Source organism: Lytechinus pictus, chromosome 5 (assembly GCF_037042905.1).
Source record: "Lytechinus pictus isolate F3 Inbred chromosome 5, Lp3.0, whole genome shotgun sequence".
Classification (NCBI taxonomy): domain Eukaryota; kingdom Metazoa; phylum Echinodermata; class Echinoidea; order Temnopleuroida; family Toxopneustidae; genus Lytechinus; species Lytechinus pictus.
This window is the reverse complement of record NC_087249.1, coordinates 27,224,001-27,296,089: the sequence shown is the minus strand read 5'-3', so window position 1 is coordinate 27,296,089 and position 72,089 is coordinate 27,224,001. Positions and strand designations below refer to the sequence as shown.

General features: G+C 35.9%; 4 protein-coding genes across 5 annotated transcripts in view; 3 read left to right on the top strand and 1 right to left on the bottom strand.

The window, feature by feature from the left end:
- The first annotated feature begins 22,767 nt into the window (after positions 1-22,767).
- LOC129262192 (probable ribosome biogenesis protein RLP24) lies at positions 22,768-32,711 on the top strand. The gene is made up of 5 exons (XM_054900270.2): positions 22,768-22,968; positions 27,590-27,703; positions 28,746-28,882; positions 29,736-29,821; positions 30,531-32,711. Exons 1-5 carry the CDS (start codon positions 22,888-22,890, stop codon positions 30,608-30,610), a joined length of 498 nt encoding a protein of 165 aa, XP_054756245.2. The 5' UTR covers positions 22,768-22,887; the 3' UTR covers positions 30,611-32,711.
- Positions 32,712-35,753: 3,042 nt separating this feature from the next.
- Positions 35,754-43,749, bottom strand: LOC129262193 (coiled-coil domain-containing protein 124-like). Its single transcript, XM_054900271.2, has 5 exons — positions 43,379-43,749; positions 41,271-41,768; positions 39,659-39,833; positions 38,653-38,794; positions 35,754-37,882 (listed from the first exon to the last, which is right to left on the bottom strand). The coding sequence occupies exons 2-5, from the start codon at positions 41,427-41,429 to the stop codon at positions 37,675-37,677; spliced, it is 684 nt and encodes a 227-aa protein (XP_054756246.1). The 5' UTR covers positions 41,430-41,768; positions 43,379-43,749; the 3' UTR covers positions 35,754-37,674.
- Positions 43,497-66,481, top strand: LOC129262194 (NAD-dependent protein deacylase sirtuin-6-like). Of its 2 annotated transcripts, XM_054900272.2 has the most exons (8): positions 43,497-43,671; positions 51,499-51,626; positions 52,361-52,543; positions 59,931-59,990; positions 61,654-61,743; positions 62,338-62,418; positions 63,829-63,952; positions 64,319-66,481. In XM_054900272.2, the coding sequence occupies exons 1-8, from the start codon at positions 43,606-43,608 to the stop codon at positions 65,069-65,071; spliced, it is 1,485 nt and encodes a 494-aa protein (XP_054756247.2). In that variant the 5' UTR covers positions 43,497-43,605; the 3' UTR covers positions 65,072-66,481. The 2 variants fall into 2 exon arrangements, with proteins under 2 accessions (XP_054756247.2, XP_063956205.1); XM_064100135.1 differs by lacking the exon at positions 51,499-51,626 and having other exon boundaries at positions 43,582-43,671; positions 64,319-65,163.
- A 5,547-nt stretch (positions 66,482-72,028) lies between these two features.
- The window catches only part of LOC129262195 (tetraspanin-36-like), an 8,149-nt gene continuing 8,088 nt past the window's right edge, over positions 72,029-72,089 (top strand). The window contains exon 1 of the mRNA XM_054900273.2: positions 72,029-72,089. This exon is cut by the window's right edge and continues 1,292 nt beyond it. The gene's annotated coding sequence lies outside the window, so the exon portion shown is untranslated.

Sequence of the window (72,089 nt, the reverse complement as noted above, 5' to 3'; positions counted from 1 at the left end):
AATCGACATACAAAGACGTATAATGCCAACCAAGTTCGATTATGAAACCCCCCTTGAGCTGCAGTACTAGAGTATTTAATTTTGGCATAGGAAATCCAAATCATTTAATTCGTTTCTAATTTTTTATGTACGCCCGCCCACAGGATGGGATGTATATGGTATCATGCATATTTTGATTTCACAAGAAAGGACAATTATCCCAGACTAAATTGTGGTAAAAGAGCAATAGGCCTACTATCTTGGTATTGTGAAACAAATGGCGCTCCACAGCGTTTATGGTATGATTTGGCTTAATTATGTCTTTGCTTTGAATCATCAAAATATATACAATAGCTTAAACATTTTTATGTAAATCATATGTCGTAATTTGGATTATGATGTTTTTCATACATTTATTAAACCATAACCTTACAAGTTTGCTGAATAAACATAACTCATGTAAACAGCAGAGAATGTGTATTGTGTGTGTTTCATTCTTGTAGTAGACTGGAAGAAAATTGATGTGTATCAATATGATAATGGGTATGCAAGATCGTGGGTCCATAAAAACAATAATTTTTCCAACATAAAAGTCTTATGATAATGTTGATGATGGTCATGATAATTCTGCTGCTGACATTGAGGATAATGATGATTGTAATGCTTTAGGTGATGATGGTGCTCACCCAAATGCCTTATATAATATTTTTTTATTTTTTTCTTCTCTTTCTTCTTGTGCTACTTGCCATTGTCAACATCAAATCTTAACCGAAGGTTAAGTTTTTGAAATGACAGCATTACTTAGAAAGTATATAGACTTAGTTCATGAAATTTGGACATAATAGGCAGGGGTATAAGTGGTCACTAATAAAAAGATCTGAAAAAAGCTGAGTGGTGAAAAAGTTTGAAAAAGAACGAGCTCCAATTCTTTTTGTACAGAGGAAAGCCAAAAAAAAAACTGAAAATAAGCTGGAAAAAAAAAAAAAAAAAAATCTGAACTCTCACACCCCTGTAAGCTTAATCAAGTATCACTGAACATCCTGTCTGGGTTTAAGTCACATGACCAAGGTCAAAGGTCATTTAGGGTCAATTAACTTTGACCAAGTTGGGGTATTTGTTGAATTACCATGATAACTTTAAAAGTTTATGGATCTGATTAATAAAAGTTGGACATAAGTGTATATCACTGAACATCATGTGTGAGTTTTAGGTAACATGACCAAGGTCAAAGGTCAATGAACTTTGATGAAGTTGGGGGTATTTGTTTAATTACCATGATAACTTTAAAAGTTTATGGATCTGATTAATAAAAGTTGGACATAAGAGTAATCAAGTATCACTGAACATCCTGTGTGAGTTTCGACCACGGTCAAAGGTCAATAAGGTCAATGAACTTTGGTCATGTTGGAGATAATTATTAGATTGTTGTCATAACTTTCAATGTTTATGGACGAAGGACAAAGTCATTTAAGGTCAATGGGCTTTGACCATGTGGGAGGTATTTGTTGAATTACCATAACTGTGTTGTATTTATGAAATAGGTGGTGTGTTGTATTTATGAAATAAGTGGTATATATCTTAGCTAGACGGATGCGACCACCGGTCTTTCTTTTTCACACACCTAACAACAGGTTTGGAAAACTGTCCACTTCATTGTACTGGACCAGTTAGGAATTAAACTGGTCTTAAATTACTGGTCTTGAGTTAACCTTTAACTGGACATTTGAAACTGGTCTCGATTACTGGAGTTTGTTTCTGTTCTCGGTGGTCTATACCGGTGTAAACTGGTAGGCCTATCCCGCCTCAACTGGTGTTACTGGTATTTACAAATGTATTTACACAACCATAACTATCAGACAATCGTCGCTGAGCTGAATAATATAGACCTTAATGATGACATAGTGGTGTGTTAGCTAGACGAATGCGATCCCCGGTCTTCGTTTTCCAGACACCCAACAACAGGTTTGGAAAACGAAGATCGAAGACCGGGGACATGCGTTATGTGAATGGTAGTAAAATTGCAAATTAATGTCAGCCAAGTAGGAAAAACCAGTTCACAGAATGTAACTCTGGTAAATGGAACAACGGCATACTGGTCTAACTGGTCGAGTTCATTTTACTGGACCAGTTAAGAATTAAACTGGTCTGAAATTACTGGTACGTCTAGAGTATAACCTTTAACTGGAAATTTGAAACTGGTCTTGATTGATTACTGCATGAGTGTGTTACTTGTATCCGAGTGGAATAGTGTAAACTGGGAGACCTATCCCGCCTCAACTGGTCTAACTATACTATTTATTGACACAAGCAATTAACATGACTTCATTATCAGCCAATTAATGATATTAATGTATTCGAGATCACAATATTCTTAAACTTGAGCAAAAAAAAATAGGCCTTAATGATGGCATAAGTTGAATCTAAGCTAGACGAATGCGATCCCCGGTCTTCGGTCTTCGTTTTCCAGACACCCAACAACAGGTTTGGAAAACGAAGACCGAAGACCGGGGACATGCGTAATGTCAATGGTAGTAAAATTTTTGCAAACGCCAGTTGAGTTGAGTTTGTTTGTACGTGTACGTGATTGCGCAGTATGTATTGTATGTAAGTTTTTTTATGACAGTTTTCAGAACTGCAATGGCTGAATTCCGTGGGTAAAATATGTACGTTATAATTATTAATATCATGCCCTAGCAGATAACGATTTTCACACAAATAACCATAACTTATCCGCAGCCAATCATAGCTGATGACGTATCCAAGATCAGAATATTCTTAAACTGGAGCTGAATATTATAAAGGCCTATCTTAGCTAGACGAATACGCAATCCCCGGTCTTCTGTCTTCGTTTTCCAGACACCCAACAACAGGTTTGGAAAACGAAGACCGAAGACCGGGGACATGCATAATGTCAATGGTAGTAAAATAGTCTGCTTGTACGTGATTGCGCAGTATGAGGTGTATTGTATGGAAGTTTTCAGTTTTATGACAGTTTTCAGAATTGCAATGGCTGAATTCCGTGGGTGAAATATGTAAGTTATCTTTAATATAATGCCCTAGCTGATAACGATATTCACACAAATAACCATAACTTATCCACAGCCAATCATAGCTGATGACGTATCCAAGATCAGAATATTCTTGAACTGGTGCTGAATATTATAGGCCTATCTTAGCTAGACGAATTGACGCGATCCCCGGTCTTCTGTCTTCGTTTTCCAGACACCCAACAACAGGTTTGGAAAACGAAGACCGGGGACATGCGTTATGTCAATGGTAGTAAAATAGTTGCAAACGCCAGTTGAGTTGAGTCTGCTTGTACGTGATTGCGCAGTATGGGGTGTATTGTATGCAAGTTTTCAGTTTTATGACAGTTTTCAGAATTGCAATGGCTGAATTCCGTGGGTGAAATATGTACGTTATAATTGTTATCTATCCTTATTAATCATGCCCTAGCTGATAACGAAATTCACACAAATAACCATAACTTATCCGCAGCCAATCATAGCTGATGACGTATCCAAGATCAGAATATTCTTGAACTGGTGCTGAATATTAATAGGCCTATCTTAGCTAGACGAATTGACGCGATCCCCGGTCTTCTGTCTTCGTTTTCCAGACACCCAACAACAGGTTTGGAAAACGAAGACCGAAGACCGGGGACATGCGTTATGTCAATGGTAGTAAAATTGCAAATTAATGTCAGCCAATTAAGAAGGAAAAACCAGTTCACATAATGTAATTCTGGAAAATGGAAAAACGGCATACTGGTCTAACTGGTCGAGTTCACTTTACTGGACCAGTTAAGAATTAAACTGGTCTGAAATTACTGGTCTAGAGTTAACCTTTAACTGGAAATTTGAAACTGGTCTGATTGATTACTGGAGTTTGTTACTTGTCTCAGTGGAATAGTGGTGTAAACTGGGAGACCTATCCCGCTTCAACTGGTCTAACTATACTAATTATTGACACAATTAGCAATTAACATGACTTCATTATCAGCCAATTAATGACATTAATGTATTCTAGATCAGAATATTCTTGAATTTGAGCTGAATAATAGAGGCCTTCATAATGACATTTATAAGTGGTATCTTAGCTAAACGAATGCGATCCCCGGTCTTCTGTCTTCGTTTTCCAGACACCCAACAACAGGTTTGGAAAACGAAGACCGAAGACCGGGGACATGCATAATGTCAATGGTAGTATAAAATAGTTGCAAACGCCAGTTGAGTTGAGTCTGCTTGTACGTGATTGCGCAGTATGAGGTGTATTGTATGGAAGTTTTCAGTTTTATGACAGTTTTCAGAATTGCAATGGCTGAATTCCGTGGGTGAAATATGTACGCTATCCTTAATATCATGCCCTAGCTGATAACGATATTCACACAAATAACCATAACTTATCCGCAGCCAATCATAGCTGATGACGTATCCAAGATCAGAATATTCTTGAACTGGTGCTGAATATTATAGGCCTATCTTAGCTAGACGAATTGACGCGATCCCCGGTCTTCTGTCTTCGTTTTCCAGACACCCAACAACAGGTTTGGAAAACGAAGACCGAAGACCGGGGACATGCGTTATGTCAATGGTAGTAAAATAGTTGCAAACGCCAGTTGAGTTGAGTCTGCTTGTACGTGATTGCGCAGTATGGGGTGTATTGTATGCAAGTTTTCAGTTTTATGACAGTTTTCAGAATTGCAATGGCTGAATTCCGTGGGTGAAATATGTACGTTATAATTGTTATCTATCCTTATTAATCATGCCCTAGCTGATAACGAAATTCACACAAATAACCATAACTTATCCGCAGCCAATCATAGCTGATGACGTATCCAAGATCAGAATATTCTTGAACTGGTGCTGAATATTAATAGGCCTATCTTAGCTAGACGAATTGACGCGATCCCCGGTCTTCTGTCTTCGTTTTCCAGACACCCAACAACAGGTTTGGAAAACGAAGACCGAAGACCGGGGACATGCGTTATGTCAATGGTAGTAAAATTGCAAATTAATGTCAGCCAATTAAGAAGGAAAAACCAGTTCACAGAATGTAATTCTGGAAAATGGAAAAACGGCATACTGGTCTAACTGGTCGAGTTCACTTTACTGGACCAGTTAAGAATTAAACTGGTCTGAAATTACTGGTCTAGAGTTAACCTTTAACTGGAAATTTGAAACTGGTCTGATTGATTATACTGGAGTTTGTTACTTGTCTCAGTGGAATAGTGGTGTAAACTGGGAGACCTATCCCGCTTCAACTGGTCTAACTATACTAATTATTGACACAATTAGCAATTAACATGACTTCATTATCAGCCAATTAATGACATAATGTATTCTAGATCAGAATATTCTTGAACTGGTGCTGAATATTATAGGTGCCTATCTTAGCTAGACGAATTGACGCGATCCCCGGTCTTCTGTCTTCGTTTTCCAGACACCCAACAACAGGTTTGGAAAACGAAGATCGAAGACCGGGGACCCGTGCATTGTCAATGGGAGAACACGTGTAGGGGGCAAGGTCCAAAGTCCATTCTAACCCGCGCACGTGTTTTGTACACACTTTGCACTGCTTTGTACACACTTCGGGCGTGAACTACAAACGCTTTCACACGAGTGTGATAGGAGTCCCCGGTCTTCGGTCTTCGGTCTTCGTTTTCCAGACACCCGGCAAGTACTGTACATCATATTGCCAGGAGATAGAAATTTGTATTCATTTCTATCTTTATCCCTTTTACTTTTACTAGTTCTTTCTTTCTTTCTTTGATTCTTCAGTATGTCTTTCTTTTACTCATTACTTCATTCTTCAGTCTGTCTGTTTATTATTCATTATTTCATATCGTCTTCATCCTTTGTTCTTTTTGCGCGTTTATAACGTTCCAGTTAAGTGGTATAATCATGATTGAAGAAGAATTTTTAATGTGCAGTGCGAGGGCGCCATCAATGTTTGATTTAAAGAATGCTTGTCTGGATCACTTAGCATAAAACTGAAAAATGTTGGTTATTTTTTACTATTAATGTAACACATCTGTCAATTTTTACTTAACTTACAAAAGATAATATTAATTCAAAAATTATTATAACTGGTGTGTGTTTCATAAAGCTCTTCATAAGTTAAAAGCGACTTTTAAGAACGACTGGTGATCCTTTCTTGTGGTAAATGGTATATTCAGTGGCGATGGTTAAGCGCGTAAGAAAGGTTAACCAGTCGTTCTTAAAGTCGCTGTTCGAAAATTAAAAACGACTGGTGAACCTTTCTTACGCGCTGAACCATCTCCAATGAACATTTTGGCGTATACCATTTAACAGAAGAAAGGATCACCAGTCGTTCTCAAAGTCGCTCTAAAATTTACGAACAGCTTTATGAAACAGCCACCTGGAATGTTTAATCAATATCAATGTAACTATATTATCAATATACCTTTTCTATCAATAACAACTTTATTATGAATTTAAATCTAATATCAATGTGACTCTAATTATCAATATAACGTAACTATCAGGTAGCTATCAATTTAACTTCATCATCAATGTATTACTACCAAAATTTGCTTTGCTCTAATGAAGATTCATTTTCGATGTATTTCTATTATATCAATATAACTTATTCATAGTAACTTTATCATCAATGGACAATTTTAAGATGTCACTTAGTTTTCTGTTAATGATACACTTAATACCAAATGTTACTTTTATATCAATATATTAATATTTCAATTTATCTTTATTAATGTACTATTACCCATCATCGTCAAATTACTTACTTTACTAACTGATCAACTTTATTTTATTAAAGTAACTTTGACCCGTGACACGATGCAAATTTAAACGGTTGCCAAACATTATGTTGGTATAATATTTCTGTCATAATTTTTAATATTTAAAGTAAGTGAAATAAAACTGTATTAAATGGAAACTTCAGGTCTTTTTACTGGTTGGCGGGAAAACTTTTAGGGTAGTAACCATCTTGCTATTGATGAAAATATTACGATTATAATTTTGATGGAGATGATAACTGTGTATAATTATAGTGATTTGAATTTTTCCTCGCATTCCTTTCATTGTCGATTTTAAAAGGTAGATATTTACACAGCACGGATAAACAGTTCTTAACTACATCATGTGATGATATAAATACATGTATTTCATTTACTTCTTTGGATCATATATTTGTTGTTAAATCCTTGTGAAAACTTGTTCCATCAAACATATCAGTATGATGTCAAGGTTTTAAGGTTTTAGTCCTTGCGTAAATGAAAGAGCAATAAATGGTTTAATGTCATATAAAGAAAAGTTAAGTATTTAGCAGTCAGATAGTTCGTTTTACAAGTGAATTCATTCGAGCAGGCAGAAAGTCATCACAATGCTTTTTTTTTCTTCAGGTCAAGGGTTCAAGTTTAATGTTGTTGTTCGTTGCTTCTCACAGTGTAAAGAGTCAATATCTTATGGACATATCCATTCCACTGCCACATACCCTGCCTGATGTTCACAATTAACTCTTTGAGAAATATTACATACGCCTGGCCCTACTGATGATGTCTTTACTGCTGGTTTTATTGGTGTGGCGGCTGCTACCAGTTTTCTCCATCATCCCATCAAACGTGAACGTGGCTTCCGAATACTCGTAAAGCACGCCAGGAATGCGGGCTATAACATTGGTCGGTAGTAGGAAAAGGGTTGTTCCAGGGTTTTGCGAAAAGAGGGGGAGTTCCCTTTTTTCTCTAAAACTTCCAAGAGAGAGGAAACAAATACATCAAATGTGGAACTAACGAAAAGGGTAGTTATTGAAATGAAAGGAAAGGATGTGACGCCGTTAGACTGGAATGATGTATTGAAAGTCTGTTACCAGTGTGTCAAGGGGGGTATATAGGACAGTCGCAGCGCCATCCCATCCTCCACTGGGCATGCGCAGTAGGATGATAGCGGGTTAGCAAGAGGAAAGACACCGAGAAGGTAAGATGGAGGAATAAGAGGACTCGTTCTCTGGGTGTTGGATTTGGGAGTGGATTGCACGTATATAGGCTTCGAGTAAACTAACTAGGTATACAGTCAAAATTTGAACGTGTATTAGTCAATGAAAAATGTTTTTTTGTGGAAATAGAATGAAACAGTCCAACAAACATGGTTTTGGCAGATGCAGTTTGCAATCTAAGTGTCTGCCATAAGTCTGGATCCTGTAGGACGGGCGGTGGGGGAGGGGTACGTAGACATTACATTATGGGGTGAAACAGTTATGTGTGTGTAAATCAATTTCTAATTTCCAGGAAGTATTTGTGATGACAAATGGTAAAATATGATAATAAACATCGTATACCCTTTTAATGATGAAAACAATTGAATCCGGTGACTGTCCTTTAACTCGACTACATATTCTTGGTCAAATCTAATTCATGCATGGAATAGACTTTGCTTAATGATGCTTAAAGATACAGAAGGTTATTTCATTGACACTGTAAACTTGTATTCTTCAAGACAATATCAAATTATAGGAAGCTTCATGTCACATGAGTAAAATACTTTCACCATAATAGGTTTTGTATGTAAAATCAAATGGTCTTGACTTTATGTTGCCAAGATTTACACAGCTTTGGGCAAGCTTCTGACCAGAAAATGTAAATTAATGTACATATAATACACAATTTTAAAAATAGAAAAATGTCTAATACTTGAAGCTAATAAGGAAATGTGCCAGAAACTGAAAATGGTGTATACAGAGTCAACAATCTTGAATTATAGGCATGCGTTTTGAGAAGGGTAATTACGGAAACATTAAAAAGGGGACTCTTTTATATTATTTTTCATTTTTAAATTTCATTTTCTTTTCAATAAATTTTTCAAAATATATTTTCATATTGTAAACCAGAAGATGCGTGCACAATGTAAAAACAAATGATGTTATTTTTACAACGATCCTTTCCTATGAATCCTTCGTAACTATGTATTGAAACTCCTAGAAATATATGCTCTGCATGTCCTGAACCTGGAAAACATATCGAAAAGATATTGCAGTTGCCCAAATATTTTCTATGGAAGAAAAGTTATCATTATTTTTAAAAGTTTTTTAAATAGAATTTTTGTTATCCCCAAGATTCAAGTTTCCATGCACACCCGTGCCCTTTAAGTATACTGTTGTCATGTAAAGGCCATACACGTTTCTCTCAATAGAACACAGGAAACATAATGTGGCAGAACTCATTAAACATTCGATCCTCTCTCTGACAAATAAATATGACGATAGATGGGCTTATCAGTAGGAGGCACATGAAACATGTTTGAACACAGATGTTCAATTACTGTCAGATAAAACCCCCAAGCTCCGAGGCTGTAGCTCTCCTTGCGAATCATAGAACTTCGTCTGGATATTACCTGACGATGCAGAGCACGAACTGTACATTTCTCTTTTTTTCATATTGAAATGCTGGAATCATCAAACAGCTTTTTTTTTCTTAATTTCCTTCGTTTAATTAGCATAAAACAATTATTTTTTAATGACATGACATCGGGAGAGGTACCACGGTTGTACATGAAGGTGACCGTCCGCTCCAGTATTTTCTTTACAATGAGTGAATAAGAAAAAAAACTAAAATGATTGAAGAAGAATAAAAAGGAGACATTAAAAAAAAGAGTTAATCGAAGGAAAAATGATGTCACAATAAGGCCATCTTGATCATCGGAGAAAGTTACTACCGTAAGTAATCCGATGATTCTTATGTGACCAAACTACGTCAATCCCTCGAAGAAAATCTATCACATCTATTTCTTTTAATTTAAAATTAATTTAACAGTTCCTCAATGGTTTATATGTGACAGCCTAGTTTGAATATATACTTCCACAGCCCTTCATGGTAAATTGTTGTATTTTTAAAGTTCATGCGACCTTTGTGTTTAATGATAAGACCCCCAAAACACAATTGCTGAGTAGCGGTCGAAGGGAAATTTTTATTTGCTTTAAACTTTTGTAAAGTAGCTTTTTACAGTGTGGGATGACAGACGGTAGGGACGCCATTTTCTGATCTGTTGGCAATGACACGCATGGACAATATTTTTACACATAATTGTTCGAAGCTATGGACGATCATTTTGCAAGGACACAAATTCTCAATACATCGGAAATAAATGCTCAGAAGAGATTTCTATAATTCAATGAAGAACACGAATCAATGACCGGCCCTGATGGAAACGATTGCAGTCCGTGACCGGAATTCCTCCATGCCTATGTGAGAGAGTACATTCGTGAACATGCCCATTGTTTGTTGGGAAATTGCTTAATCCAAAGTGAACGCATGTGTCTTCCGTGACATGAAAGTCCTAAGAAGGATCCAGCTATTTTTCTTGAGACTTTGTATACAGTTGAGCTTGTATTTCATAGATTGAAAGTAAATATAGACACGAGCTTCGGGTATCTTTAGAAGATGTAGATATGGTACAGCAAATTTCGAGGGCGCTCACTTCCTTTTGAAGGGCAGTTACACAAAAGCTGAGTAGAAACCCTATTCACCTTTTCCAAAATGTTATGGGACAATCAAAGTGATATGGCAAATTTGCCGGGCGAATTTGTCATATCAAAATTCAATAAAGGTGCATTTTATATTGCCAGGGAGCTGATCAAAATCTATAGTTAACTTTCAATTTTTGTTTACTCCATCTTCTCTCGTTTTCCTGTTTCATCATTATCAATGTCATCATTATTATCATCGTCGTCGTCGTCATTATCATAATCCCCATCACCATCGTCGTCATCATCATCACGAAGTTTAAACATTTCTAATTATTTTTTCTGTTCTCCGAGACGTCGTTGTAATGTTTTCTTCTGTTTTATCATACTTCTCTGACATCGGCATATATATACTCCCCCATTTTGTTTGTATTATGTTATCGTCATGTAACGTATCTGATCCCCACTATGATTAACTCCATCTAAAACCATCTCGCATCTCCCGCACAAGAGATATATTGGTTGTCATTGGTTACAGACGAAACGATAACAAACGAACATCTTATCGGACTACTCTCGAAGAGTGACATTTTGGTCTAATTATACGCTAACTGGTGGGGCGAGAGATCCTGAGATTGATTCTGAAATCTACCTTTACCAAGCGAGGTTTTTGTCAATCTCATTTAGGGGAATTCAACAAACAGGATGGAATGGGGTAGTAGGAGGGGATATTGATAGCAGTTCCTTTATTTTTCCATAGCCACCGGATGTGACTTTTCACACAGTCACCGATGTATTATTGGACTGTAAGATTTTATTCTTTTGATCCTTTTATTGAATACGTAGAACAAAACAAATGTTTTATTTTGGAAAAAAAATGATATGAAATATCACATATAGAATGATCACAAGTGACCGAACACAGAAATTTGGGGGTTAAAGAATTATTGTTACATGGCTTTGTGTTTATGAGAATGAAGGCGGATTGACATTGCGTTGTAGCATGAATATGCGAAAGTCATTTATTGAATGATACCCGACCTTCCTTTCCGTCATGGTCACACGAGAAATCAGGCATGCAACTTTGTTTTCTCTTCGGGGTAATCTTTCGACATCCCTGATAAAAGCTTAGGACGGACAAGTGAATGGCTTTGGCCTCGGCAATGATTTACAGCATGTCCTCCCCGAGATCCCTCAGATACAGTTCATTCACATTCATCGGCATGATCATGAAACGAAGAATGTAGAATAAGATGTGAAAGACAAACCTGGAAAAGGCAGTATCAGTAGTGATAACGATCTCAAAATGAGTTTGAACAGAATCTTATTAAATTACCACCAAAATGTTTGTATGTTTAAATAAAAAATATGTGCCAAATATCTCTGGAAGAAAATGCGTAATTGCTGAGAAATTAACAAAATAAGCACGGAATTGGGGGAATTACATCAAATGTCGGGTATTATTCGAAGCATTATTAAGACACTGTCCCATATATGCTTTTCTGTGTACGTTATTATCAGAATTATCGATTTTGAGCTAAGACTTCATGAATTTACAAAGATAAGTTTACCTCAATGTACCAGAAAAAGATGTATGATAATATTTTGACAATTAACCTTGATTTAAAAGACTTTCTCATGAAAAAATTGTTTGCTGCAGCTACTGGTGCGTGCTTAATCGGAAAAGGGATCGAAACCCCTTTTTCGATTTAAAAATTGTAAAATCATCGAATTATATGGAAGAGCAAAGATAAGTCGTGTTGTTTATGCCCTCTCTCTAGATTTCCTATAAATATGTAGACAAAGGGAAGCGATGAAATGGTGTCAACTCAAGAAACTTGGCCAAAATGAGGTTACGACGACGATGACGATGACAACGTGGTGATCGTGCAGTCACTGAGCAATACTGGGCTTTTAGGGAAGGATACTAAAACATGTAAAATGATGGTTTGACTAAATTCTGCTGAGTCCTCTTTATAGCATATTTGTGTGTGGCGTGTACGTGTGTGAGGGTATGTGTGCGATAATATCGATCCCTCTTTTACATGTATTAAGTCCGTCATGACTGTGTATGCTGCCGGAAGTAGTAAATTCTGGCTCAAGCAAAAAATAAGTATAAAGGAATATCAATCATTATTCGTTTAACAGATTTCCTGATACGTAAACATCCCATCTTGTGAATGCTTTGCCCATCTATATTACTCCAAGGGAATGAGAATCGACATCCTCCGTCATTTCGATAATAATACAACGGCACATTTCCTTTCCTACATATAAATTCTCATCATTAGCGCTTTTCCCTTATATTTTCATATTTTGTGCTTCCTTGTCCTTTTTCTGAAACATTATAACTCTACAACATATTCTGGGTATGAAAGAATTTATTTATGCTGTCTTATGTTGTAGACCTATCAGAATATAAAAAATTCACATATTGATGCAAATTGATGACATGTACAATCGACCATGAAGAATGAGCTACCCCTGGTGAGGAAATGAAAGCAATCAACATTCGTGTTCTTCCTCATGAATGCGCCGATAATTATGAAAAAATTATGACAGTGTTCTGGAATGATCATCTTCCTCCAACCCTCGTTCATCAGTCATACCTCGCTAGAACCAAAGAGAAAGAAACTGAAACCGCTTCTCTATTTTCATTTTCACCTGGATAAGAAAACAAAAGGGAGCACATGACGTTAATGAGGCTTGGAGTGGGGACCAGACGATCATCATACGCGGCACGCCACTTCCAGCTCAATTAAAGATCAACGTCAGTGTCGCTAGAAATATTATTAACAAAATTTGAATGAACTTGGTAAATAAAGTCACGCATTTTTTTCCTATATTTTATACATATTATAAAATATACAGTACAGTTATATAGATGCTGAATTCGTTGTTTAATTATTTCATTTGTAAATGTCTGCAAACGAATGCTAGATCACATGATGAAGAACATAAGCTTCTTAAGTGTTTTGCATAATTAAGAAGAAGGAAAAATCACCGAATGTATATTTTCTATTTTAAATGCTATACGTTAGTCATTTTCGATATTGTGAATTTACCATTCAGTTGTTTAAAATTATTATGGAAAAAACGCTTCGCAGTAATTAAACACAAAATGTAAAAATCTTTCAGCCTATGGTATTGACAAAAACACGAGATATTTCGTGTTTGTTTTCGTTTGGCGTCTTTATTGAGGGTCGATCAGCTATTGATTCATCTGATTTAATGCAGTAATTATCCAATTCAGAATTAAATACAACATAAAACTTAGATTTTGACAAATAAATGTTTTAAAAGTTTTGTTTAGAAAAAATAATAGATGCTTATTTCATTTTATGTTGGGGGCTGGACTTGCTTACAATACGCATGTGATTTGGAAATAGCTGAATAGAATTGAACAGGAGAAGGAACAAACGGCCTTTAAATTAACATTCATATCCCATCTCTTTCTTTGAGATGACGAATTAAGAACTGTTTTGGTCGCAGTTGGTTTCCCATATCCATGTGGCGTGATGCGAGTCACACCTGTCCCTTACCAATTTGTTCCTGATTACCTTTCAATATTTTACCTTCCAAGGACGCCATTTTCATGCGGGGGCGTCTCTGGGACATACAAAAGGGGGATACCTGGCTAAATTTCGATGACTTCCTCAGCGTTTTTAATGAGGTCGAAGGCAATTCTTAATGGACTGATTTTCTAGGAATGTCACATAGAGTAAGTGCATGATTATAAAAGGTAATATTGAAGAAAAATGTTTCAAGATACAGAAAGGGTGATGAAATTAGTTTTTTAAGGGGGGTTGAGCTATAAATGACCACCACCGACGCCCTTATCGGCACTGGCTCGGCCTTATCAATCTCTAATTTCTGGAGACACCAATGTAAACTCATACACATGTCCCACCAGCGACTCCTCAGTAAGCAAATAAAACATTAAACAGGGGAAGAATGGCCACCATGCCCCTTAAGAAAAAACATTTTACATCGGTGAATACCACTTGTTACATGGGAAATAATATCCTTCGATATCCCGGCGACAACTTCATAAGAAGTGCAACAAAAAAAAAAAAATGCGCTGGGGACCATTCCTGGATACACCCCAATAATTCCTGCAAGCGGCGCCTTACTAGCACACAGCATGTCTACATCAACCCCGTACCGCGAGATAAACATTCATGTACATGGATGGCCTCTCTGTACTGGCAACTACTTATTGCTTCCTGGTCTGTATCGTATGCTGGAAAACCTGTTTGCTTTTTAAATACAGCACCTTTTTTTTGTAAGAAATGTAAATTTCCAGTAAAAGTTTATCCACGATCACAAATTTTGTTTTTTTTTCTTCTTGGAGATTATAAATACTATTTTGAATGATACTTTGGTTTCACTTTCTACTCCTATATACCTATAGACAGAAATGAACAGAAACTGCCATGGTAGTGCAACCGTCATGTGATACGAACTAACATAATTCTGTTTAATTCATCAATTTGATTTTGACTAGTGCAAAATAGCATAATTTTATGAATAGATTACTAATATGATAACTTGCAATATTGCTGCATGGAACATTGCAAATTAATTTGTTCACCTACATTTACCAAATTTCTAAGAATATGAATAATGACTAGAAAGATTAAGAATTATAATAAGATTGTGAACCAGCCCATTAACAATTACGAGTACTTTCTAATAGTTTCGAGTTATATCTGTTATTAAATCATATTTCAAGTTAACATTGCTGCTTTGCATAAAAATTTGGTGGACTGCTACATTTTCTACCCCCCCCCCAAAAAAAAAAAATTGTCATTGTACTTAAACTGATGTATGTTTTGATTCATCCAGGAAGAAAGTCCAATTACGATAAAAAAATAAATATATTCATCTGCACTTATATACTTAAATGAAACGGAGGACAGATGTGTTTCGGGTCGGACGTAAAACTATTCTCCATTTCATATAAATCCAGATGAATAGATTTATTTTTTCTATCATAATTTTACATTGTACGTAACTTGATTACAATAATTAACGAAAACTAGAACATACAGCCATTAAGATTATTAACGGCATGCATTCTGCAAGCTATAGACCTACGTCATCGATGTCGTTCTCCATTGTTGTTACGTGGTCGTTGTCGAGTACGACAACCCTTTCATGTATGCTACATACATCGATATTTCATATGTGAAAAACATAAGTGAGACTTCGATCGATCATCCGCTAGACAGACACCACTCCAGGGCTTACGACATTCCTATAGTCTGAATTCAAGAAGAATATCGTGTTCTTTCATTTCAAATTTCCGAAATAAGAACATTATCATAAATAAGAAAAATCTGTAGAGTAATCAACGTTTTGTATGCCTAAAAATAATGGATAAATGAAATATGTGAATTAATAAATGAGTGAATAAATAAATGAAAAATTTGATCAATAATTTGATAAATTTTTAAAAAGATAATAGATAAATAATTTATAACTGATGAATAAACTAATTAGTAAAACAAATGAAAATACTTGAAAAAAAAAATAATTAATGAATTTAGACAAGTCAGTAGTTGAATAACTTTTGGTCAGATTGAAACATAATTATGTTATTATGCGTCTATGTGAGTATTGTCCTGTACTTTTATAAAACATACCTCAAAATACAAGACAAGAAAAAGAGTAAACAGTGAAACTGAGAACTATTGAGTGAACTACGTAAATGTAAATGGGAAGTAAGTCTTACTTTTTAGTATAGTAAATCATAATTCATATGAATAATAATACATGTTGGCCTACATCGCTTTGTAAGAGTATTGCAATCAGTACCTATAGTTTTAGCAACTAAACAATTAATGTGCTAATCAAATGCAAAAATAATGATAAGAGGTTAACATCTTACTACGATAACACTGCATTTGCCTTGGTGCTTTTAGGTTTATCAAAAATCTATGCTTGTACATAAATGCTGACAATAATTTAGTTAACAGACGGACTGGAAGAGTCTTAATATTTGCTGTCCAGTTAATGAAATACGGCGTAATTTCCTTCAGCAAGAAATTGATCCACATTGAGCTACACTCAACATCTCACTACGGCAGTGATATTCTTGTGTACTCTCTGAACCAAAATTTTAATAAGTTTTTCGATTAATGTGGTATAGATATAAAGCTAATTATTATTCAAAACGGAGCGTAATGCAAAATCTGAATATGTGCTGTTCAGTTACTCAATATTAATACTTTCACATCTTACTTAGACAGTAATATGTTTGTGTATTTTCTTTACAAAAAGTTTAATAAACGATTTTCAGTGAAATAATTATACGAATTAATGCTTATTGTACTTTATAAAGAATCTTATCGATAATGCTAGACATTTGTTGTTCACTTAAGTACATGTTAATACTTCAACAACTTACTATGACAGTAACATGCAAGTATGCAAAAATAATAATAATAGGCCTACAGGACTGAGGAATCTCGATGAAAGCAGAATATAAGGGTGTCTTGTAAAAAAAAAATATTGATAAACTATGGCTGTCTGAAGTCGAGGCTATATTAAGTTATCTTTTAACTTTGAGTATTTTAATAAGCAATCCATCACCAATGACATAGGCGGTCTTAATTACACAGACTTATGTCGTATATCTCCATGTAGAGATACGTTACTTAAGCGCTCTTCTCGCTTCATTGGCTTGGTATCATTTCTCGCCACGTGGATATGGCTTCCTTGGATGTAGGTGACAAAAAATACTTGATACCCTTCTTTTCGTTTTCGATCTCCAAATGTGGCGTTCTAATTGCGGCATCAGCTGGTTGACAGTCATATGGGTATACAGTATCATCAGTATCATTGACCCCCCCCTCTCTTTCTCTCCCTCCCTTTCTCTTTCTCTCTGTCAAATACAGAATCAGATAAATCCTAAATTATCTACGTCTATGTAGAGTTTATGAGGAAAGGGGGATGACGACGATCGAGGGGCCAAGATAGCAAAAGCAACATCTTGAGGACTTGTAGCTCCTTGACATTCGGTCTCAGTGGCATACCAAGACCTCTGTCATAGGAGGACCGAGCTGGAACAAGCTTAGCTGAATGTGATGGTTTTGCACCTTCTTTGAGTTTGGGAATTGCTTCTGGTAGGCCCGTATGTTTTTTTTTGCATGTACAGTAATTCCTCTTGAAATAATCATTTCCTGCATTACCAGAAAACTTTTTCGTTAAAAGTGGCGGCATTTTATATTAATCCCTCACGAGGGGCGAACCACATCACCCTTATCCCCATCCCTTTCTGTAGTTTTACAGTTCCTCTCCAGTATTCATTAATGACGTACATCTTGAAGCCGCCTGGCCACCACGGTCGGCAGGAGGCAAGAGCGTATAGGATAAGAGCCGCCTACAGCGATCTGCCACTATCATTCATTATACAAGAATATGAGAGATAACAACATTCGGGTCGACTATATACAGCTCTACGGGCAAGCATATAGGGTAATACCAGATATCGGGTGAAAGGGTACACAAACGATCGATGGATGCCGAGTAGGTCTATTCTTCTAAACGAAGTCCCTTCAATCACACAAACTATTAAACAGAACCCATCTTGCCCTGGTCTAACTATTCACGGGGCCACGGAACAATTTTGAAAGAGGGCGCTGACCATGCTAAACATAATCAGATGGTAATTTTTACGTTTTTTGACCATGTTTATTGAAAAAAAAGTTGGGGCAGCACCCCATCCCCTTCCGAGGCCTGTGCCATATGCCAAGTCAGGGACCGATCCACGGAGGGTTAGTCTATTGTTATCTGGGGCTGCTGAGCATTGTCACAGTACCCCCCAGTAACAATATAGATAATCCTCCGTGGCCAGGTCCATGGGCCAAGTCAGCTAGCCCTCATTTCTTTTTCCGTAACCCCCCTGCAGCGAAGTCCCTCTTTTGAAATAATGGGTGTTAAAACAGACCAATGGTCTATGTTAATACACAGATCAGTGATACAGAGCTGACGTATTAATTTCCAAAGGAGATTAGCGCTTTACTCCATAATGAACTGAATTTCAAGTTCTGTTTCTGGTTTTATACATGCCATGACTGCCGCGGATCCAGAATCAATCGCGGATCAACAGAGAGCGGGAGGGGGTCCCAAACTTTTCTGAAACAAAATTTTTACAAGCAAGCAAAAATGAAATAATAAGGAAAATAAAAAATATATATCTGTACAGATATCCATTCACAAACTCAGGTGGGCGTTTACACGTACCAGAGTTTTACCTTGACGAGCAAAATAAAAAGGTGACTTATACTTCTGATGGTACATCCCCGTGTGCAAATACATTGCGTATTGGCCTACATTAATACTCAAATAGATTTGTAGGATTTTAATTCAAATTCAAAGTTCAGCTAAACACTTTAGTTAAGCTTTATCTATCCAGAGCCTATCTTAACCCCCTGAATGCATGATAGGCCCACTATTTATCCAACCAAGGTGTCTTACTCATATTACGATGTAAATTCCCCAGGATGGCCTCTTTCGAAGTTCATGTGAACCATTAAAGGTGACCTTTTATTTGATTGGAAATTCAAAAGTCATTATCGGCTCATCGGACGTTCCAGATTATGTGATACAGATAAATTCAAAGACTTATACAGAGGCGGATCTAGGATTTTCCAAAAGGGGGGCATTTCGTATAGGAAAATTTTGACAACCAAAGAAAAAAAGTCCTCACTTGTCTATGCATGACATATTGCAATGAAAATTTTTTTGTACCTCTCAAAAGAGGGGGGGGGGGCACGAGCTGGATGTGCCCCCCCCCCATCCGCCACTGCACCTGTCATAAATAAATATTGAGTTCATGTTCCAGTTCTGGCACGAATGAAATCATTTCACCAAGCAAATAAAATTTGGAAAACGTTTTGTGTTTGCTTGGAAAATGTGGTGTATATATAATTCGACATTCATATTTTATCTTGATGAAGGAATTTCCTCTATTTTTCATAATTTTGTATCACAATAATTTATCAATAAAATAATTTCGAGTAGTTTGTTTCTTTAAAATGCAACAAAATAACAGGTCATTGACACACACGATGATGAGTACATGGACTGTTACTCATGCATGCCTCTAGCTCTTAATTCAGTATGGACGAGTGAATTCATTATCATCTCTAATGCTTCAGGCATTGTTCAATTTCATTTCCCCCGTAAACCTCTGTGTTCTTTTTATACCAAGGGGTCACGTGGGTCGTCATGATTACAGTAATGAATTGGGTGTGAATTAGATACAGTATGGGATTTAATGTTAATTATTTACCCTTCCGGGGTTGTGTTGCACACACCCTGCAAAAGCTAGTTTGTACCACTGGCGTACAGCTGAAGGGCTTAGGGCCATGCACACCCCCCCAAAAAAAAAAATCATGACCAAGAATAGGGGAAAAGGAAACAAAAGGTAAGGAAATGTGGTGTAATGTGAAATTGTTTTCTATAGATTATCTCAAAATCTGTCACATAAATTGATTTTTGTATTGAAAATGTCTTTTTTTTTGCTCATCTCGCAGCTTTAAAGTAATCTTATTCAATAGGCCTACTCCCCTACTCCAAGCATTACCCTGGGAGGCAGGGGTGCTGGGTGTGTTATTTTCCATTGGCAGTACCCCCTGAAATTCTCGTAAGAGGGGCAAAATGGATTAATGAAGCCAAAAAGATTATTATATTATAACTTTTATTGAAACCCTTTTTTTTTTGGCTTGTCGATTTTCTCGGGACTAAAATGACGTGTTCATTTTGTAATGAAATCCCTTTTCGTTCTTTGTTTGCTTGTCAAATCTCTCAGCATCCAAACTTCCTTCATTTTTCAGTACCCCCCCCCCTTTTTTTTTTTTTTTTGCTTGTCAAATTTACCTCAGCACCCATGTAAAAAAAATTATTCCCGGGGCCCCGACTCCAAGCCTGCCCTTCGGCAAATTACGCTGCTGTTTTTTTTTACGATACTGTTATTAGCTGATATTATAAATGTATAGGCCTACTGACTTGTGATGCCTATCAAGCTATCTACTATCACCCCCCCCCCCTTCCTCCATCCCGTGCCCATATGTCTGTCATGTCTACAGGTAATCCTGTCGCGTATCTCCACATCGTCTCTCCATCAACGGACGGCTCAAATGCGTTTACAAGGACCCTTGGAGATCAAGAGCATATTTTGGCGGTAACGTATCTAGGCCCAAAACATTCGGATAATGATTGGGACACCAATCAAACACGCACAGGGGAGGGTTTCCCGTACGCAGATTAGCACTCTGAAAGTGCATGATTTCCAGGGATTTCAGTAGCTTTTGATATTTATTGATAGCATTTATTTTCGTGAGTGATGTCATGATGATGCTATGATAATTATCTTAACCAAAAGATTATAACATTCCACGACAACTGTTCATCGTATGGTCATGATGGTGAGAACCGAATAAGTTATCGCTGACCGTATAAACTAGACAGCTGGCAGCCGTCTGTTTCGAGGAGTTTTTTACACATTTTTTTGTTTTCTCTCCTCGAGTGTAGCCAACGGAGTTCAGCGGAACAACCAATATAACAAAGACCGAAGCTTGTGGTCTATTAAACCGTAACGAGCTTGTTAGCAAAAAGGACACTTCATACCTGGACTTCATATAGGACAATCGAATGTAGATTTGTGCTTTATGAACAAGGGTCAAGGGCATGCAGGAACAAAATAAAAGCATTAACAGGATAAATTATATCAAAGCCTGTCTTTTGTTTACTATTAGGTAAAGGGTCAATAAAGTGAGTTACAATAGAGTATCATCTAACATACCTATCTTCCACGAAGTGTAGAGGCCTCAACATCTTTCTCCAACCGACTTATCTGTGAAAATGTCAAATATTCAAATCTTATAGATATTTAGTGCCCTCTCTTGGCGATTTGTTTTCTTTTAAAAATAATCTTTGAGTCCCATTAACTTATACGTTTAATGATTGATCAATGATTTGAAAGCTATAACATATATCCTGAAAGTTTCAGTCCTTTCTATATGTTTTGGAATATTTTTTTATACATAAAAAAATCATTATATTTTCATTTGGTCGGGCATCCGATCAAATGAAAATTCAGTAAAAAAACATTTACATTTTCATTTCACATCCTCCACTTCATAACTAGTTTGGCATATCCATCAATACTTGTGATTTGGAATAGTGATAGGTACATGCATTTTAGGGGATTTCCCAAACTAAAGACAGGATTTAGGGGCAATTACCAGGGGCACGCGTGTATTTGAGTGTCCGAAAGTCCCCACACACAGCTTACACAGGGAACAGTGGTTTTCATGAACATAATATTGCAGAAATCCGGGTATATTTATAACTATTAATAATCTCACACCAGATTGATAATAGTGTGAAAATTTTATCCAATTCCATTAAACTGGTTCCAGTTGAAACCAGTTGCTTCCAATTGGTTTCAACTGGAACCAATTGAAACCAGTTGCCTCCAATTGGATTCAACTGGTTTTAATAGGGAAATTGGAACAACTGGAACCAATTGAAACCAGTTGCCAACTGGTTGCTTAATTGGTTTCAACTGGAACCAATTGAAACCAATTGCCAACTGGTTCCAGTTGCCCAATTGGTTTTAACTGGAACCAGTTGGCAACTGGTTTCAATTGGTTCCAGTTGTTCCAATTTCCCTATTGAAACCAGTTGGCCAACTGGTTTCAATTGGTTTTGCTCTAATTGGTTTCAACTGGATTTTGGTCCTGGGTACCCCCTCCCTGAAAAAGTAATTATTGAATAAGAAAAGAAAAATAAATAAATAAATCCTACCGGATTTTCATGACAGAAAATGATTTAGGAAGAAAATATCAAATTCAAAAGATAAAAATACCAAAAAAAATATCATTCGATCACACACACACAAAAAATCATGTCAGCACCTTTGGGGAGTCGGTTCGGAGGGAAATAATGACTCCTCTATCTGTTTGTACTGAAAACCTTGTCCTAATTTTGTTTTCTTTTGTTTGTTTGTGTTGTTAAATCATTGATTTCACTGTAAATAAGGGGATTATGTCAAGAAATTAAGAATGAAAAGAAGTGTAGGCCCTATTCTTAGATTATTATCCTTCACATTGAAAAAAAAAGTAAAGAAAGAAAAAAAGAAACAAGAAAAAGAAGAGGAAACAAAACAAAACAATAATTAAAAAAAAGAAACTAAAATAGAACAGAACAAAAAAACGGAGAGGAAAGAAGCTATACGTCCTTTCAAAGAAAACAAGCTCAAAAAACCAGTGGTAAAATAGTAATTTCTTGACTGGTTTCCAGCCAAACCAAATGAGAAAAAGAAGAAACCTCATTAAAAAAAGACGTAAGACACCGGCCCTCTTTTGACGAGTTTTGTTCAAGTTTATTGCAACATCGTGTGCGTGGACGGTGCGGTACGTGGTGGCATTATCTATCTGAAATAACTCTCTTAAAATGAGGGTTGAAAAGTGTTATTTTTGCTCGAGTCCGATATATCCTGGACATGGAATCCAATTCATTCGGAATGACAGTAAAGTAAGTGAATGCGGTGTTAAATTTACATAATTTTTTGCGTATATTGACTCCCAAATGCTAAGTGACTGAATGTGATGCTGCACGTGCAATGTGAATGGGAGAGCGACTGATTTGGATGTCGGGCGTGTGTGAATTTTTCTGTCCACGGGGGGCACTCAGTCATAGTCATAGTCATAGTCATACTCATACTCATAGTCATACACATGCCGTGGGCGTGGAGCACGTACGTGCATAGCGCCAACTTAATGTGTTCCGCCATCTTGCTTGTTGGTTGCCGATAAAATGCGCATTTTCAGATTTTTTAACGCTCAGTTATTATCCATGACTGAAACATTGACCAATCAAAAACTAAGATTCTACAACTTACAAGAAATATGAATATTCATAGGGGGCCTATACGAAAGTATAAACATAGATAATTCAGTTTTATGTGAAATTTAAACCCAATACTTCAAAATATGGTTAGTTTTATGTCTCTAAAATTACCCTTAAAACCAGAATTTTATTAGTAAAAAATAAAGGTTTTCCCAAGTTGCCATGGTAACGCGGTCTGAGATATAAAAGCTTAGCAAACACTTCATTTCAGTGATCGAGGATGTATTTGTTTACGGTATACGTCTACATAAATTATAACATTTTTTTCCAGACCATGGATGAACTTTCAAAAAGAGACATTTTAGGCAAGTTTTTACGATTTCCGGCAATTTTCTGACACAGGCACTTTGAAGAGGTAATTTTTACAGAATTAGAAGAAGACATCATGGATTTTCCTAATTATCACGACGGATATGCAACTTACTTGTAAACAAATCAAACAAAGTCTATGATACATTTTCGATAATGCAAAAAGAGACATTCAAGTCTCTGATTGAGAGCCGCAGATTGAACATTCGCACGGCGCAATGGTAGCGTTTTCGCCGAATTCGTCGGGGCGAAAACTCCAAGAGAGCCGTACCACTCACCAGTCCCGAACGCTGCGCTGTATGTTTGATGATTTATCTGGTGCCATTTCATGCTTATAAATTTGTTTTTTCTACAATGCCACTATCTCATTAAAATTGTTTGTCATGATAACATTGGAAATATTATCGTTTAATGGCCCAAAGGATCGACTGTAATAAAAGATACTTTGAAATATTGTCAGAGAGTGATTAGTTAGGTGATGTTTATGGTCAGAATTTAGTCATGGCTTCGGGTGAACTTACGCGAACGCGGTCACTTGCTCACGGGGCGAGTCGGCCTGGCCCTTTGGTGGAAGGCCGTTAGGCAACGTGCAGTGCAGCTAGAGCAGAGTTGGGGAGTTATAGGTATAAAAATACTTTGAAATAAGTAATCTGCAAATATTTTTGTCTTATCCCTTTGGATTACTTAGATAAGAAATTCAAATTCTCAAAGTTTAAATCAAATTTTAGACAGTGACAACAAAGAGTGGTGCTGTATGGGGGGGGGGGTGGGGTCTTGCATGCCCCCAATTCACGAACAAGAAAAAAAAGGAAAAGGTAAGAGAATCTTGTGAAATTGTTCAATTGGATTTTTGTAACCAAAAGTCAAAATTATGCTTATGTCGCTTGCTTGCAACTATATATTTTATAAATTTTGCCTGATACGCCATATCGTAGTACCCTCAATTATTTGCACTTGTTACGCCACTGACATGACTGATATAACATCTACTAGTTTATGATAACATTATTTGGTTGCGGGATCAAAGCATCAGCTATATAGCTAAACATTTATACTTTATGCCTGTTCAACTTCCAATACAGGTTTAGGCCTGTATTTATGAGATGTTAAGATCTATGGGTGCCTTTATTATTTTCATTTTCAATTAAAACAATTATTAATTATGTATTAATTTAGTATTAACCTCGATGATACATTTTATTGTATTAAATCGTACAATTTCTGTTGTATTAAGCCCCTTATTAAGCCCTTTTAAAAACATGCTCAGTAGCAGACCCCCCCCCCCCATATATAAAGACAATAGAAGTGTATATAGAATTAATTGAACCCCCCCCTTATTGAGGACAAAATGAAAAAAAAATACTCAAAATAATCGACCGCCCCCCCCCCCCTTTGACGAGGCAGCTGTCGGTGGCCTGATGTCTTCATTGACTTCTTTTTGCTTGTAAAAATAATATTAAAGAAATAGGGGCTACTCTAAGTGTCCCCTGTGAAAATTGATTTGGATCTGCAAGTGCATGAGGCTGCGCCCCCTCCAACGTCATAGCTACCCCATATCTTTAGGTTCTAGCTCTCATATTTTTCAGCTCCCTGGTTTTTTGGAAGAAAAAAAAACGAGGCGAAAGAAAAGAGTGAAATAAATGAAATACGATTAATCAAAATTTGAGTTGTTTGAAAGAATATTATACTTATCAGAGAAACTAAATTAAATTCTACAACCATGAAGAACAACAGCAATCTTGATAAATTCTGTTTTTTTTTCAAAATCAGAACCAATCAACCTTTTTCTGATTATTCTGTCACTTTCCATATTTTGGAGAAAAAAATAAAAGTGTTCATCGACGCCCTGTACTGCATGATGAAACTGTATCCCCACTCGGCCCTCGTAACCCCCCCCCCCTCTCTCCCTCTCCCCCTCCCCCACCACAATGCCCCTTGCTCATTTCTCTTATCTCACCTTGACCTTAATTAATTAATCTTAACTATTTGGCGGTACAGTCAAACGTGACTGGTCGCCATCATAGTTTCATCCCCAACAAACAAGGAACAAACAATAACAATTCTGTTTTTCGACCCAACATCATTCCTTTCAATACGCGTAAGGCTATACGTGGGCATGCACAAACAACGTGGGTTAACAAAAACTGACCCGCGTTTGGACTAAAATTGTGATTAAAATAAAAATGTTATAAATATGAAAAAAATATGTGTATAATGAAGGATATCTGATAAACAGAAAAACATCAATCGCTAATTCATAAAAATGCTGGAAAAGATTTGACAGAGGTTTTTAACAACGGTAATCAAGGGGAATTAGTGTATGGGTGAATGGCGTTCGAGCTTTAGCCGAGCGTTAGCCGGAGAGGGCGCGGGCCAAATCTGCCTGAATCTGGCAATATGGCGTCGTCCATTAAGCTGACGTTAGCCAGCGGCGACTGCACGTACGTGGGAGGGGACCCCCATTTTTTGCACTCAAATTTCCATTCCAAGGCATAGCATTTTTATCTTATTGAGAAAAAGAACAAAGAAAGCCGCTCCAAAGTCCAAGCCTCCAACCAAAGCATAGCATTTTCTTATCGAGATAAAACTTAAAAGAAAGAAATTCGTTCCAAAGGCAAAGCTTCGCATATTTTTCGTTATGCCTTTCCCAGAGAGGCGCACGGCCAATATGGGAGACTCTCCAATAAGGGAGACCATCTCAGGGTTTTCTCAGTTTCAAAAATCCTGACAACTTTCCATTTGTGTGAAGACTCAGAATCAGATCCTAATTCATATTTTAATGATGTTCTGAGATAAAAGAATATAATAACATAATCAATCAACACATAATTATGAATATATCAAGAGAAAAACCACTATACATACTAATGAATTATGAACATATTTACAGTGCATAAAGATTTGGTGATGGTTCAAGTTTATAGTTAGGTATGACTTGAACATTTTCTGTCTCCATTTACGGAAATGAGCAGAACGTTCACCTATCTTTTATTTTGTTTTAATGTTATTTCTTTGTCTTACTAATTAAAGGAGAATGAAACTCTTGGAGCAAGTTAGCTTTTGTGAAAGCAGAAAAATCAAAGAATAAGATCAACAAAACTTTGAGAAAAATAGGACTAGCAATAAAAGAGTTATGAGCATTTGAATGTCGAGATCACTAATGCTATGGAGATCCTCCCATTGGCAATGCGACCAAGATCTGCGATGTCACACACATACAACTCTCCCATTTGGACACTGAAAATATACCCCAAAACATCTCTTTTTGCTCATTTTAATCATATGACAAACGATTCATCAATGATATAATGTTGTGAAACCTCTGTACTTGTCATCTCATAAAGAGAACACCTCACCTTGTGATAGACTCTATAAAAGTGAGAATATAAGTGAAATAAGTACTAAAGTAATGAGGGAGTTGTACGTGTGTGATATCACAGATCTTGGTCGCATTGCCGTTGGGAGGATCTACATGGCACTAGTGATCTCAATATTCGAATGCTCATAACTTTCTTATTATTCATTCAATCTTCCTCAAACTTTCAACAATATGTTTCTTTGATATGGATTCAGCTGGTTTCAAGGGTTTCATTCTCCTTTAAGAAAGGTTTAAAGCTACATGTAGCAAGGTCGGGGATCTAATATTTTGAAATTTGCAGAAATAGATAAAATATTCTAATGGTAGAAAAGTGTATGAAGAGATCTCCGTGAACACCAAACATTCTTTCAGTTTCAGGATCAGGATACCCCAGTAGGATACTGGGTGAGCAGAATAATTAATATTCTGAGGAGTTATGTTTAATTGTGAGGTTTTGATGGAGTACATGTACCAGTAGGTGTATTGAAGTTTGAACAGTACTTGACTGGGGTTTTTCCATTTAAGGGGGAAGATTAAGTTGAAATGAAGGAATATTTTTTCCCTTTATTCTCTGGACAGATCTTCAGGTTTTGCCGAGGTAAATGCCACAAAGCATTCAAGAGGAAGAAGAACCCAAGGAAGGTGAGATGGACCAAGGCTTTTAGGAAAGGAGCAGGAAAAGAATTGGCGGTGGTAAGCATGATCATATCACCTGCACTTTAGTTTGTAACATTGATGATGGTGCTATCACAAGTTACTGTTTGCAAAATTTCTTCACGGGCATGGGAATGACTTTCAAAGGATGGTAGAATTGGAAAACTACATCATTCATCATTGCTTGCATTTCTTCCAATTTTTACATTAAAGCTGAAATTTTGATTTGGTAATGGGGTTAAGTTTTTATTATATTAGGGCGAGTCAAAATGTTCAACCTCTTTTATTTTAACGTCTACTGAACCATTTTGTCACAACATGGCAACATGGTTCAGCAGACCTTACAAAAATATTATTTGGAAAATTGTTTGACAATATGGGGCAACATTCCTTCCCAAAAAGTTGATTAAATTATATCATAACATCCATGAAATGCATGTCAATCATCCATTTTTTTTTTTTTTTTTTTATAGTTTGGTTACAAACTACCAGGAAATTGAGAAGCATTCACTTTTTTCTGAACTGTAAAAGCTAAATTTCTGTTGATGTCAGGCTGGTTGATGTTTTGCTACATGTGTTGACGACTTGACGGCAATATGTGAAGAGGGTCAACAGCACTATATTTACATGTATTTCTAATCAAGACATTTCTGGCTTGCACCCTTTGATTTAGATGGAATATACAATCCAGAAGAAAAAAATATTGGAACCAGTGGAAGTTACATGTATACATGTAAATGTTACTTTTGAAACTGTTATAAACTGCTTGTTGGAGAGTGATTCTACCATCAGGCCATTACTGGTCCATGGCAAGCCAGAGGCCTGTTTCATAGAACTTGATACCAGTAGTAGTTAAAATCTACTGAAACCATTAGATTTGATTGGCTGATAGTTAACTTGTTATATAAATTGTGCATTTGTCTTAACGATACTGTAACTTGCCCAGTAGGCCTTTAACATTCTACTATTCAGAGGATATTTCTCAGTAAACGAGATGTTGCGTTATATTGTGAAGCTTAAAGAGAAGGGCAGTATAACTATCATGTTTATTCATTTTTTTTTTCTTTTGGTTTCCTTTCAGGATAATTCATTTGAGTTTGAGAAGAGGAGAAATATCCCAGTGAAATACAGTAGAGAACTGTGGCAGAAGACTATTACAGCCATGGCTAGGGTAGATGAGATCAAACAGAGAAGAGAAGGCCAACATATTATTAACAGGTTAGTGCCTTTAAGAAGTACATTGGGTGATATCCAGTTTGGTGTTGACCTATTGGTGTTTGATGTTAGGGCAGTTTTAATGGGCCCAGCCACTGACAAATCATGGGGAAATTGAATCCATACGATATTTGCAAAAGGCCAATTGACTTGCATAGTCCGTCCGTCCGTCCGTCATGAGCGCCCGTCGGACTAATGCGATAAAAGTTCGGACAGCACAAATTTGACCGAACTCGTGATGTTTATTTACTTCGGATCATCGCAGTTCCAGTTTCCAACAATCCCAATTCCTAGACTCATAGCAGGTCTCTTGATTGCTAAACCAAAATAAATAACCTCTGTGAAGTTACCGGTACATGTTTCAAAGTGAAAACACGCAGTTTACTTCTGGTTGGTTAGTCTACTAACTATTGCTCTCCGAAAGACCTCCCAGACATGCCGGCGTCTATTACATAACACCCCCAGGCATGCAGCCGAGTGAACGACTTGAATCCCTTTTCTGTTCTGAGATACCGTAAGCCTTGTTTTCTCCATGATTTGTCAATGAGAGGTCGCTTTAATGTCAGCATAGCTAAAATTGCAGTTGGTACAGGGATGAATTTAACTAGGGATAGAGCAATGTCAATCTGGCACTGCTTAGTGGCTGCTGGGCATACGATCAATTGGGCAAAATGTATTTTCAGAGGATTTCTATTTCTGATTTCTCTTTCGAACAATAATGAAAAAAATATGGACTTTTACTTCATATTTTTTTCGCTTGAGAACAAGCATAGGAATCTGTACAGCTTGTCACAGTATTTGTATCCGTAGTATTGTCTTTAAAGTAATCGTGTTTTTCTTCTCATTTTTATCGCAGATTGAAGAAGGGCAAGGAGTTGAGGAAGCAGAGAGATATCCAAGAAGTCAAAAAGAGCATCCATCTTATCAAATCTCCTGCTGCAGGTTGGTTTATGTTCTTCTTCTCATCCTACCCACTGCTTTATGACATTTCCTCTCTTTTCTTCCTCTTGACTTTGGTTTTGATTTTGTTATGCTGTACTTAATTGGCCTAATTTACACAGTTAAACCAACATGGGTTTGTACGAATTAGGGTAACTATAGGTAGCCAGCTAAGTGGAAAACTTTTAAATTTGGAAATGTTCAATGTGATGGTTTCCTCGCCATAAATGAATTAAGTAGAAGTCAAGTTAAGGATCAGAGCAACGTAGGTAGATTTGAGTTGCCGTCAGGAACAACATTCCTAATTCAATCCAACAAAAGTAACTATCATTATAGAGCAAACAACAAAAGCAAATGTAATTTGGATGTGTGCATGGCTGGCCAAGTTGTCCAAATAATGGTATCAATAATTTGTAATTGTAGTTGTTGACAATTCTAACAAGGGATATAATGTGCGATAACATTGTGCGGTTTCAAATTTTTACAAACTTTATCAAATCATAGCTAAAACATGGTGAAATACAGAAATGAAAGCAAACAACAAAAACAAATTTAATTTTGATGTGTGCATGGCTGTCCAAGTTGTCCAAATAATGGTATCAATAATTTGTTTTTGTATTTGATGACAATTCTGACAAGTGATGAAATGTGCGATAACAATGTGCGGTTTCAAATTTTAACAAACTTTATCAAATCACGATTATACCATCAGGTCTCAAGAAGAGGAGAGAAGAAGAGGTCCAAGTTATCGAGGAGCAGGATGAAGAGATGGCAGAGGCAGAAGAGAATTGAACCTAGAACCTTTCAATAATGTACATTACAAACACCACAATACCTGGACAATGGACATTGGAAAGAGACTGAACTTCCAAGATGTCTCTGATATAGACTTTTGTTCTCAAATCAATGATATATTGGAGTTGTAAAGACATGAGCTGCTTCAGAATGTACATGTAAATGAAACATGGATGAACATTATTCCATCTGGAGCCAAACTTTCCCCATATTGTTATCATATGTCTGAACTCCTTGCTACTCTTTGTGTAAGGATTTATTTTAAGGGGCCATAATGACATATTTGGTGCACCAGCAGTGTACTATTTAAAGTTCACTGGCTAGCAAGAGTCCAATCTTATTTATTGTCCTTATAATGTATACTTTGATTTCTACACATGTAGTATTGATACTGGTAAATATTCTAAGATATTAACAATGACGATACCACAGATATTTGTTTATCCATGGAAGCTGCTCTAGCTTTGTCTCTTGCAGGTCTAGCAAAAAAGTGGAACCCAATATTTTCAGTCTATGGTAAAAGTGACAGTAATGAAACCTTCAGTGGCAGACTGCCTGTCATAGAGGCAGCAGGATGTTTACCGAGTAAGCCAAACATGGCTGATATGGCTGTATGCAGCAGGGGGGAGTGCAGTTACCCCCCCCCCCCCCCCCCCGAAATTTTTTTAAAAATTCAATTTTTTTACTGAAAAGTTTCACAAAATTCACCAAAGTATGCACAAAATCCTTTGATTTCACTTCACAAAATGCACAAGTGCCCGAATTACAAGTTTGGTCGCTTCCAAGTTTTTTTGGAAAGTTTATGCATCCTGCTCCCCCGCCCTTGCAAAAAAAATCTGTGTACGACCATGATGGCTGATGAGTGCTCTGGTGGAAATAGGAAGTAGTAAGGTCGTTCATAGGCGATAATATTTCAATGCTCGCCTGTTTTTTTAAGTCATTGCTAAATTTATATTCATGCTTATAAAGGAGATTCCAACCCATGAGGAAAGCTTTTTAAGGAAAGAGAAAATCAGAGAAGTGGGTGGATGAAATATTGAACAAAATCAGACAATATGACAAATACATATATTTAGAAGTTGCAAAGAAAAAAAATCAAGTTGATGGTTTCAAATTGGCAACAAAGGTAATTTCATTGTGATGTAGGGCAAGGACTATATTCCAATACACTAAATGAGTGAAGTGTCATTTTCAAATCTAGTATTAAACTACAAATAGTTTTCTTTTTCTTTATCATGAGGAATTATATGTACATGTAAGTCAATACGCCATATGTGTTTCATTCGATTGTCTTTACAGGATTAGGGGTATGCTTAGAGGAAAAATCGCACATTTCTCATAATGCATCTTCATGTATTTATCTAAATGATTTATCAAATGAGAACACACAGAGAAAAGGCTACACAATTTGTGTTGGACTAGGTGCTCTCTTATGCTTATCAGGGTTTGTTTGTTTTACTGTAGCTTCCCGTATGTATATCTTCAGTCCAACTTCTGCTTCCCTGTTCAGTCCTAGAAATGTTATTACAAGGTCGACATCATGCTCGTACATTGATTTTCATAATGGGCCCTCAAATGTATTTTGTCACATTTCCCACACCTAAACGTACCAAATTTTCAGGATGAAACGTAATGCTAGTATCCTTTCACGCACCATGCATACAAAACTGTTGAAGAGAAAACTAATTTTTCCTGCTTTTTTTTCTTTCAATATTGATACCCTTTTCACTGTATGCGTACATCTCCTGATCATGAAAAGCAACCTTTTTACTAGACAGAAAAATCAGTGTATTTTGGTCAGGACATGCTCTGCTTAGACTTAGTCTGGCTTTGCAGCATCCTTTCCCTCCATAGGTGTGTTGGAGGACTGAGAAAAATCAGGAAAAAAATCAGAAAACAGCGGATTTTTCAGTCTACCTTTTTACATTATTTTGTGGACTGGCATGGTGTCCACAGCACTGTCCAGCTTGTAATGACAGTGGCCTCTTCCACCCCCGTCCCAATTGTAAGTTTCATTCTTAACAATTATTACTGGATCACTGTAAATATGTATCCATGTCTGTAAGGACATGCAAATAAATCTATGTATGATAATGTATTTGCAATGCAGACTACATTTTATTTGTGTGTTATTATACTACTGTACCTGAGGGAATACTCGTCTCAATTCTATGCAGGCAATTTCATAAATATATACATCCGATCCATGTGGGACCTTCTTGAAAATACTTGTTGTCAAGTCCATAATGGGTGTAATGCTCTTAAATCATCTCCGCTTGAACAGTTCAGGAAGTGAAGTAAAAAATGGAGGGGAGAAATGGGGATGGACTTCTTAAAACTGATTCTTTTATGAAATTGTATAATAGTTGGAGGCTTTATATTAGAAACAACATCTTAGATGCTGCTGGAAATGTTGCAAATGTTTTTAACCACTTGGTGTAATACCTGCCAGTATTGGAGCATAGTTAAGTCTGCCTGAGTCACCTTTCGATAAGTAAAAAACTGGCTAAGTGGTTGCATTTTTTTAGACCGGGGCCCCCGTGTCACAAGGCTGCTCATTTGATCGTAGCACTGATTACATTGATCATAAATGTGCAAATCAAGCATACAAATCAACTGTATGATTACTTGTTTTAATAGCTTCGCTTTGTGTTCAGAACCTCCAGGAAATTCAAAGCATGCATTATACAGGAAACTTGTCGAAGGCGATTCTATTGGGGCCAGAGAAATCTGTTAGAATTTGAAGAATTTGACTGAAATAAAACACATGTCTTGCAATATCTGGTCTAAAAAAATGCATCTATTTTTGATGAATATTAAACTTCTGGGAACTTTACCTTTACAGTTAACAGGCCTCCAAACCAAATTTTGCCTCAAGTGAACATACCTTATGTGGTCCATAGAGATCGAATAAAGCATATTCACCTGAAATTTGTTTCTCTGAAACAAACGGGATACATATACAAATCTGTATTCTGTGGTATTACAGGGCTCCACACTAACCCTTTTTTCTACTGGTACAACCTGTACAACCTGTTCAAGCATACACACAAACAGCACACACATACACAACATAATTCATGAAAGCCATTTCTTAATTTGGGAGAGCCATTTTTAACCCTAAATCTCCCGGGGTATTTTGATTTTTGTCATTCCCGGGGGGGGGGGGCCATTATGCCCCCCCTTAAGATCTCAGCCGCAGATTGCGCGATCACAGCGAAACTTTGCATGATGGTACAGAATGACGTAATCTACGCAGTTGCATTGGTAAATTTCACTGAATTCATATATTTTTATTTTATATGAATTATGCTAATTTATTCATGAAATCATACTTTTTGCTCTGATTCACTAAATAAAGCTCCTAGAATGCTATTTTTGGTGAAAATATTCTTTATAGCATTCCTAACAATTGTGAATGAAAAAAATTCTGGTACCAAGACCGATTTCTTATGTATTTTATTGTTTTTTTAATTTCTTATGCATTTCTTTGTTTTTTTACTTTTTGTTTTTTTATTGTTTTTTCAATGGAAATTGTTCCAGACTTAATTCTGATCATAAACAAGGCAAAATTGATTAAGTTTAATCAGTAAAAGTAGATATAATGATACATTTATGAATTTTGTCTAAATACACAATTTGCATTGGATTTGTACATGAAATCACGTTTATGAGCAATTTTGGGTCTGACATGCACTTACATAATGTTGCGTAATGTCGTAACCGCGTACCCGGGCGTCACAAATTTGGTCTCAAAATTTGCGCGAGACTTGAAAGTAAAAAGTCAGTGAGCGGCGAGGTCAAAAAATTTTGCGCAGCAGATATATCGCGAAAATTGTCGAGGGGGGGGTCATTATGGCCCCCCCCCCCCCCGGGATAATTAGGGTTAAGATGCCAGAGCCATTTCTATAATTTACAAAAGACGAGAAAATATCATTTGTATCAGTTTGACATATTTTTTACTGGTCATGTCAGATCAGCAAATCTGGCTTTTTCTGAAAAGTTACTGGCCCAAAAGCAATTTTTGTCTCACCTGCATAGCAGAGTGAGACTATAGGCGCCGCTTTTCCGACGGCGGCGGCGACGGCGTCAACACCAAATCTTAACCTGAGGTTAAGTTTTTGAAATGACAGCATAACTTAGAAAGTATATGGACCTAGTTCATGAAACTTGGCCATAAGGTTAATCAAGTATTACTGAACATCCTGCCTGAGTTTCATGTCACATGACCAAGGTCAAAGGTCATTTAGGGTCAATGAACTTAGACCATGTTGGGGGAATCAACATCAAAATCTTAACCTAAGGTTAAGTTTTTGAAATGTCATCATAACTTAGAAAATATATGGACCTAGTTCATGAAACTTATACATAAGGTTAATCAAGTATCAATGAACATCCTGCATGAGTTTCACGTCACATGACCAAGGTCAAAGGTCATTTAGGGTCAATGAACTTTGGCCGAAATGGGGGTATCTGTTGAATTACCATCATAACTTTGAAAGTTTATGGATCTGATTCATGAAACTTGGACATAATAGTAATCAAGTATTACTGAACATCCTGTGCAAGTTTCAGGTCACATGATCAAGGTCAAAGGTCATTTAGGGTCAATGAACTTTGGCCAAATTGGGGTATTTGTTGAATTACAGCCATAAATTTGAAAGTGTGTTGGTCTAGTTCATAAAACTTGGACATAATAGTAATCAAGTATCACTGAACATCCTGTGCGAGTTTCAGGTCACATGATCAAGGTCAAAGGTCATGTAAGGTCAAAGAACTTTGGCCACGTTGGGGGTATTTGTTGAATTGCCATCATATCTCTATAAGTGTATTGGTCTAGTTCATAAAACGTGGAAATAAACTTAACCAAGTATCACTGAACATCTTGTGCGAGTTATAGTAGTTTTCAAAATCAGCACTGCTGCTATATTGAATCGCGTGATGCAGGTGAGACGGCCAGAGGCATTCCACTTGTTACTGGTCTGGGACCGTCCGACCAGTGCCAGTCTTGCACGCTAGTATTAATGATACAGTAGCTTCTCCATGACATTACATGCTACAGAATTACTGAATTATGAGCCAGTCAAAGTTGGAAGTTCTAATTTTCCAAATGAAACAACACTACTAGAATACAAAATAATTATGTTTCCAATGTTTATTGAAAGAAGAACTTTAATCCATGCCAATTTTTGGCCTGATATTCTGTAGACATGCACATTTACATAAAATCAATTTACATACCATACATATGTACATTCATACATGTACTTTCCATAGGCATATAATCATTGACCTGAAAAGTCCTAACATAATGTTAATTCCATAAAGAAATGATCGCTAAATAAATACAGCTAATGGATGATATGTAAAGTAATTTCAAAATGTGGTCAATTTAATTATATTAAACTATACCATGTTTTCTTTTAAAGATTTTGTACCCTCTCATAGTCTTGTATTGAAAATATATAAAATAAAAAATAGGCTGAGAATGAGGGCATTCCTCATTGTTAACAGAGACTACTGGTAGTCTGGTACTGTATTGTAATGCCAAAAAGGAAGATGCCATTGTAGGGTCGTAAAATTTGTTTAAATTTGGTTTATAGAGAAAATACAAGTATTCAAATCAAATTCCATATACATGCACATTGTACAGGCTATTATAGCAGTAGCACCCAACATTAAAAAAAAAATGTTTAACAAGGAACTCACTCTCTTCTGTTTTGGCAGCAGCACATGGAGTAGTGTAATTCACTTGGATTTAAATTTGGAGTTGCCTGAATAGATAACAGACTTCCAGAACATGTGCAATACTAAAAGCACTTGCTTTTTTAGGAAATTATAGTGCCACTTGCAACCCTTCTCTAATAAAAATTCATTGCAATTTAATTAAGAATCAACATAAATACATATAAAAAGCTTATTTTTAATTAACCTAACAAAATTCCATGATTGAATAAGAGTGAAACTCAAATCATGTATTGTAATTTACCCTTGAATATTGAAATGAAGGGGAAAATTCCAGTCCTGATTACAAAGAATTTTCATAAGATACATGCTTAAACTGGAATGAATTTACCATACATGTACTTTTCACTGTTTATTTCAAGTGAAATGTATAAAATGAATATTGTAGTTTAGTTAAAACTTCAATATGCAAATGATTGATTAACCTACATGTAAATAAAACGAATTCATATTTAATTTTGTTTGGCTCAAACAAAGTTGATGTTGCAATCCAAATTATGAATATTTCAAAAGTAATTGAAACATACAATATATGGGTCCTTCTAAAGAAACATTTATCGGGTCACAACCATTTTCTGCAGGAAATGTATAAAATAGTGCATGCCCATAATTTTAAGGAATATATTGTGACCTAACGACTCATCAGTGCTTGAAATTTTTTAAGTTTTTTTTTTTAGAATTATAACGCAGAATTAATGAAGCGTTTCCCAGAAATGCTGTAAAATTGCTCGGTTGTATCTTTGTGTATGTTGAGACATGTCAAATAAGGTATTCTTTCTTGAAATGAAATGCAGAGAACTTGAAGCAAGAGATTAGCCTCTCCACATCTTGTTTGGTAAAAGTCCATTTCTCATAATTTAATTAGCTTTTGACTTATAATTCCTAAACCCAACAGGATTTTTCAGGGTTACCACATCGTGACCACTAAACCTCTTCATCAGATTCACCATACCAACCTTCAAAGATCATCTGACAAATAAATGTCACAAAGATTTCATCTCTGATCTTTCTTTTTTATATATATCTTAAAGATAAAATATCTATATTCAACAAACTCGATCCTAACAAAGTTCAAGTACAAATGTATTCTTTGCATCATAATCCTTGACTAGATACTCTCACAATATATTTGATTTCTCTGCATGACAACTTTTAGCTCAGATTGAAACTTGGATCCAACATCTGTAACCGGCTGACTGCTTCGCCAATCAATGCCACCGTAGAATCTTTTGGTGCCGACGGATCTCTTTAAGATACTACCAAGCAACTTAAAAGCATATGGATGGCAGCCTGGCTTCTCATCAGGCATCCAATATCTACTTCTTGGCATTGTAATTATGAAATCTCTGATTCATAGGGTTTTCTGGTGATTTCATCCAGTCTTTTTTCAGCATCTGTTTGAGTTGTGACAGCCTAAGATTAGGATTCTCAGCCTTGAGGATCGGTAGCTGCGTCTCCTCGTATGCTGCATACGCTGCTTTCACACGCTTCTCAGGGTGCTTTTCAAGCTCTGCTTCCTTCAAACTGGAAGAAATAGAAAACAACAAAATAGAATAAAGGTGTATTAAAGTTATTAATCTCTGTATTACAGGATAATTAATAAGATGAAGTGTAAATTCAAAGGTAATAAAATCTAGGTTACAAAATAGTGTAAAATTTGCAAATCTATAGAGACTGAGGAAATATTTTCAATTAAAAGATGGAAAAAAAACAATGATTGTCATATTCTGGTTCAGGTCTGAAAATTACTTTACTTGACAATTATTCCGCTTACGGAAGCTTGGATTAATTACTATAACCCAAAGGAAAATATTTCTGATCCCAACTGTTTATATTCTTATGTAATACATGTACAAGTCATAATCCTGATAAATTCTGTTTTTTAATAGGGTTGACCTGGTCATACTGAGTATCTATTAAACTATTTTTAAAAAGTTTGATAGCAAAGAGGATCATTTACAAAACATTGACACACCAAAACGACCTAACACATACAGTATACTTACTATAATACAACTTGTGCACTGAAAAACATGTGACGGCATAAATCAGCACAAAAAGAGCTGACTGGGATCCATGGTCCATGGGTATACAGTATAAAGACATGTGGGGGATAAAGAATATCTGCAACTCTTTCAAAGAGTCAAATGGAAATAACAGAAAGCAAAGCAAGTAGAAGCTAAAGGCATCCAAACAGAGATTAATAAAAAGAGGAAAAGGAGCAGCAATCTGAATACAGGTCAAGAACTACACCATATTTTATGAAAATTTGAGAAAATAAAAACGGAACTGACCTCAGAGCCGAGATGGCTTCCCCAACATCCCTGGCTGATACAACTCCATCTTGTTGATCTTGAGCTAATCTAATATTGACATTCTCTTCCAATGGGGCATCAAGGTGAGACGCCTGCTTCTTAGATTCAGCACCTGCTTCAGCTAAACAACAACAAAAAATACAGTATTTAAGTACTGGTTATTACCTTGTAACTGGAGTCAATAGAAAAAGGACCAAAGAGGAACCAGAAACATATAAGTAATATCTGGGAACTGTCTTACAAAAAATTGTGATTGATCTAATCAACCACAACTATGGAAAGCCAGCAAACATCAACATCTATTAGGCATGTTGGTTCAAAATATTTTCTTACTACCCCTGTATGATGTATTCATACATTTATTGTTTTCTTGAAAATTCAGTGTGCTTCTCTTTGTTTACAAAGGACATTGTTAAAAAATTTTGTGGAAAGTATTATGACAATGATGGATTTCCATAGAAGTGAGGTTGATCAGATCAATATTTGTAAGACGGGACCATGATGAATTCCATGGTAGAAGATTAAATCATCATAGAGGTTTCATGGTACATGCTGTATTCTTTCTTGAAAATGATGGATCATGAAAAATACAGACTAAGATTTACATATATGTTGTATGCAGTCTAATACTGCGATAATTAATTCCAACCAGAAATGTGAACTCTGGAAGTGTACATACATGTACTATATGGCAACCAAAACAGTATTTATAAGAGCCTAATTTTGTAATTGATCTCTGAGAATTTAAGAACACACTTGAATCTGGCTAATTCACCCAAGTCTATTCATTTGGGACCAAAGAAATCTGTTTGACTTAAATGGGTTAGTTCTATATCAAATATTCATGACTATACTCTTCTGTATATTAAAAATCGAAAGAAGTTGGGAAAGTGCCAGATTAGATTCAATTACTTTATGGTAGCAAATAAAGTTTAACCACTTTCTTTAAAAAAATCCTAGGATTGATTTCCTCTGTTAATATTACCCCTCTCTTGTTCCATCCTTTCTCTATTTGCCTCAACCTGTGCTCTTGTCATCTTTGCTGATCCACCTTTTCCACTTGGAGTTTTGACCTTGATACTACTTTCTTCTTCTTCTAGAAGCTTCTTCTTTTCTTGCTTTTTTGCAAGTTCTTCCTGTCGCTTCTGCTCTTTCCCAGCCTAAAAATGAGATGATAGAAACCAATATTGTATTACCATCGGCAGACAATGCAAACTTGTAATGTTTCAGTTCCATTGATTTTCTATATATGGATTTTGGATAAAATATCTAGTACCTAGTTATGTACATAAAAAATTGAAAAGGCAATAAAACAAGAGGAATAGTTACCCCATATAGTAAAGAAAGTATGAACATGAATAGATGGGGATAGAATAAATATAATAAAAAGGGCGTATTTTATAGATTTCGAAATTCATAAAAGAAGAGAGAAGTAGATACAGAGGAGAAACTATGTGACTAAGAGAAAAAAAAGATTGTACAGATGCATTTATCCAGATAAAGAAAAGAAAATGAACAAAACAGAGCAAACAGAAGTATAATAGGAGTAACAATTAATGATGATAATGCGCACATAAATTACAAACAAGTGGAATGCCTCTGGCCGTCTCACCTGCATCACGCGATTCAATATAGCAGCAGTGCAGATTTTGAAAACTACTATAACTCGCACAAGATGTTCAGTGATACTTGGTTACTCTTATTTCCAAATTTTATGAACTAGACCAATACACTTATAGAGATATGATGGCAATTCAACAAATACCCCCAACGTGGCCAAAGTTCTTTGACCTTACATGACCTTTGACCTTGATCATGTGACCTGAAACTCGCACAGGATGTTCAGTGATACTTGATTACTATTATGTCCAAGTTTTATGAACTAGACCAACACACTTTCAAATTTATGGCTGTAATTCAACAAATACCCCAATTTGGCCAAAGTTCATTGACCCTAAATGACCTTTGACCTTGATCATGTGACCTGAAACTTGCACAGGATGTTCAGTAATACTTGATTACTATTATGTCCAAGTTTCATGAATCAGATCCATAAACTTTCAAAGTTATGATGGTAATTCAACAGATACCCCCAATTCGGCCAAAGTTCATTGACCCTAAATGACCTTTGACCTTGGTCATGTGACGTGAAACTCATGCAGGATGTTCAGTGATACTTGATTAACCTTATGTATAAGTTTCATGAACTAGGTCCATATATTTTCTAAGTTATGATGACATTTCAAAAACTTAACCTTAGGTTAAGATTTTGATGTTGATTCCCCCAACATGGTCTAAGTTCATTGACCCTAAATGACCTTTGACCTTGGTCATGTGACATGAAACTCAGGCAGGATGTTCAGTAATACTTGATTAACCTTATGGCCAAGTTTCATGAACTAGGTCCATATACTTTCTAAGTTATGCTGTCATTTCAAAAACTTAACCTCAGGTTAAGATTTGGTGTTGACGCCGCCGCCGCCGCCGCCGTCGCCGTCGGAAAAGCGGCGCCTATAGTCTCACTCTGCTATGCAGGTGAGACAAAAATGGGGCTGATAAAATATCTGACTTTCCTGAATGTGTTACAGATTACATACCTTTCTTTGCATTTTCCGATTGACATGTTTATCATCATCTTTCCAGTAAGCATCTTCAACCTCTTTCTCTTTCTGTGAAGCCGCTACAGCCTTGGCTTCGGCCTTCCTAGCCCTGGCGTCCACAGCTTTTGAATTCTCTCCTTTCATCTTCTTAGGCATGATTGGTGTCGCAGACTCCTCAGTGTTCCAGAAAAACCTATCACTCTCCTATCAATTGCTCATTCCTATTTCTTTCAAGCTGCAGTATAATTTGCAGTACAGCTGTATGTTTTATTACATATAACCACTGCTCTTTTCAAAAAGTTTTTGCTTTGAATTCTGTTTTATAAATAATAAAATGTACAAGTCTCAACAAGTTGTTTTAATGTTGCTGTTGAAATCAAGTTTAAGTTGATGAGAGAAGGGATGGAATAGTTAGCTTTACTGCAGATTTTTTTTATATAGGTTTCACCTCTTGTTCTAGCATCCACAGTGTAGAAGTGAATACAGTAATTCAGCCTACAAGGAAAAAAATTAAGAAAAAAAAACTATTATTACAAAATAGAATAAAGTTAAGTTTACTAAAAAATAATTTATTTCAATTTGTCTATTTATTTGATAAAAATATTTAAAGACAATGGCAAAATGCACAATAGAGTCAACATACTAGAACGCAGCAAACTGACCAAGGCAGGGGGTGTTTTCTATTTATTTATAATCACGTATTAAATTTTAGTATTTGTGAAATAATTATTTTATTAATAAATTGTTCTTCAAAACGGCATCCCTAACCGGATGTACGTCATAATGAAGCGGTCCAAGGGTCAGGCCTATTGTCTAAGTTGCTTTGTTGACAAACGAATCAAGGGATCTACAGGAGATCGGTCTGGTAAGAAACGTCTCATTTTTACCATTTATAGTGAAATAATTTTTATCCCTTTATACGCATTAGGCGCATGAAGGTTCATAGATAAACAAAATTCACCCCTACAATTACAAACCGATTTCACCCTCTATGGATTTCCTAGGGAAATCCATCTTTGTGTACATGTGTCTCTTATGAAAACTATAGACTATACCACTCATTCAATGAACAAGGTTATGATATAACCTTGTTCTCAGTTATATCTCGATGTGTGGCAAAATAAGGATGGCAATGTTTGGCCTATTTTCTCTTTTTCTTTGGGACAAATGCTTGATTTTTTTACACTGACAGTTTCCATTACACCTATTCGTCATACAACTTGGCCCTTAAGTAAATTTGATTCTTTAAATTATTTTTTCTTAATTAAAAATAGAGATTAAAAAATGAAAATTTTCTTGCCATATTATTTTCCACCAATAGAGGGCGTACTAAAAAATATGCCCAAAATTCAAGTTTTTGAGCGCTCTAGTGAATACAAAAATTATTCCCAAGTTACAAATGAAAAAGAAATTGCAACTGTATGGAAATTAGTAATTTTGGTCACAAAAGTAATATTTTAGTCATTTTTTAAAGTGTGTGCTCTGTACAGCATTGGCATGCCATAGTCCAACCTGTAGATTCCCCACAGGCAGGGTGGTTGCAGTGAACAAGTGGACTATACTATAGTTATACATATATGCCCGGCGGTTCAAGACTCCATGATGAAAAAGTATATGTCAAAATATTTTTTAAAAAACATCATCATGGAGTCCTCAAGACTCATTTGGACTTGCGGTGATGTGTTCTTCCACGTGGAAGAACACAGTATACCCAGTTGTGTGTCCGGACAGGTTGTGTGTCCGGACGATCAATTTTAGAAAGTCTTTTGGAAAAAATTACAAGCGAAGTTTCATCAATTTTTAGTACAAAATGTTAGGAAATATTATAAAGAACAAAATAGAAGATGATTACAAGTATTGAAATCAAATTTTTAGTGTAAACCAAAGACAAAAAAGAAGGCTTCAAAAAGATAAACTGTCCGGACACCCGACCCCCCATCCTAGGCTACAGTCACAGGAGGAGAGAGAGAGGTGCCAGACACGATGTTTAACAGGTGGGACTGAAATATTTTTTGCGACAACATAAACATATGACCAGTCTTGAACTACAAAAAAGATGAATAAGAAACAGACCCCAAAGCTTGCTTCCATTCAAACTTACATACCTTGGGTTTTCTTCACCAACAACAACAGTTTCTTTCCGATGTGGCAGAGGATATTTTGCTTCAGCCCAGGAAAACTTCTGCTTGATTGATCGACAGGCCCGATCCAGACGTCGCACTTCCTCGGACACTGCACTGTCTGCAGACTGCATGCACTGACACGGAAAGAAATTAGCAAGCTTTTACTTTCAGCTTTTTTCTCATCTGAATTTCATGAATGTATATCGAAAATGTCTGTGAATTATGCTGAAGGTCTTTCGCCATATGACCACAAAGGGAAATGTGGTCTTCCTGAGGTAAATATCAAGTCTCTTTTCACCCTTTCTTGACGGGCATTTTTGTCTTCGGTCCGATGTGCTTACAATTGCGTTGGTACCGTACGGTATATTGCATTTACCGTAGCTATTGCCATTGCCATTGGCTTGCCCACTCATGATGGTTATGATATAACCTTGTTCTCACTAATGTCAGTTATAATTTTTATATCTCCATGTGTGGCAAAATAAGGATGGCAATGTTCACCCAAGGCCAGGGTTCATTTAGTATTTACATGCCGCCACGCACAGAAAAATCAAGCCATAGTCCACTCGTCATCCCCGACCATTTGCCAAACAGCAAAAGGTAGGGGATGGGACTAGAGGTATGTGAGGCGTACTCATAGACAAAATTTGTGATAAAAAATGTAAAAGTAAGAGAGTTTGACTTACCAGTCTTTCCCCCCGAACCAAACGTTGATCTTCCTTCCGTTGTTGCTGGAATTTATCTTGGACTCAACGATATCTTGTCAATTATTCGAGGACTCTTCGGTAAATCGTCAGAATGTATGATGAAATTTGTCATGATCCTCAGCAGCGCATAGACTTCTACGTAGAGGATGTAACGCGCCCTCTTGTGCTCAATTAAAGAAAGCTAACGGAAGCGACCACACCACTGTCCTCTACAAAGCTGTATAAAAATGCTTCTCACCACAGATACCTGTTTCCGGTGATGCTTCTATTTCGGAAATCCAAGATCCAGCGATAGTAGTCTCTTTCTCCCCTGACACACAATATTTTATTTTTATTATTTTATACATCAGAATAATTTTAGCGCCATCAGCTTAGTTTATTCTATAATGAACTGTATCTTGTCGTATGCTGAAAGGAAATATGATGCCTTTTTTTTTTGGGGGGGGGGTTATTGCTTCTTTTCTCGATCCCCGATGCCTCTCTTTTATTGAGTACTATCATTGTAAGGGTTAATTATTAATATTATTATTTTGGTTTTCTATTATTTTTCATATTATTATGGAATATTCATCATCATATCACTTTTGTAAGCCAACATTTTGTACCATCCTGAAATTAATATGGGTAAAGGCTGAAATGTGAAAAGAATGGAAGGGGCAAGAAACTCAAGACAAAGTGATAAAACAGAACATAATTACGTTCCAATTCTTTTTAATGAGTTTCTTTTATTTATCCAGGATGGGGAGCACATCAGGCTCGTGCCCACCCCCTCGAAAGCCATAGAACACATTTATTTTGCATCCATTTTGTTTGATAATTTGTACTGTTAATTTCATTTGATTGTAATCCTTTATGTTTGGATTTGAAATCAATTAAATTAACTTGAAACTTTCCCGCCCTCCCCTTGAAAATTGTGATCTACCCCTAAATAGGCCTTTGTGGTAAGTGATTTTTTATTTTATTTATTTCTTAATGAAAATCCTTTAGGTTAGGATTTTAAATCAATGAAAACAAACTTGAAACTTCATACTGTATAGCGAGGAGCTGTTATCATAATAAATAAATAACTAAATCAAATAAATCAAAATCAAATCATAATTGTGAAATTATTCGTTACATAAATCTCCTTCACGGGGGGGGGGGGGGGGGGGGAGCTTGTTATTTTTTTCTGTAAAAGAAACCACCCCCTCCCCCTTTGGAAAATCCTGGATTCTCCCCTGATTAGACCCACAGTAAAGTTTGTTATTCTGAATTTCTGTTACATAATAATTTGGAAATTAATGCCTAACTTTGTGAAAAGTATTTCTATCGTCAGGTTCATTAATTAGAAAAGAATAAGGGGCTTTTTCATCAAGAGTCCCATAACAGAAAATTAACAAAATCGAAACAACTGAATTTCTCCTTAATTTTTTTTTATTTCATACAAAAATGTCTTATTTCATTCCACTTTCACAACTACTAGTATCACTTTTGACTTTGTATAAACATGAAACAAAATTGCAAATTTGTCTTGATTGAGGCTATCAAGACTTCCTTACCAGAATTCATTACAAGCAAAGTTTCGTCGAAACATCAATGGTCAGTGGTCCAAACGGGTTGATGAGCCTCTATGGTTTCGTGAGTTCTTTTTTCTTTTTCGATTTGTCACTGTCGAACACAATAGACGTAATGGAGGCAGTTGGATGAGGTTCACGTTGAGAAATCGGTGAGTTTTTATTCATTTTTTATATCATATTTATTAATTTAAAGTCATATCTGTCAAAATAACAGTTTACATCAACGGATCAGTTCAAGTATGAACTGATTCGCGATGCTTTGGGCAACAGATGGGGGGAAAATGACCAATGTATATTTTAACAATAGAGAGGTATACAGCCGAGAACGAGGTTATATTATAACCTCGTTCGTAGGATGAGTGCCATAGTCATGACTCATAGATAAGATAGTCATACTAGTACCTCGGGCGATGTTCGTGCAGGCTTCACTCCACTTCACTACCGCTACACTACGCTCCACTACCACGTACGTGCAGTCGCCGCTGGCTAACGTCAGCTTAATGGACGACGCCATATTGCCAGATTCAGGCAGATTTGGCCCGCGCCCTCTCCGGCTAACGCTCGGCTAAAGCTCGAACGCCATTCACCCATACACTAATTCCCCTTGATTACCGTTGTTAAAAACCTCTGTCAAATCTTTTCCAGCATTTTTATGAATTAACGATTGATGTTTTTCCGTTTATCAGATATCCTTCATTATACACATATTTTTTTCATATTTATAACATTTTTATTTTAATCACAATTTTAGTCCAAACGCGGGTCAGTTTTTGTTAACCCACGTTGTTTGTGCATGCCCACGTATAGCCTTACGCGTATTGAAAGGAATGATGTTGGGTCGAAAAACAGAATTGTTATTGTGTGTTCCTTGTTTGTTGGGGATGAAACTATGATGGCGACCAGTCACGTTTGACTGTACCGCCAAATAGTTAAGATTAATTAATTAAGGTCAAGGTGAGATAAGAGAAATGAGCAAGGGGCAATGTGGTGGGGGAGGGAGAGGGGGGGGGGGTTACGAGGGCCGAGTGGGGATACAGTTTCATCATGCAGTACAGGGCGTCGATGAACACTTTTATTTTTTTCTCCAAAATATGGAAAGTGACAGAATAATCAGAAAAAGGTTGATTGGTTCTGATTTTGAAAAAAAAAAACAGAATTTATCAAGATTGCTGTTATTCTTCATGGTTGTAGAATTTAATTTAGTTTCTCTGATAAGTATAATTCTTTCAAACAACTCAAATTTTGATTAATCGTATTTCATTTATTTCACTCTTTTCTTTCGCCTCGTTTTTTTTTCTTCCAAAAAACCAGGGAGCTAAAAAATATGAGAGCTAGAACCTAAAGATATGGGGTAGCTATGACGTTGGAGGGGTAGCTATGACGTTGGAGGGGGCGCAGCCTCATGCACTTGCAGATCCAAATCAATTTTCACAGGGGACACTTAGAGTAGCCCCTATTTCTTTAATATTATTTTTACAAGCAAAAAGAAGTCAATGAAGACATCAGGCCACCGACAGCTGCCTCGTCAAAGGGGGGGGGGGGGCGGTCGATTATTTTGAGTATTTTTTTTTCATTTTGTCCTCAATAAGGGGGGGGGGTTCAATTAATTCTATATACACTTCTATTGTCTTTATATATGGGGGGGTCTGCTACTGAGCATGTTTTTAAAAGGGCTTAATAAGGGGCTTAATACAACAGAAATTGTACGATTTAATACAATAAAATGTATCATCGAGGTTAATACTAAATTAATACATAATTAATAATTGTTTTAATTGAAAATGAAAATAATAAAGGCACCCATAGATCTTAACATCTCATAAATACAGGCCTAAACCTGTATTGGAAGTTGAACAGGCATAAAGTATAAATGTTTAGCTATATAGCTGATGCTTTGATCCCGCAACCAAATAATGTTATCATAAACTAGTAGATGTTATATCAGTCATGTCAGTGGCGTAACAAGTGAAAATAATTGAGGGTACTACGATATGGCGTATCAGGCAAAATTTATAAAATATATAGTTGCAAGCAAGCGACATAAGCATAATTTTGACTTTTGGTTACAAAAATCCAATTGAACAATTTCGCAAGATTCTCTTATCTTTTCCTTTTTTTTCTTGTTCGTGAATTGGGGGCATGCAAGACCCCACCCCCCCCCCCCATACAGCACCACTCTTTGTTGTCACTGTCTAAAATTTGATTTAAACTTTGAGAATTTGAATTTCTTATCTAAGTAATCCAAAGGGATAAGACAAAAATATTTGCAGATTACTTATTTCAAAGTATTTTTATACCTAACTCCCCAACTCTGCTCTAGCTGCACTGCACGTTGCCTAACGGCCTTCCACCAAAGGGCCAGGCCGACTCGCCCCGTGAGCAAGTGACCGCGTTCGCGTAAGTTCACCCGAAGCCATGACTAAGTTCTGACCATAAACATCACCTAACTAATCACTCTCTGACAATATTTCAAAGTATCTTTTATTACAGTCGATCCTTTGGGCCATTAAACGATAATATTTCCAATGTTATCATGACAAACAATTTTAATGAGATAGTGGCATTGTAGAAAAAACAAATTTATAAGCACGAAATGGCACCAGATAAATCATCAAACATACAGCGCAGCGTTCGGGACTGGTGAGTGGTACGGCTCTCTTGGAGTTTTCGCCCCGACGAATTCGGCGAAAACGCTACCATTGCGCCGTGCGAATGTTCAATCTGCGGCTCTCAATCAGAGACTTGAATGTCTCTTTTTGCATTATCGAAAATGTATCATAGACTTTGTTTGATTTGTTTACAAGTAAGTTGCATATCCGTCGTGATAATTAGGAAAATCCATGATGTCTTCTTCTAATTCTGTAAAAATTACCTCTTCAAAGTGCCTGTGTCAGAAAATTGCCGGAAATCGTAAAAACTTGCCTAAAATGTCTCTTTTTGAAAGTTCATCCATGGTCTGGAAAAAAATGTTATAATTTATGTAGACGTATACCGTAAACAAATACATCCTCGATCACTGAAATGAAGTGTTTGCTAAGCTTTTATATCTCAGACCGCGTTACCATGGCAACTTGGGAAAACCTTTATTTTTTACTAATAAAATTCTGGTTTTAAGGGTCATTTTAGAGACATAAAGCTAACCATATTTTGAAGTATTGGGTTTAAATTTCACATAAAACTGAATTATCTATGTTTATACTTTCGTATATGAATATTCATATTTCTTGTAGAATCTTAGTTTTTGATTGATCAATGTTTCAGTCATGGATAATAACTGAGCGTTAAAAAATCTGAAAATGCGCATTTTATCGGCAACCAACAAGCAAGATGGCGGAACACATTAAGTTGGCGCTATGCACGTACGTGCTACCGCTACACTACGCTCCACCTACCCGAACATCGGGACAGTGAACTAGATCGGATATTTCGAGTCATAAAAGGTGGGATGGCAATCATGGTTATCGTAAAAATTAAAGAAAAAAAATATAAAGAGGGATATGAATAACTTAATATCTTACTTTACACCCGTATTTTACTCCGTGACCATCCTCCGGTTATCCTCAAAATTTGTGATTTTGGGCTAGTGTCTCTTTCCTCACACGTATTATTCACGGCCGATTTCAAAACATCGCATGCGATCGCGATCGATCAGCGACCGATCGCATGCAATGTTTTGAAATCGGCCGTGAATAATACGTGTGAGGAAAAAGATACTGGCCCAAAATCACAAATTTTGAGGATAACCGGAGGATGGTCACGGAGTGAAATACGGGTGTAAAGTAAGATATTAAGTTATTCATATCCCTCTTTATATTTTTTTTCTTTAATTTTTACGATAACCATGATTGCCATCCCACCTTTTATGACTCGAAATATCCGATCTAGTTCACTGTCCCGATGTTCGGGTAGGTGGAGCGTAGTGTAGCGGTAGTGAAGTGGAGTGGAGCCTGCACGAACATCGCCTGAGGTATAGTCATAGTAGTCGTGTGTTGTGGACCCAAGAAGTGAGATCCCAGCACGCGCGACCCACTAGTTAGAAATCCACTGCCAAACGCGGTTCGTGGTGCGAGGTTAGTATACTAATACTAACCTCGCAATACGTGTGAGTGGGCAATGTTTGGCTTATTTTCTCTTTTTCTTTTTGGGACAAATGCTTGATTTTTTTACACTGACAGTGACAGTTCCATTACACCTATTCGTCATACAACTTGGCCCTTAACTTAAGTAAATTTGATTCTTTAAATTATTTTTTTCTTAATTAAAAATAGAGATAAAAAAAAAGAAATTTTCTTGCCATATTATTTTCCACCAATAGAGGGTGTACACAAAAATATGCCAAAAATTCAAGTGTTCGAGCGCTCTAGTGAATACAAAAATTATTCCCAAGTTACTAATTAAAAATAAATTGCTGTAACTGTATGGAAAAAATTGGAAATTAGTCATTTTGGTCACAAAATTGATATTTTAATCATTTTTAAAGTGTGTGCTCTGTACAGCATTGGCTTGCCATAGTCCAACCTGTAGATTCCCCACAGGCAGGGTGGTTGCAGTGAACAAGTGCTATTGCCCGGGCGGGGCCCGGGTAGCCTGGAGGCTTCTGGGGAGTATAGTCATTTACTCTACGTAGGCTTACTCCCCATTGAAGCCTGGGATGCATAGGCATAGTCATGCACATACGGCCACAAAACCTGAAACTTTCGCCCCCGAGATTTCTACTTTCTCTCTAAAAGATCTAGCCCTAAATCATGTACATGGGCGGGTTCAACTTCATTTCCGACATTTCTGCGATATCGATTTCATTTTTAAAGAAGAATTCATTAAAAAACCAAGAAAAATGTTAAGAAAAGATGGGAAGAGCTTACGGCCGTGTTTACGTCGCCATCTTGATTTCTTTGTCTTCCGCTTGGCGACAGCACGCAAATCGTGCTTTAATGAATTCTTCTTTTAAAATGAAATCGATATCGCAGAAATGTCGGGAATGAAGTTGAACCCCATGTACATGATTTAGGGCTAGATCTTTTAGAGGGAAAGTAGAAATCTCGGGGGCGAAAGTTTCAGGTTTTGTGGCCGTATGTGCATGACTATGCCTAAGCGTCCCAGGCTTCAATGGGGAGTAAGCCTACGTAGAGTAGATGACTTTAGCTATAACGTAACTTAGGCCTACGGCATATTTATTACCGTTATTTCTACTGGCGACCGACCTAGCCAGCCTAGAGGACTCCGTGATGGTATTTTTTATGATTTTGATACATGTTGTTACATCATCACGGTCACGGAGCCTAAATAACGACAACGATAGCTTAGACACTCATATGGATTGTGGGACTGAGCCTAGTACACATATGGGAATTGGGACTTACCTCAAGTGATGTTCGTGCAGGCTCCACTCCACTACTGCTACACTACGCTCCACCTACCCGAACATCAAGGTGGGAAAAAATGCATATATTTATTGTTAAAATTATACGAAGAACTTTACACCCTAATTTCGCTCCATATCCATCCTCCGGTTAGCCTCAAAATTTGTGATTTAGAGCCAACATGGAGTTCCTCACGTATAAATAATTTGCTGCCGATTTCAAAACATCGCATGCGCGAGGGTCTGAGCTCGGACCCTCGTTTTTTTGCTGTCTACGTCACGATGTCCCTGCCAACACAAGTAGATCTTAGTACTGCATCTGTGTAATTTTGACTGAAGGAGAGCAGAAATTATTGGCAATGCCAATGGACATCTCTACTTCAGTCAATGAACTTGCTCAGTCCTACAATATCGTTGGAGTAAAGTAAAGTAAAGTTTCTAAGTTTAAATTCTATTTTCTTTTTCTTTTTTTTAATGTAGAAATTCGATAAGCCAGAGGTAGTTTCAGAGAAAGTAAAGAAACTTGCAGATTTTGTGAAGAGGAGTCATCACATTGTAGTACACAGTGGGGCGGGCATCAGTACTGCAGCCGGCATTCCAGATTTTAGGTATGGGCTAAAACATTTTCAGCTCTTACAACATATTCTACAGTCAACCTTGCAGGAGTTGAATTGCTTTTCAACTCTTAAAAAACATATTCATCAGTCAACCTTGCAGGAGTTGAATTGCACTTTAAGTGACATTCATACAACTATTGTTTAATCTTGACCTGTGTAATTGGAACTTTTTAAGTCATTTTTTCCAGAAGTCTTGAAGGATAACAAGTTTGAATTTGTTCCTTGGATTTCTTAACATCCTTTATTTAAATAAATTGTTATTGTTTTTCTTGAAGCCCTTTCCCCTTTTTATCAATTCCAATAACTAACTTATTTATGTATCCATTGATTTGAGGTCGAATCAATGCAAGAGAGTATTTTGCTACTTGATTCCATGATGAAATATACTTGTATCATCCAAGAGTATTATACATGTCAAATTGGATGTGCACTGTTTGAGATGTGTGTCACATTTTACTACACCTACATATACCTGCTGTTAGATCACTGAACACGTTCCCAGTAGGACGTGTTCACACTGAAGTTGAAGATCAGACCGGAGCACTATTTGGTAAATGGGAGTTCAGAATATGAACCTGTAAGTATTTTTTGTAGACATTCCATAGAAAACACTTATTAATTTCATGAAATGGGAAATATCCTTGAGTTTTATGGGTTTTTTTAGAGTTTTTTGAGTTTTTGAGAATCCAAATATGAGGGCTTTGTGTTGTTCTCTTAACTTCCAGGGGACCCAAAGGGGTATGGACATTGGAGAAGGAGGGAAAGAAGCCAGAGGTGAATGTGACCTTTGACACGGCCAAGCCTACACTTACCCATATGGCATTAGTTGAATTGGAGAGGAGAGGAAAACTGCAGTATCTGATCAGCCAGAACATTGATGGACTTCACTTAAGATCTGGCTTTCCAAAGTAAGCTACCTTTATCCAATCAATGGAGTTGGCAGTGTGTCAAGTAATTAATGTGCCTGTTGAACAAAGTAATATGGACATCTTCAAATATGACCATTCCTTGAAGAAATTCTTTTTTTGTTTAGTCCTAATACACTATAATCTATTGATTACCAGGTACTAAATTCTCAAATTTTCCTTACAGATAACCATGATGATACCATAGTGAAAACTGAAAACGTCAGGATTGTTGATGACTTTCAGACTTTGTACTCCATGCTCTTTAGTTCAGACAGAATGTAAAATTTGTTTAATATGGTGATATTGATTTTGAAAAGTTTTTAAAAGCAGTTAGCCAGGTGAACTGAAGAACATTTTAGGCTTGAGTGTATGAGGCGCCGAATGTACCAATATTATATAGAACAATTATTTGTTATATAATCATTATTTATTAAATAATAACTATTATTTATATATAATTTACATTTTATTTGTAAATAACTACTATTATATAAAATATCATTTCTAATTATTTATATATAATTCCAAGTAATACTTCATTATTTGTAAATAATAATAGTTCGACATTCCATTATTTATAAATAATGATTATTTGTTTTTCATTATTTATAAATAATGATTATTTGTTTTTCATTATTTACAAATAATGATTATTTGTTTTTCATTATTTATAAATAATTTGTTGAGTTTTTCATTATTTATAAATAATGATTATTTGTTTTTTATTATTTACAAATAATGATTATTTGTTTTTCATTATTTATAAATAATGATTATTTGTTTTTCATTATTTATAAATAATGATTATCTGTTTTTCATTATTTATAAATAATGATTATTTGTTTTTATATTATTTATAAATAATGACACTACATACTTCATTATTTATAAATAATTGCAATTCGTTTTTCCGTTATTTATAAATAAGTTTTCTATTATTTATAAATAATAATTATTTATTATCAATGCCAGTGCACATTTCTTTATTAGGTGGTCTGTCTATGACAGATCACCTATTATGTTTGTCCGAATTTTCTTTCTTTATTTTTATTTCTTATTTTTATTTCCTCCATTTCTTGTGGACAGCAAATCTCAGAAAGTTCATATTCAATAATCATCAAAATATCAGCACATATCAACATCAATAAGACCTCAATTCTGCAAGAATCTTAATGTCATGACGTCATCATGACGTCATCTAGACGCCATTTTGTAAAATCACATTATCAATCATATCTCCATTATCAATTATCAAAAATAAATCAACTTCACATGACATAAACTTCAGATCAAGGGTCATCAGGTCATGTCATCAAAGGTCACCTAAAGGTCACGACGCGCGCGTACGCGCGCGTCAAAATTTTAAAATGCTAAAAATCACTTTTTGACCAAAACAGAGTACGTTTTAGGTCATTTTAAGCATTTCAAAAAATTGCGCGCGCAAACGTATGCGCGCGCGTTTCCGCGCGTAACGCCTTGAATGCAACTCAGAAACACCGTTTTTTTTATTTAATTGCATTGATCATATAATTTTGAGCAATTTGATACCTTGATCAACCTTCTACGACCATTAATAAGGAAATTAACACCCGTTAAAGTTTGCAGCACGTGTGCGCGCGAGCTCTCACTATAGGCCATATATGGGCAAAAACATGCCTATAGAAAATCCGCTGTAGCTCTTCAGAACGCGTGGGGACCCCCAATTTTTTTTTCATATTTTGATAGAGTATGAACTAGAGATATAATTTCATGTCTCATTTGACCCTCAATTATATTATGACGTCATCAAAATGGCGTCGGAAGTCAAAAAATCCATTTTGCCTATTATGACGTCATTATAATTATGCAAATCTTGCTCTAACTCCGTGAATATTGGTCAATTTTCACCCAATTTTTGATATGTTGTAGCTTAGTTCTTACTCTTTCTGAGTTATTGCCTTTATTTTTCATTTTGATAAACAGATCATCCTCAAAAATTGCAAATAATAATGGCATGTCATTTTTACTCATTTTGCGTGTAATCTCTATGGGACATGACTTTTTCTCAAAACTAGATTCTACATTCTTCTATTTCGTAAGCCATATCTCCAATTTTTGTTGCTAGTTATCCCTGAGCTTTTAGTATGTTGTAGCTGAGATTCTAAGCTTTCGGTTGCGTTTCCTTCATTTTCCGATCAGATGTCGGGATCATGCCCGTAATTCACTTGCAAGATTGGATTTGAGATTCTGGTGTTTTGCTTATGTGTTAAGTCTATGGGAAATATTCTAGCTCAATCGGTTAGGCGTCAGACTTACTTCTCATTCCATCATGCAGGCAGGGGTTCGAGTCCGCGGGTGAACATGATTTTTTTTTTTTTTTTTTTTTTTTTAGCTATCTTGCCCACGATCAATTATAAGAATTCTAACAAATAATAGCTAAAATATTGCAAAATAAAACAGATTATAATTACTTTTTTATATCATATCTATTTATCTGTCTGTCTATCTACCTACATGACATATCTATCTCTCTGTCTAATATATATCTTTCTGTTTGAATACGTCCCTCTCTCTCTATCTATCCATATGTCTGTCTGTCTATCTACCTACATTGTATATCTATCTGTCTGTTTATCTCTCTCTCTCTCTCTCTGTCTAATATATATGTATCTATCTGTTTAGATATGTCTATCTATCTATCCATCCATCTGCCTGTCTCTATCTATCTATCTATCTATCTATCTATCTATCTATCTATCTATCTGTCTGTCTGTCTCTCTATCTATCTATCTATCTATCTGTCTATCTATCTATCTATCTATCTATATGTCTGTCTCTCTATTCATCTATATGTCTGTCTCTCTATCTATCTCTGTCTCGATCTCTATCAATCTATATGTCTGTCTCTGTATCTATCTATATGTCTATCTATCTATCTATCTATCTATCTATCTATATATCTATCTATATGTCTGTCTCTCTATCTATCTATATTTCTGTCTCTCTGTCTATCTATATGTTTGTCTATCTATATGTCTGTCTATCTATCCATGAAGCTATCACGAGAAGGAGAACCATCTTCCAATTTCTCTCTTAATCCTTTGTTATCGCTTCCTTCGGGCGAAGGAACGATATCTAACATCAATTGGCGAGCCGCCAGGCGAAAGTTAGAGCCCGCTTACATAACGCGATAGGACCACGCAGCATGAAGCTATTACGAGATAGCTCGTAATAGCTTCATGATATGTCTGTCTCTCTATCTATATATATGTCTGTCTATCTATCTGTCTATCTATCTATCTGTCTGTCTCTCTTTCTATCTATATGTTTATATATGTTTTATTAATATAACCACCAATCATCTCTCTATCTATCTATATATCTATATATCTATCAATCTATCTCTCTATCTATAAGTCTGTCTCTCTATCTATCTATATGTCTGTCTCTCTATCTATATGTCTGTCTCTCTATATCTATCTATATATGTCTATGTTTTATTAATATAACCACCTATAATTTATCTCTCCATCCATCACTCCATCCATCTAATATAATTATCTTTCTTGTATGTATCTGTTTGATTATGTAAATCTGTTTGTCTATCTATTTTTCAATCTAATATCTGTTTAAATATTTTTTTCCTGTTTATCTATCTATACGACAGACCACCTAATTCGTCCGCATGACGAATTAAAATCTAGTTTATAAATAATTTGTTGAGTTTTCCATTATTTATAAATAATGATTATTTGTTAAATAATGAAAACGTCTACTTCATTATTTATAAATAATTTTTTCGAGTGCACCATTATTCTCATTATTTATAAACAATTTTTAGTTTGCCATTATATACAAATAATCATTATTTATATACAAATAACCATTATTTATTAAATAATGCCATTATTTATTAGATAATGCCATTATTTATTAAATAATGGAAAACTCGCTATAACATGCAAATGTGGGACCGCCCATGATATGAATATTCATGATGCGATTTCCTTTTTCGTGATTTTTCTTCACAAATTTTTGTCCATTTCCTCTTCATAATGACATTTCTTGAAGCAATTTTCTAGGGATATGGTCTGATTGTAATATTCTTCATTTTCTATATAACTTCGTCTTCGTAGAATTATCAAAAAGTGTAATTTTATACGATTTTTCCACACATTTCACAATCCCCATAGGCGCGCGTGTATCGTAGGGACAACCGGTGAATCGACGGAGTGCTCTTCATCGAAATACTACGTTGGTTTGTCCCCGAAGGTGGCGGGCGAAATTTAGCCTGAATCCTCGATGGAAGTCGATCAAGTGCATATGAGCTGAGAGAGTGAAATATCAGTGTACTTGTACAGGCCCTTCTACTTTTTATAAATATTTCTTGTTGCTTTTTTTGTTAAGTTAATTTTTCCTGGTGTAGAGATAAGTTTCAGTTCTAATAATGCACTTCAAATACATTTTGGAGTGTCTGTTTGAGGCGTTTGGGGCGATTTCACCCTGGCCCCAAAATGCTCGCAACGACAATACGGGGGCATGATGACCCCTAATTTTTTAAAAACTTATTTTTCTATTGAAAATTATCACAAAATTCACCAAAAGTGTGCACGAAAGCCTTCGTATTTCACTTTTAAAACTCCAAAAAGTGCCCAAATGACAAGCTTGGTCGCTTCGCTGTGTCGCTTTCAACTTGAGAAAGTTTACGCGTCTGCTTCCCCCCCCCCCCCCCCCCTCTTCCGAAAGAAATTCTGTATACGGCCATGCTCTAAAGAGCCTGGCACATTGATTTATGTATACTTCATTTTCATTATTTTTATCTCATTATCATCATGGCCTTACGCATAACTTTTTCCGGGGGGGGGGGTGGTGGGGGGAGCAGGACGCGCGTAAACTTTCTCATAAAAATCTTGAAAAAGCGAAGCGACCAAGCTTATCATTTGAGCTTGGTCGCGTCGCTGTCTCGCTTTCAAGATTTTTTTGAGAAACTTTACGCGCGTCCTAGCTGCTCCCCCCCCCCCCCCCCGGTAAAAATTCTGTGTAAGGCCATGATGATAATGTGATAAAAATAATGAAAATGAAAAGTACATATAAATCAATGTGCCATATGCTCTTTTGAGCATGGCCGTTCACAGAATTTCTTTCGGGGGGGTGGGGGCAGATGCGCGTAAACGTTCTCAAGTTGAAAGCGAGACAGCGAAGCGACCAAGCTTGTCATTTGGGCTTGGTCCCGTGGCTGTCTCGCTTTCAAGATTTTTTTGAGAAAGTTTACGCGCGTCATGCTCCGGCCCCGGCCCCCCTGGAAAAAATTCTGCGTAAGGCCATGTTGATAATGAGATAAAAATAATGAAAATGAAAGTATACATAAATCAATGTGCCAGGCTCTTTAGAGCATGGCCGTATACAGAATTTCTTTCGAAGGAGGGGGGGGGGGGCCGGCCGGGGGAAGCAGACGCGTAAACGTTCTCAAGTTGAAAGCGACACAGCGAAGCGACCAAGCTTGTCATTTGGGCACTTTTTGGAGTTTTAAAAGTGAAATACGAAGGCTTTTGTGCACACTTTTGGTGAATTTTGTGATAATTTTCAATAGAAAAATAAGTTTTTAAAAATTTAGGGGTCATCATGCCCCCGTATTGTCGTTGCGAGCATTTTGGGGCCAGGGTGAAATCGCCCCAAACGCCTCAAACAGACACTCCAAAATGTATTTGAAGTGCATTATTAGAACTGAAACTTATCTCTACACCAGGAAAAATTAACTTAACAAAAAAAGCAACAAGAAATATTTATAAAAAGTAGAAGGGCCTGTACAAGAACACTGATATTTCACTCTCTCAGCTCATATGCACTTGATCGACTTCCATCGAGGATTCGGGCTAAATTCCGCCCGCCACTTCCGGGGACCAACCAACGTAGTATTTCGATGAAGAGCACTCCGTCGATTCACCGGTTGTCCCTACGATACACGCGCGCCTATGGGGATTGTGAACTGTAGGAAAAATCGTATAAAATTACACTTTTTGATATTTCTACGAAGACGAAGTTATATAGAAAATGAAGAATATTACAATCAGACCATATCCCTAGAAAATTGCTTCAAGAAATGTCATTATGAAGAGGAAATGGACAAAAATTTGTGAAGAAAAATCACGAAAAAGGAAATCGCATCATGAATATTCATATCATGGGCGGTCCCACATTTGCATGTTATAGCGAGTTTTCCATTATTTAATAAATAATGGCATTATTTAATAAATAATGGTTATTTGTATATAAATAATGATTATTTGTATATAATGGCAAACTGTAAAAATTGTTTATAAATAATGATTATTTATAAATAATGGGATATTGAAACTAAATTATTATTTATAAATAATGAAGTAGATATTTCATTATTTAACAAATAATCTTTATTTATAAATAATGGAAAACTCGAACATTAAATAATGATTATTTATAAATAATGAGAACAATGGTGCACTCGAAAAAATTATTTATAAATAATGAAGTAGACGTTTTCATTATTTAACAAATAATCATTATTTATAAATAATGGAAAACTCAACAAATTATTTATAAATAAAGAAATGTGCACTGGCATTGATAATAAATAATTATTATTTATAAATAATAGAAAACTTATTTATAAATAACGGAAAAACGAATTGCAATTATTTATAAATAATGAAGTATGTAGTGTCATTATTTATAAATAATATAAAAACAAATAATCATTATTTATAAATAATGAAAAACCAATAATCATAATTTATAAATAATGAAAAACAAATAATCATTATTTATAAATAATGAAAAACAAATAATCATTATTTATAAATAATGAAAAACAAATAATTATTATTTGTAAATAATGAAAAACAAATAATCATTATTTATAAATAATGAAAAACTCAACAAATTATTTATAAATAATGAAAAACAAATAATCATTATTTGTAAATAATGAAAAACAAATAATCATTATTTATAAATAATGAAAAACAAATAATCATTATTTATAAATAATGAAAAACAAATAATCATTATTTATAAATAATGGAATGTCGAACTATTATTATTTACAAATAATGAAGTATTACTTGGAATTATATATAAATAATTAGAAATGATATTTTATATAATAGTAGTTATTTACAAATAAAATGTAAGTTATATATAAATAATAGTTATTATTTAATAAATAATGATTATATAACAAATAATTGTTCTATATAATATTGGTACATTCGGCGCCTCATATGAGTGTACCAGTTGTATATCAAAAGGATTGATAATTTCTCCAGCTACTCATTCCGTATACATGAGAACATAAAATAGTGAAATGTAATGACCAAATTGGTGTTTGATGAGTCATGCATTTTTTTATATCGTTTCTCTTTTCCATTAGAGATCGGTTGTCTGAACTGCATGGAAACATGTTTGTAGAGCAATGTCACAGGTGTCAGAGGTAGGTTCACAAGAAGATTAAATGAATGACTGTTCTGCTGTGATGACCCCTCCCCTCCCCCCACAATTTATCACTTACATGTACCATGCTAACCTATAAAATATACTTAGTTGGTTGTTCAAACTAAAATAGTACATGTATGTGATAGATTGCTTCAGTAAGGTTTATCTTGATACAAAATCAGAGAAATACAGTGGTGCTAGAAAGTTAGTGAACCTCACCACAAAATACATTCCTTCATGCTGAGTGTTTAATTAAAGGACAAGTCCACCCCAACAAAAAGTTGATTTGAAAAAAAGGAGAAAAATCCAACAAGCAAAACGCTGAAAATTTCATCAAAATCGGGTGTAAAATAAGAAATTTATGACATTGTGAAGTTTCGCTTAATTTCTTAAAACAGTTATATGCACATCCTGGTCGGTGTGCAAATTGGCAGACTGATGACGTCACCCACTCACTATTTCTTTTGTATTTTATTATGTGAAATATGAAATATTCTCATTTTCTCCTCCTTATCAAGTGAAACAAAGTTTATTTTCTCCCTGAACATGTGCAATTACCATTATTTTAACAGTTTATGGTTAAGTTAAGTTGGTCCTTATTGTCAAATCTGTAAAATTTGAGATATTGTGTTATTCAAACAATAAAAAACAAAAGAAATAGTGAGTGATGGACATCATCGACCCTCTCCTTTGCATATCGCTGAGTTGCGCATTGAACTGTTTTGTGAAAAATAAGCGAAACTTTAAAATGTCATAACTTTCTTATTTTACATCCGATTTGGATGAAATTTGCAGCGTTATGTTTGTTTGATTTTTCTCTATCGATTCAAATCAACAATATTCTGGGGTGGACTTGACCTTTAATGTAGACAACAACGCTTCAATGTTTGGCTAGCCCAGAGAAAAAAAACTTTATTGAATGTAATATTTTATCACCTGACTTCACAATTAAATATGTATACCATGACAGAACTTGAACACTTTTAAATGTATTCATTTTCTGTATGGTTCACTAATTTTTTATCACCACTGTAGTGTGGAAGAAATTCAATTTCTTAATTCATTTTAGATAGATGAGATGTTTCTAATTCACATTTTAATGAATAATCTATCCTATTAAAACATTACATTCTTATAAAAGGTATGTGATAATTTGTCAGTATATATTCCATGCAGATTTGCGTAGTTGTGTTGGTCAACAAATAAATTACTACCATTGTATCCTTCCTGCATGTATAGAACCCAATTATAATCACTATGGAAGTTCATGAAATCTATGGCTTGCACAGTTAATGTTGCACAGATAATGTTGGGTATAGTTTCACGTGTATTGTATATTTTACTTGTTTAATATGATATCATTTATGAAGGGTAAAAGCATTATTTAAATTGGGTGATTTCAAGTTCAGTGTTGACCTTTTGGTGTTGGTGTTAGGTCAATTTTAACACGATTATAACACCAAACATAAAATGAAGTTGGTCCCGAAAAGTCACTCACTAGTTGTTGAGATGTCAATAATGTGATCTGGGTTAGTTTTACAAACTCTGAATAAGTTTTGGGGCAAGGGGAAGCAATCCAAATTTCAACACTAACACCAACACCAAGGCCAACACCGGACTTGAAATCACCCACTGTGATTGGTATAATTGTATCGATACAGACAAAGCATAAGAGCCATGCCAGTTCCTACAATGGGATTGAAACCAACAGGGAATCCATGCAGTGATAGACCAGGAAGAGGAACGTGCAGGTAATAACCCAATTCACAATAAGGAGTTTTCACACAGCGACATACAGAGTATTGAAGAACAGAGAAAATATATTGTCAAATGCCCTTCATTAAAAAGAACAATCAAGAAAAGTTTAGTTTCTCTGCAAATTCTTGATTTTCTTCCTCACTTTTGAATTATCAAAGTTTTTTCTATCTCTAACCATAGTTATCATATATTTTCAGCGTACTGGTATGTGTTTTTTTTTACATTGGACTTTGGTAAACAAAAATGATTTGAATGACAGTTCTCATTGTGTTCCAAGTTAGGTAACATGATATTTGCTCTAGTGACAATCGCTTCTCCTCTAATTTATCTGACGCTATTTGGTAGGGTCTTTGATTTTGGGGTTCAAAACAATGTGAGGATTAGCATTGATGTTTTGCTTAATAAGTGGATTTTCTGTACAAGCATTTGTCACAGGAGCAAATATAAGAACCCAAATTTACTCTTCTAATTTGTTTAGACTTACTAATATTAATATCATTGAAAAGTACTTCTAATTCATCTGTCATCTTATTTGTGTTAGTATGAACAGTTTACTGTAGATTCTTATTTATTCATTGTTTTTACAGAGGAAAGCTACATGACACTATCCTAGACTGGGAGGATGCTTTGCCTGAAACAGACCTTATACAAGCTGAAGAACATTTAAGGTAAATCATTCATATTGGGTTCATCATTTTATGGACATCTGCATGATGCTTGAACAAATGGTCATGTACATCTGTTCACACAGTTTCAAAAGGATTGCTTTTATATTACTAATTTTTCAAAAAATTATATCTGATATCCCTGAAAGGCACTGATGGAAAAAAAAACATGTAGTATACCCTGAAGAAAGTACAATTAATCAAGCTTGACTCAAGCATATATTGTCAAGGAGTGTTTTGTATTAAAAAAAAAGCATTGCAGTAGGAATATTTTTTTAAATGATGCATTTTTTTGTCAAATTCTTAACCCATTTACGTATATAAAAAAAGCAATAGATATTTTCAGTGTGAACAATATCCCTGACACCATCCCCCTCTCTTTCTATCTCTCTATCTGTCAAAGACTTAAATACAAAAATGGCTGGTTGTGGCCCATACAGTATACAATGCACTTTTTATTTGCTGTGCTAAGTACTTTTATTGATTTTGCATCAGTTCAAACATGTACATGTATATCACGGCTCTATTTACAAAACTGAAATTGATGTTACAGCTGTGTTTAATCAACATGTGTATTCTATGTTTTTACCAAGGAATTTAAACCTATCACAGCCAATTTTCTGTACTGTGGTTTAAGTTTAGATCCAGACTGTGTGCTAAAGTTATACAAAGCTGAAAGTGTAAAATTTTTTAAAGTATACGTTTCTCGTGTTTACTGTGCACTTTCCCCATGCTCTAATAGTGAAGAAAACTATTGTATTCAACATTTCAAGACAGTATCTCATGTTTTTAGTACCAAAAATGATGATAGCTATAACCCAGTTAGAGAGATTTGCAGCACATTTGGCCATCCAAAATGAAGCCATAGATTTAGATAGTGGTTTAGATTGAACCACAGTTTAGAATAATGACAAGTATAATCGCTGATGTGGTTTACGGTACACCATGTGAAGTGTTGCATCAGTTTAAACATGTACATGTATATCACGGCTCTATTTACAAAACTGAAATTGATGTTACAGCTGTGTTTAATCAACATGTGTTGAAGAGAAGAAATGGATAGGCGAGAAAGTGGAGATCTGAGAGTAGAGTATTCTTTCTTGAAAGTAGTCCTGAAAAGGACTGTAAACCAGGAAAGATTGATGAGTTGAGAACAGCTTGAGTAGTAGAGCTAATGAGGAGATGCTGGCTTGAGTCGGCGAGTAGAGATGATGAGTAGTAGAGAGACTCGACGTTTCGGGCAGGTTGACTGTCCCGTCTTTCTATAACACTTCACATGGTGTACCGTAAACCACATCAGCGATTGTACATACCACCATGCAAACCTTCAAACAACATCTAATGACAAGTATGTTGTGTGCAGACTTGGTTGTAATTTCAATTTTTCTTTCCCTCATCCATGAATTCATGCAGGAAGAGTGATTTGTCGCTATGTCTCGGGACTTCATTGCAGATCATACCCAGTGGGACATTACCAAAACTGACCAAGAAGAATGGAGGGTTACTGGTCATTGTCAATTTACAGCCAACCAAACTGGTCAGTTTTCTATGAGCACAAAGATTATATTATTGGAGAGGAGCACCTTGACTTTGATTTCCCTTTGCATTAAGAGGATAATGTTAAAAGATGAATAAAAAATGTAAAATTTTGTTTTGGGAATAGCATTGTTGCTTCAAGAGATCATAACAATAATAAAAAAAACTAAAGTACTAACGATGAAAAAAAAGAGGTAAATTCAAGATTTTTTTTAAAGGCAAAAATACTGGAAGCTAATCTGTTTGAAAGATAGATAGCACTCTAAGTCTTGGAAGCTGACACACCTCATAGCTGCTAGCTTTGACTTTAATCCTGATGTTTAACCTCTTTCCCCTTATTTTCCCCCCATGTTACATACCTTTACAGGATAAGCAAGCTGATCTGAAGATCAATTACTATGTTGATGATGTCATGACACAGTTAATGGAGCATCTTGGTTACCAGATTCCGGAATACACCGGACCAAGTTTGGTCCTCACATCCCAGCAAGGACTATCTGTCGATAGCATCAAAGAAAGCATACATGAAGGAGACTCGAAGGAAGACTGCAAGATTGATAGCGAAGATAGACAGAAGGTAGAAGTGAAAGATGAAGTAGCAGAAGGACTGAATGATGGACCAAGCAACCTGATAAAAGATGAATTAAAGGAGGATGTGACAGATAAAGTTTCAGAGGACTTTGAAGTTCCTTGTAGGGTCAAACTTGAAGCAAGGTCCAATGAAACTCCGCATGAAAAGACAGAACAAAATCATGAGATTCTTCAAAAGAGTGCCGCTGAAGTGATTCAAGATGCAGCTCCAGATTCAAAATCAAAGGACATCCCAAGGGGAAGTATTATCGGAACATGTGAACATGATGATGAATATGGCATGAAGAATAATAAAGAGACGACATGTGAAGTAGATATCAAAAGGACACCAATGGATGATAAAAGTGAAGGCATGGAGCAAGAGGTAGAAGACAACCAAATTAAATGTACTGGTCTGACTAATACTGGACAAGTTGAGCCTTATGACGGCTCTTTAGGTGTAGGAAAGACTGAGGTTGATGAGAATGTTGATAATGTAAGTACTGGAGCATTGAAGAGGGACGTAGAAGGTAACATCAAAGTTTCATGACACCTAACCCTGGTCTTTTCTATTGAGAAATTTTGAAATGTATTGATGCAATGATGCAACTCCTGCAAATTTTGCAGTAACGGTTTTCAAATTAAATGGTTTGCGAGTAAAATTCGTGAAGTACATTGTTTAACCTGTTGACTTGCGAATTGTGTCATTCCCATAGGCTTTGTACAGGGATCACTCAATTCCAGTGGGCAATTGGTTAACCCTCAATATGATGATTTGTTTAAAATTAAGAACATGGGGATAAGTGAATGCTAGTTTGTGATATCCATTCTTGCATGGCACATATTTCTGTCAAGATATGATACTCTAAGGGCCCGATGCAAAAAGAATTTTGTTTATACACAAGTCATAATATCAAGCGCAAGTCCCAAGTGTCCGCTCTTGATTGGTTGAAAAGTAAGTTGCGTAAGATTTTTTAGAGTTGCATTTGATCGCAACACTTTCTGCAACGGGCCCAGGCACTCTACAATGATGATGCACTTGAGCATTCAGGGAATAAATTCCAACCAGGTGACCATTTACCTCACCTGGTGGGTGTTTCATAAAGCTGTTCGTAAGTTAAGAGCGACTTTAAGAACGACTGGTAATCCTTTCTTGTGGTAAATGGCATATTCATTGGCGATGGTTTCGCACATAAGAAAGGTTCACCAGTCGTTCTTAAAGTTGCTCTTAACTTACGAACAGCTTTATGAAACGGCACCCTGGTCAAATGAATAGGTAGATCAATGCCTTGCTGGGTGCTGAGGTAGCATTTTAACCATGTGAGTTATAGTAGGAAGACTAGTACACTGAACCTTGACATAAATAAGTGTGAAATAACCATAGAACTTTTTAGTTAAAGTTTTATACACATATCTTATCCATTATAAAACTGCAAATGAACTAGACCTGTGATTTCACCAGAAAGGAGTGTAATAACAGGTTGAATTAAATTGAAAGTAGATATGATGTATAGCAGGGAGAAGATGGTATTCATTCTGTCAAATACTGATCATTGTACCTTTTGTTCTGACCATTCACCTTCTATCCGCAGCTATATTTATTTAATATCAGTATGACTTCTCTCTTGATGTTATTTTAATCGTTGTCTATTTGAAATCTTCTTCAGATGACCGGCCTTTGTATGTCAAATATTTTTGATTGCAAAAACCCCAGAGCCACGGATTCAAAAGTGACCCTTCACCTCATATCTGCACCTAAATACATTTTTCTACTATCAGTATGACTTAACTCTTTAATGATTTTATTTTTTATCATCTTGCATTTTTGAAATCTTCTACAAGTGATTGGCCTTTGTACATGTATGTCAAATATTTTTGATTGCCAAAACCCCACAGCCACGGATTCAAATGTGATTATTCACCTCCTATCTGCACTAAAATACATTTATTTGATACCAGTATGACTTCCCTCTTTAGTTTAATGATGTCAAGTTTAATCATATTGCATTTTTGAAATCTTCTACAAGTGATTGGCCTTTGGATGTCAAATTGTTTTTGATTGCCAAAAACATTACATCTGTCATTTCAAAAGTGCTCAACATCTTGATTAAAAAATTACTCAGTTGAAAGAAATAATCGTACAAATTTTGTCAGGAGCGCAGGAGGAACACTCGGTCTTCTGTTGATTAGATGTTTTGATTACCTTGGCTCCGCAACACAAAGCCATGTGATTGATCATATAGATGATTAGTATGCTTGATTGCACACAATGATCAATGTAATCAATCATTAGAGTCAGTCCTATGATTAAGCACGAAGCGTTTATGAACCACAAGAGGTAATCCCAATGTTTTCCTTCCCATTCAATCAGTGCTGCAATTATTATTTTCCTTTTGAGTGGTTTGTGTATGTTATGGGTGTTCCTATCTATTGAGTAGATAGTTATTCTGTACCATACAGTACTTCTTTAAAAATCCTAATCCATGACTGAAACAAGTTGCAGTAGATTGGGAAAGTGTGTTCTTGTTTCAAATTGTAAAACATAATAATAATAATAATAATACCAACATGCTTATATAGCGCATATCACTGCCAAATGCGTCCCTATGCGCTTTTAAAGGAGACAGAAAAGGCAAAGAAAAAAAGAAGGAAAAAAAAAACAAAAACGAAATTTGCTGGAAAATTGTGGCACTAACTCATTTAAAAGTCTTTTTGAATAAATATGTTTTCAAAGTGGATTTAAACTTGGGTGGAGAAGAGTTCTTTACATATGATGGGGTGGTATTCCAAAGTGAAGGGGCAGCATGGGCAAAGGATCGTTCTCCATAAAACTTGGTCTGAACACAAGGACAATTTAAAAGATCCTTTTGAGCTGATCGAAGATTACGAGATGGCACATACTTAACTAAACAATCAATAAGATATTTTGGAGCCATTGCGTGGAGGCACTGATAAGTTACAAGCAGTAATTTAAACATTACATGTGACTGGACTGGGAGCCAATGTAGTAATTTTAAGACAGGTGTGATGTGGGAATATTTTTTAGTACGGGTGACTAGTCGTGCTGCAGAGTTTTGAATTACTTGTAATTTGGGAATCGGGCATCCTATAGAGTAAACTATTGCAGTAATCTAAATGACATATTACAAGAGCCTGGACAAGCTGCTTGGTAGTCTTTGCATCTAAGAATTGCCGAACTCTACCAAGTTTACATAGAGCAAAAGATGCTGATTTACATTTTGCAGAAACAAACTTGTTCATGACCATATTTTCATCAAATATCACACCTAGGTTTCTGGCTGTTGACGTGGGCATAATTGATGATGTATCAAACTTAACAACTGGAAGTCTCATGCTTTTGCGAAAACGAGATGACAGATGTAAAATCTCTGTTTTCTGATCATTCAATTTCAGACCATTTGCTGTGGACCACTGTTTGATCTCCCTTATACATTTTTCTATTTGGGAGATTGCATCATCAATGTTACATGGTTTAAAAGAAACATATACTTGCGTGTCATCAGCATAACACATCCCAGATAATCCATTACACGCTATCACATCATATAAAGGAGATGAGAACATGGTAAATAACAGCGGACCTACCACTGAACCTTGGGGTACGCCTATACAAGGCTCATGAACTGAAGACTCTAACCCGTTTATTACTACTCTCTGTTTTCTTTGAGTCAAATATGATTCAAACCACTTATAAGCAAGACCCGTTATGCCAAACCTCACTTTCAACCTCTGCAATAATACATCATGTTTAATTGTATCGAATGCTGAAGAAAAATCGAGCAGTACAAGAATGGTTTCATTTCCCTTATCTAAGGAAGAGTGGATGTCGTTTGATACTTTCAACAGAGCTGTTTCACAACTATGAAATGGGCGATATGCAGACTGAATTGGAGACTGCATATCATTATCTGATAGATAATTCTGAATCTGTAGCACTGCAGCTCTTTCAATAGTTTTACCTAGAAATGCCAGGTTTGCAACAGGTCGATAATTCTTTAGCTCCTCTTGGTCTAGTTTAGGGCTCTTTAGAAGAGGGAGCACTGTAGCATTTTTAAGACTTTCTGGAAATAACCCTTCACTAAATGATTGGTTAATAATTCTTGTTATATAAGAAACAAGTTCGGGAGTACACTTCTTTACAAGAGATGTAGGTATCGGGTCTAATTTACAAGTTGCTGAAGTTGACTTCTTGATAATAGTCTCAACTTCATTGACATTCATTTCCTTAAATCTAGAGAAACCGCAATTGCTACAGGGGTGTTCAGGAGTTGCAACCCGTTCAACATACACATCAGACAAATCATCAGAAATTTGTTTTACTTTAGTCACAAAGAAATTTTGAAAACGTTCTGGCAATGAAATACAATCAGGATTAGATTTAGGAAGAGTTAAATCAGGCTTAGACCTAAACAGTTTCTCAAACTTCTGAAACAGTTCGCGGGGATTGCAGTTCTCAAATTGTCTCCGATGATATTCTTTCTTTCTTGTAGTAAGCAATTTCTTATAATCACATGAAGCCTTCATGAAAATTTGATGATGGATCTCTAATCTGGTTGAACGCCATTTCCGTTCGAGTTGTCTGAGTTCCTGCTTCTTTTAATGAATATCTTCATTGAACCATGGTGCATGGGTACTAGGGAGGACTGAGCGAGTGAGCAAAGGTGCATGTTCGTCAAGCAACTCATGAAGCACGGTGTCATAGAGCTGTACTTGCTGTTCCAGATCCTCGATGGAAGATGTCAACAGTTTTGATTGACGAATGCTCTCGCGAAACTCATCACGCTCACCTTAATTTTACCAACTCAAATCATCTCTTACTCTTGAGTCATTCACCTTAATTTTACCAACTCAAGTCTTTTCTTACTCTAAGTCATGTCAAGGGCTCCTTCAGGGGCAGATCCAGGATTTTCCAAAGGGGGGGGGGGCATATTTTCCCCGAGCAAAATTAAATCAAGCAACAACAAAAAGTTTTCACCTAAAAAACTAAAGGTCATTTTGTCGACGTAAAATTTGACAGGCAAAAAAAAAGGTCGTCGCTTGTGTATGAGGCATAATATTCCCATAAAAAATATTTGCTGCAACTTTTGAATGGGGGAGCAGAACATTTGTGTAAGAACAGCATATTTGCATTAAGAGTATTCACTATGGCTCTCAAAAGGGGGGGGGGGGGCATGGGCCGGATGTGCCCCCGATCCACCACTGGTTTCCTTCATAATGGTGTGTATTCCCCGCAACATAAAACAGAGATTACTACAGTCTGCCCTTTGCCCGTGAGACCAATGTGTGTGAGTGCTCTGCATTTCTGAGAAGGATAATTTCATTTTACCTGTGCAAAATACATTTGATGAATACAGATTTAGCATGTTTAAGCACTGGAATAACTATTGCTTTGCAACTTCTTAATTAGTGTTATAAAATCATGTCATTTTCATTTCCAAGGATTCAAATTCATATTAGCAAAATGACAACACAATGATACCAAATAATACCACCTTCTTTGAAAATAACTTCCCGCCAAATCATTAGGTAGCTGTACCATTGGCCTGTACAGTATATGCTCATGTGGGATAGGAGGATGGTTGTTGGTGAGTTTTCTAAGTCTGTTCTTATGGCTTTTGCTCCAGCAATGATTGTTCAAGAAAACATTGCTTCAAACCTTAGTATTATTATTTCATTCCTTTCATATCTCAATGCAACCAAATGGATGTATGTTTAATTCACTTCCATGGTAAATAAAATAAGTAAACGTAGACAACACAAAACAAATCCAATTTCTAAGGGACAAAATGTTTCAAACTTGACAATTGCTCCAATCAAAGAGTTCAAGAGAAGTTTATATCTTAGCAACATCCTGTGATTGTCATGAAGTACATGTATTTGTTCCAGGTACTGGGTTGTTATGTCCCAAATTTTCTGAGGAACTATTCATTCCCAAAGTATGTGCCACCTTTCACATTAGATGTAGTCAAAGAATGTTCAATGTCCTCAATTCATTTCTCAATAGATCTTTGTTATTGGACTTAACCTCAAATGTTGAGGTCAAGTTTGATGGTAGAGTCAGAACAGTCATGGAGCTATTATTAGATGTATTCCACGCATCACTTCCTCTTTCATTCAGAATTTTGTCTTGTATTTGACAGGTTCATATCCTTGTAGCATTGACTTGTAGAACTGTTATCAATGTGTCATTTTATGTATTTATACTTAATGAATAAACTGAAAATCAGTATTGATTTAGTGGATTTTTTTTTATGTCAGTAAAGCAATCTTATTCTGAATGAAATTTAAAAGTTACCAGAAGAATGAACAAGCAATGTGGATTGCTATCATGGTGAGATACATGGCGACATCCAAGAAAAGGGAGAGAGAGAGAACTAAAAGGGAGAGGGGGGAGGAGAAGAAAAGGTGAGACAGAAAGTGAAGATGGATTGAGTGAAGAGAGGACTAGGGTTGGATGAAAACGAGGGAAGAGAGGGGGTAGAAAAGGATGGAGAATAGAGGTGGCTGAGGAAGGATGGTATAGGAGAAGTAGAATCGGATAAAGACTTGATACATACATAAGAGATGTATTCTAATTACCTTATCTCTAAATACAGATTCACATTTGAACATAGTACGAACATATCGATGTCATCTTGAGAAAGCTGCTCATTCTCATCCGCTTCCTCATACGTCAAGCTTCCCACACCACCCCGATGTTAATTAATTCATAAATTCATCTAGCCTATTTTATTATCGCCAAAAACTTAATGTTCATGCTCTGACCAAGTCCATTACAATAATTGTTTGTAACCAAAGCAGATTGTTGGCATTGTGAATTCACAACTGTAATAAGGAGGCTTAAAGTAAATGCATTCCTGTCAAAATAGCCAAGTCTTTTTTTTAAATTAGACAACATCCAGCATGGGCGACACTAAATGGGCGATTTTTTTTTTCATCTAAGGCAATTTACCTTCGTAATTTTTTAATAAACAAAAGGATGAGGAATAATATCTATGCACTGCCCGTGGCGCAGGGGCGAAGTTTCGACTGCCCGGTTAAGTCCAGCATGATGAACAAATAAAAATTACCTTTTTAAAAACAATATTTCTTCCACACGCATAAAGGCTATTTACATGGTATTATGCGTCTCTCAGAACTGCTTATTTATTAGGCCTATTATTATATATAATAGTATTATTAAAAAACAAATCATTCCATTATCTTCAATTTCCAAAACTTTTTTAGATTATAAACGTAGCGAAAGATAGTTTGTCTTGTTTGATTATCTGATAAACCATGCCGGAAATGCTAATAAAATATATAACATTCTTGATAGTAGTATGGTGGAAACACACCCGGAAAAAATATAATAAGGCCGCGATGTGATTATTAAAAAGGGTTTCATGAAGCATTCTAACTTCCGAATAGAGGGATTCATAATCAATGAATAGACAATGATGCAACGTTATATAACAATGAAATGGTCTCTACCAGAAAATATATTGTCCAATTCATAGAGTAAGCGCGGGAGTAAACTGTGGCTTCTATACGCTTTTTTGCGCTAA

Bases quoted from the DNA above. Each gene is read 5' to 3' on its own strand.
- LOC129262192 (XM_054900270.2), top strand. From the start codon at position 22,888: ATGAGGGTTGAAAAGTGTTATTTTTGCTCGAGTCCGATATATCCTGGA. The intron at 22,969-27,589 runs GTAAGTGAATGC...TTCTCTGGACAG, and splicing joins TCATTCGGAATGACAGTAAA to ATCTTCAGGTTTTGCCGAGG. The intron at 28,883-29,735 runs GTTAGTGCCTTT...TTTTTATCGCAG, and splicing joins GGCCAACATATTATTAACAG to ATTGAAGAAGGGCAAGGAGT.
- LOC129262193 (XM_054900271.2), bottom strand. From the start codon at position 41,429: ATGCCTAAGAAGATGAAAGGAGAGAATTCAAAAGCTGTGGACGCCAGG. The intron at 39,834-41,270 runs GTATGTAATCTG...TCTCATTTTTAG, and splicing joins ATCGGAAAATGCAAAGAAAG to GCTGGGAAAGAGCAGAAGCG. The intron at 38,795-39,658 runs GTAATATTAACA...GTTGTTGTTTAG, and splicing joins AAGGATGGAACAAGAGAGGG to CTGAAGCAGGTGCTGAATCT.
- LOC129262194 (XM_054900272.2), top strand. From the start codon at position 43,606: ATGTCTGTGAATTATGCTGAAGGTCTTTCGCCATATGACCACAAAGGG. The intron at 59,991-61,653 runs GTAGGTTCACAA...GTATCGATACAG, and splicing joins CAATGTCACAGGTGTCAGAG to ACAAAGCATAAGAGCCATGC. The intron at 61,744-62,337 runs GTAATAACCCAA...TTGTTTTTACAG, and splicing joins CCAGGAAGAGGAACGTGCAG to AGGAAAGCTACATGACACTA.